This window comes from Schistocerca americana, chromosome 8 (genome assembly GCF_021461395.2).
Source record: "Schistocerca americana isolate TAMUIC-IGC-003095 chromosome 8, iqSchAmer2.1, whole genome shotgun sequence".
NCBI lineage: Eukaryota > Metazoa > Arthropoda > Insecta > Orthoptera > Acrididae > Schistocerca > Schistocerca americana.
The window spans coordinates 144,842,166-144,911,357 of record NC_060126.1 but is presented as its reverse complement, the minus strand read 5'-3'; the positions used below and the strand labels follow the sequence as shown (position 1 = coordinate 144,911,357).

The window sequence follows — 69,192 nt, the reverse complement described above, 5'->3', positions numbered from 1 at the left end:
GCACTAACCGCAGATATCATCGTTGGAATTATGACGAACGTGCGCCGAAATTTGGGGTTAATGGGCTGTGGCAGCAGACGACCGATGCGAGTGCCTTTGCTAATAGCACGACATCGCCTGCAGCGTCTCTCGTGGCTCGCGACCATATCGGTTGGACGTTAGACGACCGGAAAACCATCAACTTGTCAGATGAGTCCTGATTTCTGTTGGTAAGAGCTGATGGTAGGGTTAGAGTGTGGTGCAGATCTCACGAAGCCATAGGCCCAAGTTGTGAACAAGGCATTGTGCAAGCTGATGATGGCTTCATAATAGTGTGGGCTGTGATCACATGGAAGGGACTGGGTCCTCTGGTCCAACTGAACCAATCATTGACTGGAAATGGTTGTGCTCGGCTACCTAGAGACCATTTGCATTTTATGAATGAGAGTGCGTCACGTCAACAGCCTGTCATTGTTCGCGGCTGGTTTGAAGAACTTGCTGGACAGTTCGAGCGAATGGTTTGGCAACGCCGATCGCCCGACGTGAATCCGATCTAACATTTATGGTACGTAATGGAGAGGTCAGTTCGTGCACAAAATCCTGCACCGGCAACACTTTCGCAATTGTGGACGGCTGTAGAGGGAGCATGGCTCAGTACTCCTTCAGGAGATTTCCAACACTTGTTGAGTTCATGCCAAGTCGAGTTGCTACACTGCACTGAGCAAAAGGAGGTCCGATACGATATTAGAAGACATCCCATAACTTTTGTCACCACTATATATAGATGTTAACATGTGAAAAGTAGGTACGAAACTGAACTTTTCAAAATTACAATTTCGTAACTCTGTTATTTTTAGTGTTAAAATATAATGACCAGGGAAGGAATGGATAGTCGCCGACTAGGAGCCGGAATTGTGTGGTTGGTTTTTGTTTTGAGGTCTTGCGGCTCCGAAGAGGCTCTGCTGACAAGTTGCTGCCGTTCCGCTCATGAAACAAAGAAATAACAAGTTGTGTAGACACATTTTTGAATACTTAAGATATTATTTGTAATAAAAATTTCGGTCTTATTAATACACTTTTCCGTAAACGAACTCACCATGGATCGTTGAAGCTAGTAGAACCGGTAATGGCTGAGATAGTGTATTCTGGATCACTTCAGCACACTGTCAATAGCTCAACAATATTGATTTGTTTACTTATTTACCTTGATGTAGTGTCCGGCCATCCTGATTTAGGTTTTCCGTGATTTCCCTAAATCACTGCAGGCAAATGCCGGGATGGTTCCTCTGAAAGGACACGGCAGACTTCCTTCCCCATCCTTCCCTAATCCTATTAGACCGATGACCTCGCTGTCTGGTCTCCTTCCCCAAACGTTCGTATCGACACAGATTTCCAGAACGAAGGTGTCGCGACAGGAGGAAGTACGAATCAACTGATCGGCGTCTTAGGGAGCACGGAACATTCCAGCCTATGACTCGCGACTGGGGAAGACCTAGAACGACGAGGACACCTGGAATGGACGAGGCAATTCTTCGTGCAGTTGACGATAACCCTAATGTCAGCGTCAGAGAAGTTGCTGTACAAGGTAACGTTGACCACGTCACTGTATGGAGAGTGCTACGGGAGAACCAGTTGTTTCCGTACCATGTACAGCGTGTGCAGGCACTATCAGCAGCTGTTTGGCCTCCACGGGTACACTTCTACGAATGGTTCATCCAACAATGTGTCAATCCTCATTTCAGTGCAAATGTTCTCTTTACGGATGAGGCTTCATTCCAACGTGATCAAATTGTAAATTTTCACAGTCAACATGTGTGGGCTGACTAGAATCCGCACGCAATTGTGCAATCACGTCATCAACACAGATTTTCTGTGAACGTTTGGGCAGGCATTGTTGGTGATGTCTTGATTGGTCATGTCTTGATTGGTCCCCATGTTCTTCCACCTACGCTCAATGGAGCACGTTATCATGATTTCATAAGGGATAAAATGGTTCAAATGGCTCTGAGCACTATGGGACTTAACATCTATGGTCATCAGTCCCCTAGAACTTACAACTACTTAAACCTAACTAACCTAAGGACATTACACAACACCGAGTCATCATACGGGATAATGAGCTCTAACATGGAAAGTAAGCGTTGCCGGACACAGGTCCACATAACATATTTTCTTTCTTTGTGTGTGAGGAATGTTTCCTGAAAGTTTGGCCGTACATTTTTGTAACACCCTGTATAAACAGCCTCACCTCAGCGTTTATGGACTGCTCGTTTCTATAGATGTTGTATAAAATTGGTTACAGGACACTGCCTTGGGATAGGCCATTCTTTTGCCTCCAGCGGCTGTGCCTCCCCTAGCGTCAAAAAAAAAAAAAAAAAAAAAAAGGCATTCCACTGCTTTTATCACTCGAAAGTTTTAAATTAAGGAGCAACCGTCGGTGGTTGACAGCATCATAGGCACCTGAGAGATCTATGAAATAGACGACAGTTACCTGTTTCCGTTCGAAGCGGTTTTCTGTGTGTTGGGCGAGGTTGAGTATTTGGCCCCAACATTACTTACTAGGCATAAATCCTGGTTGTTCTGATATGATTTGGATCTCTATTGCGCCAGAAATACCTAGTATGTTGTTGTAAGTAGACCTATGAAAGTGAAATGCTGTGTCAAAACTATTTCTTGGAATTTGTGATTTTCATTAATTTAAAGTTAAATATGTAATTTGCAACTTGTTTTTTTTTTCCTTCTCTTTTGTATCAGTAATTTGAAAACTATTAGATCTTAGTTTGTTACCCAGCAAATAGATAAACATGGAACTGGCAGACACGGCAGTCCCGCAGTACGACAGCCGTTCTCTGCAGTGACAAGCCACAGCGACGCACAACCACTTGCGTGGCTTGTGGGAGCGCGCAGACGTGTGTAGAGCCGCCGGCAAAATTTGATGCACCTTGCCCCTCCTGTCCCCAGCTCGGTAAACCTTGTGAATCATTATGCGATGTCTCACTCCTCACCCAGAGTTTTGTAAGCTCAGAGTGACAATGAGACTGATTTAGACAGCAGAGGTTGGGAGGCTATCGACTGCTAAAGAAGATCGTCACGTAAGCAAAGCGTAGACAGACGCCTTGCCCAGTCTGTTTTATGGCAGTGTGGCTGAGGAGGTTATCTTGTTTGAGGCAGGCGGTCACGGAAAGAAGGGCGCTACACTAATAACTACTCCTTAATTGATAAGGATGCGTTTTTAAGTGGACGAAATAAACGTTACTTACAATACTGACTGTAACAACTTAAGTCAGTCTTTTCTGAGCAGAGTTGGAATTAAAGGTACATAATTAACAATTATTAACCAAATTTCTGAAGTATTGTGGGTGAAAGTATATCACATTCGTTGCAAGTAGTAAGGTAGTCGATTGTATATCCTGCACTTCTCCATTCTCATACTGTAATATGTTTAATTGGAACTGATAGCAATGAAGTATTCTTCATTCAACAGCATCTGCTAATTTTCTACGACTTTCTTGAAGAGAACTTCGAGTTAAGAACAAGTCATATTAATCTGATGTAGTTAAGCTGACTTACTTTATGAACAATCTACTATCAATTAATAACAATAATTTGCTTTATTCCCATTATCTTCTCCCAACCATGGTCCTAGCGTGGACTGTGAGTCTTCGTTATTTCGTTAATACGGTCTTTTCAAGACTTTTATGGTCCTACGAATCCTTCTGCTCAGCCGTTTTTATTCCATTTTGTTCAAAGTTTAATTAAAATTACTTCAGTCACCCACATTTTTGTAATTTTGATCTGAAGCACTGCTTAACATCCATCATTAATATATTGAACTAGTTGCAGACTTACACATTCCGCTAACACACCGCATTTCTGTTGTGAAAACACACTCCGCTTCAGTTTAAAAACTGTAGGCCGTAGCAGGGTGCAATGCCCAACTGAAAATAAAAAAGAGTGCTGTGGTTCTTGAGTTGTGTTAAAGCTGTGGTTACCAATTTGGAGCCAAAATGAAATTTTCTAAAGCGTAAAAACGAAACAAATGGCTAGTTATTATTTTTAAGAGCTCATTATTACTGTTAGTATTGTGTAAGACTGTCATACTGATTACGTAATCCAGCAATATCTACATTTTAAAAAAAATACTAGCATTAATGCATGACACAAAGTTTTATTAGCGTTTAGAGCTTGTGAAACGAATGTATTAATATCGTCTTTCTCACATAGTCCACGCATACTTCCTACTTTATACCATGCATATGTGACAGTAAGATTGAGACATGTACATTACAAATAAATATCCTATAAAAATGTCTTGTCCTGGTTGTAAGGCGTTCCCAGAGTGGACTAGATATTGCTTCGTTATTCAGTTCACAACAAATAAATGAATAGTTTGACAACACTACACTGCAGTAACTATGTAATACCTATTACACTGCTATAGCGCCTACACGCTACTATTATTGGTAGTGACAGTGGTCAGACACAAAGCATTGTCAACCTGTAGTCTTACAAATTCTGCCAGTTCAGATGTCGTGTCCAGAAACCAAATGATTCGCAAACTGAGCATAGTGTGCACATTTTAACTTCGTTGGTTTTTAATGACTGTGGGGATGTGGCTGAAGGAAGTGTCGCTAGAGAGAGAAATGATGCAGGGGAAGCATGTTTCGTACCAGGTGTCTACCATCCATGTGGATAGTTAGCTTTCTTTTCTGATAAGGAGTTGTAGGTAGCATTCACAGTGCACTACGAATTGCTTCATCACTCTACGAAAAGACATTGTTAAAAATAAGCAGTACCGTTTGTCTCACTGTCTCATTACTTCCTGGTTTGACAAGATGCCTACAAAAACTAAGCGTTATTTCTCTTTCGTCATTCTGAAAATAAAAGTTTTGAAAGAAAGTAATTCCTCAATGTAAAGTTTAGTTAAGTCCTATTGTTAATGATGGTGGGGGAAGGGTGGGAAAGGGGCGGTACTTGGGATATTATCTGATCGTACTCAGGGGTAATGGTCTCAGAAAGGTTAGGAACCACTGTCTTAAATCTACATAAATATATGATAAGAAATAACTGTCGATGTTTTGTTTCAAAGAAGACACAAATACAAAAATTAAAATGCTAGTGTGAAGGAATCCCGATGGAGGGTGTTAATAAGAAAGAGAAGAAGTTGAGGTGAATCACGCAGTAAGGTGGAACTCGCAGCTGGCTGTGGAGAAGGAAGGAAGATTAATTAGGATTCAGCATCCTGTAGAGGACGAGGTGGGTAGAGACGGCGAACCCTCAGGCTGGGGAAGTAGTTAAGACGTGTTATTCCAACGGAACAGTCTAGCCATTTACTAACATTTACGGAAATCACAGGACACATGGAATGACTTGCAGATCTAATATATAATAACAATATTAAAACGCATTACGTATGTTATACTTAAGACACTATATACATTTAAAGAGTCAGAGATATGCACGAGGACTGCATTGTAGCTGATTCCAAGTGACAGTTAGGACCCTCTTACACGGGAGGCCATGCATCCAGCTGCTGAGAACTGAAGCATTTCGCTGTTACATTGGACTTCATGCGGCCTTGTCACACGAGAGACTCAGAGCTTCAAATTTGGTTCACGGAGTCACAGTGTTGCTTGTCAAAAGTGCGTAGCCTGCTACTCACTTCAAACAGAGCGTTATGGGATCTTTCACACAGGATACAGGGAGCCTCTTGTCGCCCTCCACGCGCAGTTTCAGCACGTAGTCTTGACTCAGCCAGAGTCAAGTTTTCCATAAATGTATTAATTACAACCATCATATTTTTTAGGGTATGATATGCAAAAGATGTGGAAGACTATGACCTTATCATATGTGAGGGATACGAAACGATCTACAGAAGTAAAGCGTGGTTTTGCAGGAACTGACAAAACTAAATATATTTATTTCCAATCTGTCATTCTTATCACCTGTTACTCGACACAAAATGTAAGTAAACAGAATATATGGTAGTCATGTACATTACTGGTCATTAAAATTGCTATACCAAGAACAAATGCAGATGATAAACGAGCATTCATTGGACAAGTATATTATACTAGAACTGACATGTCATTACATTTTCACGCAATTTGGGTGCATAGATCCTGACAAATCAGGACCTATGGCCTTAATAACTGCCTTTATACGCCTGGGCATTGAGTCAAACAGAGCTTGGATGGCGTGTACAGGTACAGCTGCCCATGGACCTTCAACACGATACCACAGTTCATCAAGAGTTGTGACTGGCGTATTGTGACGAGCCAGTTGCTTGGCCACCATTGACCAGACGTTTTCAATTGGTGAGAGATTTGGAGAATGTGCTGGCCAGGGCAGCAGTCGAACATTTTCTGTATTCAGAAAGGCCCGTACAGGACCTGCAACATGCGGTCGTGCATTATCCTGCTGAAATGTCGGGTTTCGCAGGGATCGAAAGAAGGGTAGAGCCACGGGTCGTGACACATCTGAAATGTAACGTCCACTGTTCAAAACGCCGTCAGTGCGAACAAGACGTGACGGAGACGTGTAACCAATGGCACCCCATACCATCACGCCGGGTGATACGCCAGTACGGCGATGACGAATACACGCTTCCAATGTGCGTTCACCGCGATGTCACCAAACACGGATGCGACCATCATGATGTTGTAAACAGAATCTGGATTCATCCGAAAAAAATGACGATTTGCTATTCGTGCACCCAGGTTCGCCGTTGAGTACACCATCGCAGGCGCTCCTGTCTGTGATGTAGCGTCAAGGGTAACCGCAGCCATGGTCCCCGAGCTGATAGTCCATGCTGCTGCAAACATCGTCGAACTGTTCGTGCAGATGTTTGTCGTCTTGCAAAGGTCCCCATCTGTTGACTGAGGGATCCAGACCTGGCTGCACGATCCGTTACAGCCATGCGGATAAGATGCCTGTCCTCTCGACTGCTAGTGACACGAGGCCGTTGGGATCCAGCACGGATTTCCGTATTACCCTCCTGAACACACCGATTCCGTATTCTGCTAACAGTCATTGGATCTCTACCAACGCGAGCAGCAATGTCGCGATACGATAAACCGCAATCGCGATAGCCTACAATCCGACCGTTGTCAAAGTCGGAAACGTGATGGTACGCATTTCTCCTCATTACACGAGGCATCACAACAACGTTTCACCAGGCAACGCCAGTCAACTGCTGTCTGTGTATGAGAAATCGGTTGGAAACTTTGCTCATGTCAGCACGTTGTAGGCGTGGCCACCGGCGTCAGCGTTGTGTGAGTGCTCTGAAAAGCTAATCATTTGCATATCACAGCATCATCTTCCTGTCTGTTAAATTTCTCGTCTGTAGAACATCATCTTCGTAGTGTAGCAATTTTAATGGCCGGTAGTGTATTATTTTATTCTGTTGTAAGGTATTAAATAACACACCTTACATTGAATTACTGAAACAATTCCGGTTAAATCGATATGTCACATTACATAGTTACGTGAAAATGTACGAATTATTGATAGACAAAGTGAACAAACGAGCCAGCATTTCGTGAATATAAACCATTAACACTCACACTATAGCTTGCGTCACGTAAGACGGCGCTTCCATGCATAGAGGCGGAGCAGTGAAGGGTTGAGAACTGCACATGTGCGACAGCAGAGAGTGGGCAAACAAAGCCCACGTTGCCGAACTGCAATGCTGCGGACAAGTCAGGCTCATTTGCCTACGGTACATCGTATTATATGGTCAAATGTATGAGGGGAATAGCATCAGTGATCATGAGAGAAATATTAATTCATGTCTCGACGGCGTTGCGTCCACTGCTCCACGGATTTACTATGCGTGATGTCGAGAGGCGAGAACAGGTGACACAGCTTTGTGAAGATGTGAAGTACAGTTTTTCTCAAAATGACAAGATCATTGAAGCTGCTTGCAATAATTATCATTTATTGCGATTTGAACTGTATTATTAGTAAAAATTTAATACACAACAAAATTAACTGGAATCGTTATATTTGCTTGACAACAGCTCCTAATCAATAGAATTTTTAAACACGTCTATAAGGTGTGTGTGTGTGTTTGTGTTTGTGTGTGTGTGTGTGTGTGTGTGTGTGTGTGTGTGTTTTGGTGTGCTTGGGTGTAGTTAAGTGTAATTACTTCGCATAAAAAAGAATTAGTGCCAGGAAAGACTAATGAAAAGACTATCGTAAAAATGGTCAATAAGTTGTCATATTTTTCGCTGTTAATGGGCATTGTGAGTGTAAACTTAGTCCTTCAACAGTACAGTGAGAGACCATATTAATAATCCATCGATCAGGCAAACAATTAACCATCATCTGCGAATAACTCCAGGGAATGATAACCGATAACATCGAAAACCACCAGTATCTCGACAAGTAACAGTTACTGTCATTTTATGACCTCATCCGGGTCCTGGCTTGAAAATGACGGGGGTTTACAAGTGGAAATATAAGACTTCTGTCGAATTTATCCAGCTGCATTCTCGCATGTCATTAGAGCATACAACATGGTGGGAGAAGCTTAACTTCTCCTTGGGCAATATGTTGAACATTATAGTCCGCATAATTCAAAGGATACAAAGTCCTAATCAAAAAGGCCAGGAAATTTTCATTATTATGCACGCAACTGTTACGTTGACAAACATTTTTTTAAACCACGAGCGTTTAAAACTGAAAAACATTATTGTCTTGTTCCAAAGTCTACCTCTCAATACCACCATCACTCCTATTTGAATCTGTTTCCAAACAATGTGATGGTAAATTTACGATGATAGGTTCAAGGCTTATATCCATCAATCACGTCCCTGTCAAATTACTCTTTCTGAAGCTTTTCAGCATGCTGCACAGACCGTGCCCACGCTACTGGTGGGATGTTGCCTATTGCCTCATGCACAAGCGATTCAGTGAATGTTACCTTGAATGTTTTTTTTTCTTCCACATAGCCTTATGCTTTGCCCAAATTAATTCAATAGGGCTACACTGACAGTGACACGTGGATAAACGCAAAATTGTGTCATCCCATTCGTGTGCGAGGAAGTGTGTACGTTCTGTCACGTGACTTATGTAAATTAACGAACTGCAGGAGATCGGCACGAATCTGGTTTATACGGTGCTGAATATTTTTATTTTTAAGCCAGTGAAAATATCCGCTTTTCTGGTGTTTATACGTGGTGTTTTCTGTGACAGTTGAATTATAACTGACAATGACCGACTTGGAACCAAGGTATGACAAGAATTGTGAATCACGTCACGAAACTGACAACGTTCATTTCCGAATGGTAGTAACTGCTGTCTTTCTTACACGTAAATGCATGTTTACTCTCAGAAACAAAACCAGAAGAAGAATCAGCATGCATAATAATTATCCAAGAACCTATTCCCACGAAAACTTAAAACGACCAGTCCCATCACTCATTTTACAGCAGATATTCCTGGAATGATTTTAATTGACCCATGTTTCATTGAGGTAATACAGTGTTGAACTACCTCCTTCTCTTGTATCGTGAATCTTTATATGGGATGTAGTTCGTGCTGCACTTCTTTCAACTAAAAACTCTCTTGTTAACATATCAGGAACCAACATCTTTTAAAATTCTTTACATTGATGAAGCGCTCACCATTGAAACTAATTTTCTCCTGCACAACTGTAACACGTTTTTGGGATGTTGGCATTTATCATTCACATGGAGCACTTTAAAACATCATTGTTAAACCCATCCATTTGTGTTACAAGAGAGCAGGATGCGATTTCGACAGGAAACTAACTTTTTCTACTGTTCCTACAGATCTGAGACCTTCGTTTACAACTATCTTTGCAGTTCTTTTGCCGACACCACATGGTTTTGGAGTCCGTTCTTGTCTTCAAATGTCAACAGTAGGAGACCTGCTTCCAAATTCACCTTTGGAAAAGTTATAAATGTGGTAAATAATCCGCCTCGCCTGCATGTGAAGCACTTCACATTTTTTGTCGTCACTTGGCTTTTTGTTAATCGAACTTAAACATTTACAGATACACATTCACATCCATACTGCTACAAGAAGAAAAATACAGAAAAATGATATTTGAATGAATAATTCAGTTGCCGTAAAGTGCGGCAACTGTGCAGGATGTAGCAGCTAGATTCTCACTGCTAGCCACTCGGAAAGAGAATCAATATTATTTATTGGCTGCCAGTGGCTAGTGGAGGGGGATGTGGAGAACGGCTGAAAACTGGGCCGCCTTGCAACATGATGTGGTTCAAAAAATGGCTCTGAGCACTATGGGACTTAACATCTGAGGTCATCAGTCCCCTAGACTTAGAACTACTTAAACCTAACTGACCTGGACACACATGCATGCCCGAGACAGGATTCGAACCTGCGACCGTAGCGGTCGCGCGGTTCCAGATTGAAGCGCCTAGAACCGCTCGGCCAAACATGATGTGGCCTTTAGTAATTGCATACAAGTTATTTCCCCGACTCAAGCTATGAGGCGCAGTTCTGAGGGAAGGAGTATTTTACAACGGAACGCCCATCCTGCGTTCGGCTGAAACCCAGACAGCGGGACACCTATCGGACACAATGAGACGCCACAGCCAGTGCGTAGAGTGCCGGCCAAAGCCGCCCTTGTCCCTGCTCTTAACGATGACTCTTCGAAAACCCTTTCTACAGGAACACGGCTGGAGATGGCAGATAAACGTCTGGAGAAACGCAACATTGGTGACTCACTGTAGCCACCTGCATTAAAACTCGCGTGAAAGGGAAACCTGTTTATCTCAATATTACATAGCAGAAGTTAAACTCTGCTCTATGAAAGAAACAACACCTGTGATAACCTACAAAAATTCTAGTGGACGGAGTTATAACAAGTTCGAACGCTCTGATTGGCCAGCAAGAAAACGCGTGGCCACCAGCTTTGGTATAGGCAAATGTAGATAGAATAATTCACACTTTCTTTTACAGCAAGTCATAGAGTGTTCGAGCAAGGCGATTTGCGCCTCGCTGATAAGATTGCGAGAGTCATTATGTGAACAGTTGTTCACAGGCTCATCTCAACTCGTAAGGAGTTAATTTGCGAAGTCTCCTAGTATGGAGAATCGTGCCGAGCACTGACAGTTAACACTTGCTAACGATTTGAAGGCAACGATGTATGCGCTATTCCAGTCAAATAGAATGTACCATGCCAATTAATTTAAGAGTCTCGGCTTCACTGAAGATGTAGGAAATGTATCAGGTTGGGGTTTAACAGTCAAGAGAGATTTAGAATAGATTCCCAGGTTCACAGCTCGCGCCGCCGATGAAGGGTAAACATGCGCGCTCGCGCTATGCCAGAAAGTGATATTCAGTTGACACTTAGAACTGCGGTCGTCTGCCTCTCCATTTTTTGTACATTCAACCATGACCTGTAGCTAAACATATTCACGATTGTTGGGCTTAATTGAAGTAGAAATGCAAGACATGTGATTTAACGGAAAGAATTGGTCAGTGACTGTAGAGTCATTAGACCCTGAAGTTATTAAAGTGTTTTTATTGTGTACTTCTGATTGCTCTTTACCAATCCCATCGGTTAATTGGTTATTTTAATTGTGAATTTTTAGTTTAATTGATATATGTGGCCACAATTGTATTCAGTTTGTTTGTACGTTATTAAAAAATGGTTCAAATGGCTCTAAGCACTATGGGACTTAACATCTGAGGTCATCAGTCCCCTGGACTTAGAACTACTTAAACCTAACTAACTTTAGGACATCACACACATCCATGCCTGAGGCAGAATTCGAACCTGCGACCGCAGCAGCAGTGCGGTTCCGGACTGAAGCGCCTAGAGCAGCTCGGGCACAGCAGCGGCTTTCATGATATCGACCCCCAGACATAGTCATCCACAATCTTACTATTTAAGAACCTTTGCTTCACACTTCTGAACACACCATATCAATATTTTACCATCCTGTACGTATTATAATTATGAAGTCAGACTTAGACTTGGTAGTCCCAGTCTTCAAGAAGGGTCATTGAGCAGATGCGCAAAACTATGGACCTATATCTCTGACGTCGATCTCTTGTAGAATTTTAGAACATGTTTTTTGCTCGCGTATCATGTCGTTTCTGGAAACTCAAAATCTACTCTGTATGAATCAACATGGATTCTGGAAACAGCGATCGTGTGAGACATAACTTGCTTTATTTGTTCACGAGACCCAGAAAATATTAGATACAGGCTCCCAGGTAGATGCTATTTTCCTTGACTTCCGGAAGGCGTTCGATACAGTTCCGCACTGTCGCCTGATAACGTAAGAGCCTACGGAATATCAGACCAGCTGTGTGGCTGCATTGAAGAGTTTTTAGCAAACAGAACACAGTTCTTCTAAATGGAGAGACGTCTACAGACGTTAAAGTAACCTCTGGCGTGCCACAGGGGAGTGTTATGGGACCATGGCTTTTCACAATATATATAAATGACATAGTAGATAGTGTCGGAAGTTCAATGCGGCTTTTCGCGGATGATGCTGTAGTATACAGAGAAGTTTCAACATTAGAAAATTGTAGCAAAATGCAGGAAGATCTGCAGCGGATAGGCACTTGATGCAGGGAGTGGCAACGGACCCTTAACATAGACAAATGTAATGTATTGCGAATACATAGAAAGAAGGATCATTTATTGTATGATTATATGATAGCGGAACAACCACTGGTAGCAGTTACTTCTGTAAAATATCTGAGAGTGTGCGTACGGAACGATTTGAAGTGGAATGATCATATAAAATTAATTGTTGGTAAGGCGGGTACCAGGCTGAGATTCATTCGGAGAGTCCTTAGAAAATGTCGTCCATCAACAAAGGAGGTGGCTTACAAAACGCTAGTTCGACCTATACTTGAGTATTGCTCATCAGTGTGGGATCCGTACCAGATCGGGTTGACGGAGGGGATAGAGAAGATCTAAAGAAGAGCGGCGCGTTTCGTCACGGGGTTATTTGGTAAGCGTGTTAGCGTTACGGAGATGTTTAGCAATCTCAAGTGGCAGACTCTGCAAGAGAGGCGCTCTGCATCGCGGTGTAGCTTGCTGTCCAGGTTTCGAGAGGGTGCGTTTCTGGATGAGGTATCGAATATATTGCTTCCCCTTACTTATACCTCCCGAGGAGATCACGAATGTAAAATTAGAGAGATTCGAGCGCGCACGGAGGCTTTCCAGCAGTCGTTCTTCCCGCGAACCATACGCGATTGGAACAGGAAAGGGGGGTAATGACAGTGACACGTAAAGTGCCCTCCGCCACACACCGTTGGGTAGCTTGCGGAGTATAAATGTAGATGTAGAGTAAAACCTTAATAACGAAAATCTAAGATTTTCATTTTTGCTAATGTATAGTTACGCCTGAACCTGTACACTAATTTCTGTTAGAAATAACGTTTCATTTAGGTGGAACCGACATTGAAATCATTATCTGATCACATCACTGTCTGTACTGCTGCACTCTTCTGAACTCTGCGTGAGATGGTATCTTCCTACCTTGCAGGCCGTAGGTTCAACACCAAAGTCCTAAAACACTCACAGAGGTCCTTACGCAGTTGTGGCAGGAAGTTAGTCTAACATGTGTGAGATTGGTTCTGATCTGTCTCACTGAACACATTCAAATTATTTTCTTTTTTAATGCTGTCATATACATGATTCTTTCAATAACATACTATAACTTATGTGAAGAAGACACGATTGAAAACGAAGAAGCTGAGCATCATCTAATGAGGATACTTTTTTATTCCCTTGGTGAAAAGACTTGGCAGCTATTCCAGAATACAGCACACTTCAGGTAAAACGTGAAATAATGCAAGTGGTTGCTAAATATAGGCTGTAGACCTATACCACTATGAATCAGCCAGGTTATGCACAGTTTACAGCACGCTTGGCACAACAGTGTGATGTTTGTTCAGTTGTTTGTTACCCACACACAAACGTTTGCTAGAAACGCCTTTGAAACGAATCGGCCAATTCCTCCACACTCATCCCTAGTTGTGGTAAACAGCAGTTTACACAACAGTCGTCTCAGCTCACTCCAGAAATCGAAAACACAATCTGATAATTCGTCAATTCTGAGTCTTTGAAAAAACTCCTTGCTTCATTAATACAAATAATACTCCCGTTGTACAATTCGGAAAGGTTCCCATGGCATTAGATTCTATTATGTTGATAGATATTTGTATCTATGACCAGTTGTTACTATTTTAATAAAATGTTCCACGTTTCTGAAACAAAGAAGTTGGTTTTGCACCCACCTCAGAGTAACACACAGTCTCTCTTCCACTGTTAATATGCTTATTCATGTTGATATCCGCCAACCGATAGAACGATTTAGGTGTTGCATAAAGTTCATCTAACGAAGTTAATGATATGTGATAGGAATTTCTCTGAATATTCCCGCAGTGTCCCGTGGAGGCAAAGAAAAGCTCCTAAGCTTAATCGATAGCTAATCATTGAGTGGAACCAAAGCATTCTTTTCTGCACGTCGCGTTTCCTCACAACAATTGCAGTAGCAAGGACTACTACTTCCTTTACAGGAAACATTTTGTTACTGTCTGGTTCTAGAAACAACACAACAAAAGGCAACAGTTCTTTTTAGATACGACGTGACAGCTGCAATGGACGGGATTTCGGTTCTGAGAGGCGAAGACAGGCTGCAGTGAGCGGGACTTCGACTCTGTGCGCCGAAAACCGGCGACAAGTAGCGGCGAACTGCATCCTTATGCCCGGCCTCCCGCCTGAAAGGGCTCTGGTAAGCGTATACACGGGCTTTGCGCTCGAAGAAAGCTTTGTATCCAGCAGATTATGTCTTTCGCTTATTTATTTAGAAATTATAGCTTACCATTATCGCCTTGACAACTCGCAACAAATGGAATAAAAATTCACTAAATAACTCGCTGCGATCTCGATTAATGGCCGCAGTAGCCATGGCGTTCCATCAGAGCGCTCAGGACACTTCTGAACGGTTCTTGGCTTTCGGAGAATGCGTGATGTAGGTGCGCAGAAAGAGCCGAAAATCGATTGCCATCGTTCGTGCCTCCAATTTATAAACAGTGTGACGGAAGAGAGAGAATTTTGAGGTACGGGAGAGTGTTTCGAGAGCTATGATCACATGTTTTTTCTAGACTTTCAGCTACTAGCCCGTGTTTTTATGTGGACTCCAGCACGTATGGATACTTTTAAGTAATTTCTGTTAAAATTAAAATGTGTACCCCTGGTAGAACTGGAACTCACAATCCCCGGTTCAGCAGACCAGTGCGGTATCCATTTTGGCCTCCTCCCACCCATTCAACCTATCTTTTCGCTCACCAATTTACTTTCTCGGCCTGGCTTCTTTGTCGTTTCTGTACTGCAAAACTGAAGTAATCCAACTGTTATTTCAAGCTGAAATCCATTTCCTTACTTGTAAAACTTTTATATATTATGAATATGGACCACTACGATTGCGATGAATGAAAAATTTCAGAAATAACTGTAAGCGGTCGCGTTTCCTGATGGTACAATTTTTATTTTACTATTGCCGGCTTTAAGTCGCCTAGCGACTTGTCAGTTGATACTCAGTGATTATTTATAGCGTTACGTGGGTCGTTGTGTGGAATCAAGGATTCATTCTGGTGCGCAAATCCCCCGGAAAACACTCTTCATGTTTTCCTATTCTGTTAATTTGTCACCTCTGGCAATGTTGGCTGATGTGAAAAAATAACGAGTTGTACCGTGGTTCGGAATATATGTTAAACTGTAGCTCCCCCTGTAACTGTGCATGTACACTGACGACTTCCAGTTGTATCTAAGTGGAAAACATATGAACCTGAAGACTGCTGTCGAGAATCCCAGTACTGACCCGTGTGCACTGTCAAAATAGGGACAGAATGGGTTAAAACTCAACACGCCCAAAACTCAAGACGTACTTCTTCGTCATTCTAGGCTAAATACCCCGAAATACCGGGAATCCCCACCATCTTTAACTCTTAATGGGAGAAGTACCAACTTTTCTCCTTCGACAAAGAGCCTAGGAGTAATAACAGATGAAAATCGAAATTGGACTGAGGACTTGGTGCAAGAAGACACCAGCATCTCTCAATGCCCTACAAAAATATAAAAAGTTCTTCCCTCTCGATCTGAAAAAGAAACTTATAAAACACTTGGGTTATACTTCTAGTTATTGATTATAGCGATATTTATCCTACAAGGAGAATCTCATGGCGCCCAGAACTGGTTATGAATGCTTGTGTTCGATATATCTGTGATGTTCGATCCTTTGATCACATTTCCCCATCATAAGTACAGCTATGCAGACAAGCGCAGCGATTTCGATACCCTCTGTCTTCTCTACTGTCTTACCAGCGAACACTCTCTCTCATACCTGTCCTCAAGCTTACTGCCCTTGTCTGAACAACATGGCAGAAACATCGGTTCCCATCAGAGCAAAATCCTTTCTGTTCCACTCCATCTTCCAGTCATTTTCGCGAAGTGCTTCTCAATAGAATATTATCTCCGGCTTTAGAAAACAGTAATGACATATCCACTAAAGCAGCAATAACGATAACCATTCTCCCTGGACACACTCGGTACCCTTGTACATCCTTTCCAACCAGATGTTCTCCATTTTCCAATACTCTTAGTTGGAACAGTCTTCTTAAATTCCCTTTCCCCAGAACTCGCTATATCAGAAAATCTCTGTTTTATACACCTATAAATTCTTTTTATATCTGCCACCATCATTATAGCTGCTGTTACTATCATCATTGTTAGTGACAGCAGCAGCAACAGAAGTACAAGTACTGCCAGTATTAACTTTATTAGTTCGTCAGTGTTATTTACGCACATTGTCGCTATTAACACTCAATCCATTTTAGTATTATTTATTACAGTTGTTTTCCTTAGGTAGCCGTGACGTAAAACAGGTACTGTGTGTGTAAAACCCTGGTCCGGCGTAAGAGAGGGCGTGTTGGTCCTAATCAGGTGAGGTTACATAAATGATTGGCTGGGTGAGTCAGCTCAAAGGTCAGAGAAAGGCAACGGCATACTACTTCCAACAGGACCACGCGTAGTAAAGTGCTGTGGTGTTCAACGCAACCGTCATGTTGATGAGAGCATTATCTTGTTATATTAATTACAAAGCGTTATACAAGGTTTACCACAGTCATTTGTGTACCAAGATTAATCCCATGAATCCATATAGCTCTACACAACGACCCCCCACCATGCTATAAGCAATCACTAGGAGATGTGTTCTGATGGATTTGGAAGACGACATTACACGACATAACAGAAAGCCTCTTAGCTGTCTTCTGTTTCATTGTGCTTGAAAATAAAAAGGAAAGTTAAAATACAATAAACTAAAATACTGCTGTTTTAATTTTAGTACTTAGTGTAACAATTAATTTAAATAATGATATCTTTTTTGTGACACCTTGCCTTCCATTGCACATGTAAGTATTTTACTTGGAAACATTCACACTTGTTGATCTGATAAGATAATAGATAAGTAGTAGGGCAGTCTGCGCTCGTCAGGGACCGCCGCAGCTGCGGAACCACGCTAATCCTCCGCAAAACCAGCATGCAAACACACACAGACCAAGATGTCGTACTCTCCCTCCTCCCTTCCATCCCCCGCCCTTGTCCCCATCGCCACTCATGCATACCCGGCGCTGGTAGTCGCTATATCCTTTTGTCCTCACACTTCCACTGCTATGGGAACTTGCAGGGGATGGAACAAAGACATTCGAGAAGTAGGTAGCGTCTGTCGTGTGCCATACTAATCCCTCCTTTGTCCTGAACAAAGTACTGAATACCTGGTAAACCTCCAGCTGTGGATGTCTTGGAAATATTCCCTCACTCTATCAGATTGATTGACTTATTAAATTGATACCCTTTGTGTGTGGCCAATTATTCATTGCGTTCTATTCGTGGATACTAGGACTGATATATTTGGTGGGATTCAATCCCGCAAATGCACGGTTTCCAAACCCTTCCGGATATTTTTCCCTTGCCTCCTATTCGTGGATACCGGAACAGTTAGGTAATTTGGTAGGAAGTCCACTTAGTTGTAGGTAGCTGAAAATTCCAAATTTCAGCTCAGTTGCATGCTATGTTGTTAAACAATCTGCACAGGAATTGGATTGGTGCGTTTGCTCCCACTACCACAATCAGAAACTATAGACTGATCAATCGGGGTTGTTGTCAGGCTTAGATGTGTGAGATCGCTGAAACAGTAGTACATCCCGTGCACTCATATCCCGATGTCCACATGCAGTGCCCCAGGCCAGAGATTGGTCCAGGGTGATTGCTGCCGTGTACGCGCGGAGAGGACCGCCCAGCCGTTGAAAGCGTCCGGGGATGATTGGAGTGGTAGGAATTCAGATTTTTTCAGTACCTCCAGAACCAACACTTGTCAGTGATTGATATGGAAGCTTCTCATATATCTACATAAAAACCAAAGAATACTCGCAACACCCACGACCATGAAGGCTACGCAACACATATTGAATATTAGTTTGCTATTGACCCGCTTAGATGGCAACACGGTTGTACCCCGCCTGACCGGTTGGAAATTTCAATTCGTTCTGGCCACTGGCTACCTTCATCAAACATGCGGTCGGAGGGCTGAGTCATCCTAGGAAACGAGCCACATATTTATCAGTGTAATTACAATTAAATATTACGATCATAGTACCAATCTTGTGACTTATGACAATGAGCGAAGTACTGGAAGTACCCCCTCCTGATGGATCTGGCTCTGGAAATACCAATATCTATACCATTCGTAAAACTGGACAAAATTTTTGACGTAAAATCTTTCATCCTCCTTACTGCCATCGATGTGTTGAAATTGCTATTTTCCACGTGAAATCCGTAGCTCCCTTACCACCGGACATAGTCATTTCCTTTGCTAACATTGGAACACTGACCATAGTAACTTTGCACTCTCACACATTCGCCTTTGTGTATAACATATGAGAAAAATTTGGTATGTCCACACTTACTCTGGCTAGTGTCTCGATTATCCTCAGTTCTAGGAAATTATTTGACATTTAAATCTTCCATCGAATCAGATTCGAGAATAGACTGCAGGTATTTTCATATCGCTAGGAGAAGGGAGTTACTACACTTTCGGCTACATGGTCTTGGGTACTTTTCAAGGTCACCAGACTACCCACTTTCCCCACCCGAAATGAATGCGCGTCGATCATTGTAAATAGGAAGTGTCTTGGGATTTTTGGTAGGTTAGTGAGTAAGACAAGCAAATATGATAGTAAAATACCTTTGTTAACTTTTGCATGCAGAAATCAACTCTGTGTTTGTTTGGTTTAGTTTTAATCACATGCAGCTTAATTTTTCTCTTGTGATTTAAATCCACATCTGAATCAGCTATTTCATCCTCCAGCCAGTAATCTGACAGGTACAAAGAAGGTATGTTCTCGAATTCCGGTATGTATCTAATTTTTTCCTGTAAACTATCTCTTTTATGGCTTTAACTACTTCCGTACCTACCGGCAGTTCTTCCACATGGGGGCATTTGGGGATTTTAAGTTTTCCTCTTATTTCCTGAATAACATTGTTATAACACTCCACATCTTCTCGGGTATAGGTTGTCAGTTGTTCTGCTGCACATTCTTGTGGAATTTCGGTATAGAACTTTGAGTGTACAACTTTTGCAAACGAACTACCATTAAAGGTTGTTACTCCGTTGGTTTTAAGCTCTGCAAACGGTTGTTCTCTTGATAAGTGTATTGACATCGTATCTGTCACATTTCGGTATATTGTAACCACGCTTTTTAGGCAGATCCAAGGACAAATAGAGTTTGATGAAGATAGCTTTCGTGTGTCCTTTAACATAGTAAACGTGCTCCAATTCGCTATTTTCGGCCAGACTCCAACATATGGGCATTTACCACTGCTGTTTACAGTAAATGCTGTAATCTTGTATTCCACAGTCGTAGTCAGATTTCTTTATGCACTGTGTTTAAAGTCATACGTAGACCTGTGCTGCACATCCGCAATAGCCTCTTCCTTTTTCATCTCCAACTTATATTCTTCCTTAATGGCAGTTGTCTTCTCCATATATTCCAGTTTTCTTTCTTTACTTCGATGTCGTCCATTTGCAGTTTCCTCTTCCCTGCGCAAAACGATTAACTGTACTTAAAGGTGTAATTTCTTTAATGAGGAATGGCTTAAGCCTGTGTGATAAATCTACTCTCTTTTTTGGCGCTTGTGGAATAACGTTGCTCATGTCTACCAATCCCAGTTACGCAGAATAGATATCGGACACTATTGTGTAGTACGATGTTCTAGACTGAGAAAAATAAGTTTCTCCTGCTTTAACATAACAACTCTGTGTAATACTTATATCGTTTTTATTGGATACAGAATTACGAATCTCCGCGTAGTTTATAGGTAGATAATTACAATTGTATGCGTACAGAACATAGCTCGTAAGCTTTACTGTATCTTGAGTATCTGTTAGACTTACTCGTACTCCTGTTAGTCTTGACTATTCCCCCCACCACCACCGCTCAAAAGAAAAGAAATTACCCCAGTACACAAACTGCAGAACATTATTATACCCTACACAATAGTTTTTCTGTAAGTTATTTGTTAATTGTCGCCACATGGAAGCAAGTGGCACAGACTGAAGTGGAGTACATTGTAAATATTGTTTGTTGGTGTTTAATACACGTAAAAATCCTTGCATGGGGTTGAATACACGATCCATTCTGTAAGTGTATAGTATAGCCTCCAATCTGGTAATTACATGCTGCTGAGCCAAGGAAGACCTAAAGGTTTCTCATAGTCACGTGTCCGAAAACTTTACGAAATCTGTAATGTGGTTAACAGTATCTTTATTCATTCCCAGACTTGTGATTTGACATATAAATTTTTTGTATATCTTTACCCCGCAATTGGACCTTAACCACAACAGACAGTTTATTCCAATTGTCTTATCGTTGTCCACAATAACATTGATGTTTCCCTGGCGATCCCCTTCCATGCAGAAGTCATGATTTGATAAGTAGTCGCGCATCTTCATTCTATTAAAAATTCCGGCAGAGTCTTGCTTTATGTCCAAATCCAAAATGTAATAGTCGTGTACACGTAGCTGTTATATTATTGCAGGCAGCTCTTCCATTAGAATAACCATTTTAATGTCAGCTAAGTCCACTATACATGGAATAACCGAAGGATTTTTATATTTCCTCGAAATAATTTCCAGTCCTTCCATACCGATTTTGCTCGTAGCCCTCTTGCTGTCACATTGTCGTTCATTTGCAAAAGTTGTAAACTTGAAGTTCTATACCGGAACTCCATAAGAATGTGCAGCAGAGCAACTGACAGCTTGCACCCAGGAAGATGCGGAGTGTTATAACAGTGTTATGCAGGAAATAAAAAAATTAAAATCCCCGCAAGCCCCCACGTAGAAGAACAGAACTAATTGTTGAGGCCATAAAAGTGGTAGTTTACAGGAAAGAACTTGATACATACCGGAATTCGAGAGCATACGTTCTTTGTACCTGTCAGATTACTGGCTGGACGATGAAACAGCTGATTCAGATGTGGATTTAAATTATAAAGTAAAAATGAAGCTGGATGTAATTGAAACTACACCAAATGACCGTAAAGAAAGAGCTGCTTTCTGCGTGTAAACGTACGAGGGTTGGAACTTAAATAGTGGCCACTATTTATTCACAACCGATAGAAAAGAGTTTAATGTTTGCACCTGTTACTGTCCTTCAAAGTAGTCACCAGCGTTGTGTAGAACCCGTTGCCAGCGGTGTTGAAGGAGTAGTATACTGTTAGGAGAGCCTGTTCTGTTGATGGCGCGAAGGAGCGGTCTGCTGTCTGTCGAATCTCTGGGACAGTTCTGAAGCGAATGCCACGGAGTGGTTCCTTCAACTTCGAAATCAAATCAAAGTCACAAGGACTTAAGTCCGGGGAGTATCGTGGATGGTACAATACTTCCCAATTCCATCAACCGAACAGAGCAGCCACAGCTTGCGCTGTATGCGCCCGCGCATTGTCGTGCAAAATGATGGGTGGGTTGCGCAGAAAGTGTCACCTCTTCTTTCGCAAAGCTGGTCGTAGGTGTTGCTCCAAAAACGAACAGTAATACTGTGCATTGACGGTCTGCCGTGGAGGAACGTAATGTGTTAGGATAACACTATCACAGTCGTACACGAGAATCACCAGAACTTTAGACCGCTCCATTCGCACCATCAATAGAACAGGCTCTACTAACGGTAACTACGCCTTCCACACAGCTGGCAACGAGTTCTACACAACGCTGGTGACTACTGTGAAGGACAGTAATAGGTGCAAACATGTAACTCTTTTGTATCGGTCGTGAATAAATAGTTGCCACTATTTAAGTTCCAACCCTCGTATATGCAAAAGTTAATAAAGATTTTGTACTAGAATATTTGCTAGTGTAATTCGCCAACCTACCAAAAATCCTAAGACATTTCCTATTTTCAATTATCCATGTGAATGTATTTCGGTTGGGGAAAGTGGGTAGTCAGGAGACCTTGAAAAGGAGCCGAAACTACACTCCTGGAAATGGAAAAAAGAACACATTTACACCGGTGTGTCAGACCCACCATACTTGCTCCGGACACTGCGAGAGGGCTCTACAAGCAGTGATCACACGCACGGCACAGCGGACACACCAGGAACCGCGGTGTTGGCCGTCGAATGGCGCTAGCTGCGCAGCATTTGTGCACCGCCGCCGTCAGTGTCAGCCAGTTTGCCGTGGCATACGGAGCTCCATCGCAGTCTTTAACACTGGTAGCATGCCGCGACAGCGTGGACGTGAACCGTATGTGCAGTTGACGGACTTTGAGAGAGGGCGTACAGTGGGCATGCGGGAGGCCGGGTGGACGTACCGCCGAATTGCTCAACACGTGGGGCGTGAGGTCTCCACAGTACATCGATGTTGTCGCCAGTGGTCGGCGGAAGGTGCACGTGCCCGTCGACCTGGGACCGGACCGCAGCGACGCACGGATGCACGCCAAGACCGTAGGATCCTACGCAGTGCCGTAGGGGACCGCACCGCCACTTCCCAGCAAATTAGGGACACAGTTGCTCCTGGGGTATCGGCGAGGACCATTCGCAACCGTCTCCATGAAGCTGGGCTACGGTCCCGCACACCGTTAGGCCGTCTTCCGCTCACGCCCCAACATCGTGCAGCCCGCCTCCAGTGGTGTCGCGACAGGCGTGAATGGAGGGACGAATGGAGACGTGTCGTCTTCAGCGATGAGAGTCGCTTCTGCCTTGGTGCCAATGATGGTCGTATGCGTGTTTGGCGCCGTGCAGGTGAGCGCCACAATCGGGACTGCATACGACCGAGACACACAGGGCCAACACCCGGCATCATGGTGTGGGGAGCGATCTCCTACACTGGCCGTACACCACTGGTGATCGTCGAGGGGACACTGAATAGTGCACGGTACATCCAAACCGTCATCGAACCCATCGTTCTACCATTCCTAGACCGGCAAGGGAACTTGCTGTTCCAACAGGACAATGCACGTCCGCATGTATCCCGTGCCACCCAACGTGCTCTAGAAGGTGTACGTCAACTACCCTGGCCAGCAAGATCTCCGGATCTGTCCCCCATTGAGCATGTTTGGGACTGGATGAAGCGTCGTCTCACGCGGTCTGCACGTCCAGCACGAACGCTGGTCCAACTGAGGCGCCAGGTGGAAATGGCATGGCAAGCCGTTCCACAGGACTACATCCAGCATCTCTACGATCGTCTCCATGGGAGAATAGCAGCCTGCATTGCTGCGAAAGGTGGATATACACTGGACTAGTGCCGACATTGTGCATGCTCTGTTGCCTGTGTCTATGTGCCTGTGGTTCTGTCAGTGTGATCATGTGATGTATCTGACCCCAGGAATGTGTCAATGAAGTTTCCCCTTCCTGGGACAATGAATTCACGGTGTTCTTATTTCAATTTCCAGGAGTGTATATAGTGGGAACTATAGCGAACCCCTTCTCATACCTATGTGAGGACTAACGGATTTGCTGGGAAAACAGAGGGTTATTGTTTACAACATGTTTGAGAGGGTAAAATCATTAAAGGTGCATAATGTGCTCTCGGATATTTATATGAAAGTGATTAAGAGTTGTCACCACTTGAGTGCTCTTGATTACTACATGTGCCCTACACAACTTATACTATTACTATATGTTATATTGCACCTGATGTGTTTAAAAGGGATGAACTCATTTCAAAGTATGAGCCCTGCTCTAAGCACAAAGGCTGAGATACACGATGACATGTTGATGAGCCATCATCACTTACGATGTATTGTCTTGGATGTATAGTTGAAATGATCAGTAATAAATCGTAATGTCTGTTCTGTAGTCACAGTAACCAAGTAAGATGCTGCTACTTTGTTTAATCATCTATTGCTTTACTTCATATTTAAAGGTGTTACATTTGTAGCGTGCGCAGAATATGCTGGAATAATAGAAACATTCTCAGCAAACATTACATCACCGAAGTCTTTCAAGGATGTGAAGCGTGCTAAAACATGGCGTGCAAAGTGGTTATCATGAAATTCACTGGTATCCCGTATAAAGACATGGTGACGTCACTTCGATTATTCTACCAGCATCTACACCAAGGGGAGGGAGAAGATCGCATGGGTGCATCAAATCTTCTATTTTGTTGCTAGTCAAGACGTGGAATTCTAAGTGTGTCCTGCTGTGCATCGGCTCAGGAAGACGATGTGAGAAAATAGTCTTGCTGTATTTGGTTATGAAACTGCAAATTTACTTCTAAGTTGGATGAGAAGTAATAAATTTCTACCACACGATCTCTGTATGATTTCTCTTGAACCTGTTCCGACTTTGATAGTATATACTTTTGGGCAGATACCGTGTGTGTGTCCCTTCAAGCACAGGAGATATAATTCTAGAAATATTTGCTGTATGTCTGTGGAAGCGGACTCAGTCACATGCCTCCTGCTCCCATAAGTCAATACGTGCAACACGATGGGTGTAATCCCATGCAACTGTTCTAATATTTTATCATCTTCCATTTTAAACTCCACCTTCTTAATAGCACTCATCTTCAGAAAAATAAATTTAATTTGTGCCCGGTACATCATTTACGTACACGATGCAAATGGGATAATTTTTTTCGTAAATAACAACAACAACAACAAAGACTTACGGTAAAGAATTTTTTCATTTATTCAGTTCACGCAGATACAATTTGGTTTTTGAGATACAGTTAAGTTATTGAGACACAATTAAGTTCGTGTGATACAATTTTACTCTGACATTTCAGTGCAGAGACACTTTTAACTTACACACTATTACTAATAACTAGGGAAAAAAGAACGTTCCAACAGTAACACTGGTTTGAGAACAATATTACAATTTTTCGAGTAGCACTGGATGAGAATATTTTAATACTTTATTTTATAAATCTACGCTAAAAACTAATGTGGATATACAACTAAGTTTCACAGTCCCAATAGGTTGAAAAAGAATTTTGATTGACTGTGAACTACATACACTTAGAAATTTACCAGTCTTGGACAGATACCAACAGGTGAAATTTAAAAAGTATTCTGTCTACATGGCACACATATTCACATGAGTATACATATACGGTGTGCATGAATAAATAAGTATTTAGATGACACATATTTGTTCATGCTTTTCTAAATTTTTTAAAGCGTTTTACTTTTTTTCTACTTTTCACTACTTTTTTTACGCTACAAGAGAATAGTGTGAACGGGAGAGTTTCAGTCACATCAACACAAATGATCCTTTTATCATCACGAGGTAACAGACCGATTTTATACTGCAGCACATTGTGCACCTCATGTCCCCTAAATCGAATACTAATTTGCCGTATCATATGCTGCAGTTATGATGTGACAGTGCGCACACCGCTGTACAGGCACTGCGAATAGTCTTGGATAGGGGGGGCTCTCAGTGCCTTTCAACGCACAACCTTAACCCACCTGTGTGTGGCAGCTTTCAATGTGCGAGACACATACGTTTTTGCTCGCAGCCCTACAAACTCCACAATTGGCAATCCATTCGTCTCGTCTTTCGTAAGGCCGATAACGACTTTGTTCTGTGGAACAATACCACAAGGATTATCGGTCGTGTATGAGGGCGTGTCGAATTCATTACCATGGTGCATCAGTATTTCGTATGGATCACAGTTCTTCACCCAATAGATGAAGCTATCTGCAAGCATATAACGTAGTTTAGGATCTGCAAGATGAGTTTTCGCAAACCCATAATGAAAGTGGTACATGTGGAGTGTGGATAGGTATAGTATGCACGTCGTCACATAAATAGGCTTCGTAAACTGTATTGCAGTCTTCGCCCTCTCCACAGCAACAAAATCCTTACGAATAATGTGATCCACTTAAAATTTGCTCTGGCGACGTATTTTCTTACGCCGTATCACCCGTCCCATTCTGTGCTAATCAAAATTTCACGCCATTCCCTCAAATTCTCCATTGTTTTTTCGAATATTGAATTATCCAGTAATTTTTAAAAAAGCAAGTAACACATCGCGGGAACTCTGTGTCATATTCAGGTCAGTACACTCCTTCATCCAGAGGGCTGCTTGAAGGAGATAGCCCCGGTTATTCTAACCAGCTCCATCACCAAGCCGACACACTGCTGAAGTTTACGATAGTGATTAATGTATCTCCGCTTATTCAGAGAGTTGTCATCAGTTTTGGTGTGGAGCCTCCTCGCGGAACTTGTTGCTCTGGACACAATGGCAAGTCAGTAGTCATACCCCCCCTCCCTTGATTTTTCCACCGAATCCCCTGTATTCATCTTTGGGAACCCATCAAAATTCGCTAATCGGCTGTGATAGTTGCATGGCGTGCCCGTATAAGCTATTTACATCCAGATACATGATGTAACTCGAATCAAGGGTTGTGTTGCACTTGTCACCTTGCCAACGATTATTTGGCTTGGCGTGGCTACAGACACATTTACGAAGTCGCTATGGATCCCTCGTTCAAAGAGAAGAAGAATGTCAGAATCGGTCAATAATTCGATGATGTGTCCCAGTACAAGCCAGGTGCCGTGCGCTAAAAGGTGGGGTCCAGAGAATATGGGGCCATGCATAGACTCCACAATTTCTAAAAACGTCCGCAAGCCAGGTCACATGTGTGTCCATGTAAACCTGTGTGTGCTCTAGTGAAGTGGAGATGTTGAATTTCCGCCAGACATTCATAACATGCTTATACTCTGCATGTGTTATGGCACTACAAATCACGTTGCTGGAGAATGCGGTTACACCGGGCAGCCTGGTTTCGTTGAGTTTTGCCATACTATCATGGGGAAACCCCCTGCCTAGCCACAAATTGAAACTTTTCCTCATCAGGAAATGCAGGTCGAGTTACGTTCATATCCTCCCGAGGTAAAATTTCAACGAATTTCTGGAGTGGCACCTGCATAAAACATAGCAAGTCAAGGAAATGGACCGTAATTCTTGGCTCATTCGTTTGTAGGATGAAATATATTTCTTGATGCTCTTAAGCAGGACACTGACCTGATTTTTCTCCCAGGCGAAATCAGCCAAGCGCTCAGCAAGAAAGTGAGTGTCATACCTTCATATGGAAGGAAACTGGTATCTGCCTTGGTAACTGGTACTTTAAATTGCATGTATTGTGAGCTGCGCCACGGAACTTCCCCATAAGATGACAGTGGTCTCTACGAGGAGTTTCCGCTTTTCTATCTAACGGCAGCCGACCAGTATGACAGTCAACCGTGGTGTTGTACAAATCTTCATTCTCTTTCGATTTCTTTCAGGCAGACCAGTTTCCTTCCATATGAAGGTATGACACTCACTTTCTTGCTGAGCGCTTGGCTGATTTCGCCTGGGAGAAAAATCAGGTCAGTGTCCTGCTTAAGAGCAAGGTTCGCAGGAGAGGTTCTGTAAAGTTTGGAAGGTAGGAGACGAGGTACTGGCAGAAGTAAAGCTGTGAGTACCGGGCGTGAGTCGTGCTTCGGTAGCTCAGTTGGTAGAGCACTTGCCGGCGAAAGGCAAAGGTCCCGAGTTCGAGACTCGGTCGGGCACACAGTTTTAATTTGCCAGGAAGTTTCAAAGAATATACAAATTTTGCTTGGGTGTGGGTTCACAGCCTCTAGAAATTTTATGAAAATAGAAACATACTTGCACAATATTCAATATTAAACCCCGTAACTATAAAATATTAAACCCCGAAACTAATTCAGATTCCCCTTCAGCAAAATTAAAGAGGTCCATGATTGTAACCAATGTTACACATGAACGAAATCATGTCATTACATCTACATGAACACATGATAGCTGTAGCCATTCGATATCTCAGTTTACATGTTTTTTTTCATAGTACTTTATACAAACTGTATGGCGAACCGTATGATTCTATTATGTTAGACTTCAGGAAAAAGTCAGCTCGTTTTGAAAATAATCGCTGTACAATCATGTGGTGCCGTCTGGTTCGTGAGCTCATCTTCTTCCTTGTCTTTCTCTTTTTGTTTCCTCTACACCAGGTGAGTATATATGTACGTATGTGTGTATCTGTAGTATGTAGGTCTATGATTGAACTTTTATGGAAGCTCTCACACGAAGGGTTACTTCTTCAGTAATTTGTGTTAAAATTAAAATATGTACCCCTGGTGGGACTCGAACCCACAATCCCCGGTTTAGGAGACCGATGCCTTATCCATTAGGCCACAGGGGCTCACGGTAGCAGAGTGCTACACATGAGAACCCGTTTGGATCACGCTGCGGTGATGCAATAGACAGTAGCTCTCTCCCTTACCAGGCACGCTGGCCGCAGCCTGCCTCTGTGAAATATTCTGCCTCCGCTGCCAGAAGTGATTCGAATTTCGAAGTCACGAAACACATATCGTATTAATTATGTGTTATGGTGCACAAGATTTGGTACGTAGGACATCCGCAACTGAGAGGCATGGTAATTTTAGAGCGCTTCAGTTGTACTAATATTTATTTGAGCCACGACCGGTTTCGAGATTTTTATATCTCATCTTCAGGTGTCTGAAATTGTAGTAAGTAATAATACATAACATGCAGTCGGGCCAGTCAGTGGAAGAGTGCCAATCACTGCATGTTGTCGGAAACTGTCCGCCGCTGGTCAGCCGCACGATAGGACCGCCACCAGCCATTACTGACTTAGCCGACCGCGTGTTATGTACTACCAAAAATTGTAATTTCATACATCTGAAGACGAGATCTTAAAACCTCGAAACTGGTCGTGATTTAAGTAAATATTAATACAAATGAAGCGGAACTTTCTAAATTATGTTTTGTGGTTATCATAAAAGACTGACCATTCTGCAGGAAGAGCTGCAAAATAGCTTTGGCTACATATGTGACGGTCCTGTGAAGATGGTAACTACTGGAGTCTGAGTAGGGAATTCTGTGTTGCTACCAGTGACAATAATTAGAATGGTCTGGTCCCGTACTGAATTTAGAGCACTGGAATCCATTACGATGGTGCAGTACGTCCACGAAATTAGCTTTTAATACATCTTCATTGCTATAAACATTGGGTTGTGCAGCACCTCGTAATTCAAAATCGTGACAGCTAATAGTGCAACAGTAAGCTATTTATCGTAACTTATCACAAAAATATTACATGTCAATTACTTTCTGTAACTATCCAGTATTCATACCCAGACAATGAGTGCTCATTTCGAAAGTGCATGCAATACCGCAAAGACAAAAACGTACCTTAACTCCATATACCTGAAGCTATATTTCACAGATGACTTATCTTGGAATATAAATATAATTACCAGAACATTCAGTTCATACTAGACAAGAATAAATTATGTACGTGATTAACCTAATTCAGTACCAAAAAAACGTAATTATTTGCATTAGATGAAAAAGACTGTACCTAGAACAAATCAATAATCGCCTATTCTACAACAAATCTCATCAGGACTAAAACATGAAAGTCTCTAAAGTCTCTTGCTAAACAAAACTACGTGTAACTTCTATGTACACCAATTAAAAACCATTAGGGTGTGCTAAAAAGTAAGATATCAGTTTTTTGCGTGGAAGCCTTTTTAAGTAAAACAAACGTTATTAACATTGTACTTCTTTGTTCTTCATGGCTATATATTTATTTCTCAACATAGCCACTCTGGCGACGAACATATTTCTCCCAACCAGAGACGTGTTCGTTGTTTTGTCACTGTGAAATATTTGACTTTGTCGACAGAGCCACAACCTCATCTCTCCGTGCACCGCTTCATCAGTATCAAGCTGAAGTTCTTGAAGGTGTTCTTTAAGTTTTAGAAACAGATGATAATCGAATGGGGCCAGGTCGGAATAGTATGGAGGATGATCGATGACGATTACCTCGAACTTCAGATTGTTGCAAATGTCGCAGCGCTACTGGCTGGTTGGCTGAAGGGGAGATTTCTCCATGCGTTGACGAACTCTTCGAATTTGAAACTCGATTACAGCCCGCGGTTTCACCGCCATGTCACACGCTACAATTCGGAGCCATCTAGCGTCATAGGACTGCAAATATGTAGACCTGAAGGATAAAACGTAGAATGTTGTTAACGTTTGTTGTATTTTAAAACCTTTAAGAGCACTCGCATAAAAAGTTTAGAAGCATTACTTTTCAGCATGTCCTCGTGCGTACAGTCATCGCCGTTCTTATCCATTCAAGTATTGCGGTTTTTCTTCATCGGCATCTTATACTTTACTTGCACGTGTAAAGTTGACATCCGTAACATTCAACATCAGAAAAAGATTCAAAATTTTTTAATAAGGTTTACGGACGAACACTCTCGGAATTTCAACAGTAAACTTCTCTGTGATGCACAACGCTCTCTTAAAGCGTCTGCCACATGAATTACAGTATCTCCGTAACGCTGTCGCGCCGACAAAACGATCCCATTCGGAGAGGGCCCTCTCTTTGTTGGATTTTATTTGTGTTATTAATGCAAACTGGTAAGGATGACGGACTAATGAGCAAACTCAAATCGGTCGAACAAGAGTTTTTTTAAATCTTCTTTCGTGGATGAATTATATTTCCCAAAGATTTTTCTTACGAATATGTCCACTGTCATATGTGCTTGCTACATATTAATAACGTTACAGTATAGTACAAAATGTAACTACAAGAGATATGCAATGACACGAACGAAAATAACACTTCTATTCAAAGACAATAATTAGACTGAAGTTACTGTGATTCATAATGGTTCCCTGGACATTACAAAAGGTGGGACCTGCTTCTTAATAGCCTATGTAATCACCACGGATGACCTGCTACGATGCACATGGAGCGAGAACTGTGCCAGTTGTTAAGTGGACACTGTATAGGACATTGAGACGTCTGTACTCGTGTGAGACAATGTTATCAGCAACTGAAAGAGTTTGAAAGTGATCTCACTGTGGGGCTCCATTTGGCCATCTACATCTATGTGATTACTCTGCTATTCACAATAAAGTGGCTGGCAGAGGGCTCAATGAACCACCTTCGAGCTGTCTCTCTACCGTTCGACTCTCGAACGGCGAGCGGGAAAAACGAGCACTTAAATTTTTCTGCGCGAGCCCTGATTTCTCTTATGTTATCGTGATGATCATTTCTCCGTATGTAGGTGGGTGCCAACAGAATGTTATCACAATCGGAGGAGAAAACTGGTGATTGAAATTTCATTAGAACATCCCGCCTTTGTTTTAATGATTGCCACTCCAATTCACGTATCATATCTGTGGCAATATCTCCCCTATTTCGCGATGAAACAAAATGAGCTGCCCTTCTTTGTACTTTTTCGATGTCATCCGTCAGTCTCACCTGATGAGAATCCCACACCGCACTATTCCAGAACAGGGTGGAGAAGCGTGGTGTAAGTAGTCTCTTTAGTAGACCTGTAGCACTTTCTAAGTGTTCAGCCAATGAATTGCAGTCTTTGGTTTGCTCTACCCACAATATTATCTATGTGATCGTTCCAATTTAGGTTATTTGTAATCCCTAAGTATTTAGTTGAATTTACAGCCTTCAGATTTGTGTGACTTATTGCGCAATCGAAATGTATCGGATTTCTTTTAGTACTCATGTGAATAACTTCACACTTTTCTTTATTCCGGGTCAATAGACACTTTTCGCACCATACGGATATCTTACGTATATCATTTTGCAATTCGTTTTGGTCATCTGATGACAGTAAACGACAGCACCATCTGCAAATAATCTAAGAGGACTACTCAGATTGTCTCCTATGTCATTAATATAGATCAGGAACAATAAAGGGCCTGTAACACTTCCTTGGGGAACGCCGGATATTACTTATGTTTTACTCGATGACTTTCGTCTGTTACTACGAACTGTCACCTTTTTGACAGGAAATCACGAATCCAGTCGCAGAAGTGAGTCGATATTCCATAGGCACGCAGTTTAGTTAGAAAACACTTGTGAGGAACGGTGTCGAAAGCCTTCTGGAAATCTAAAAATATGGAATGAATTTCATATCCCCTGCCGATAGAACTCATTACGCCATGAGTATAAAGAGCTAGTTGTGCTTCACAATAACGATATTTTCTGAATCCGTGCTATGTGTCAATAAATCGTTATCTTCGAGGTAATTGATAATGTTAGAACACAGTATATTTTCCAAAACCGTATAGCAAATCGACGTTAGTGATGTGGGCCTGTAATTCACCGAATCTTCGGTAAATGTCAGTACGAATATCTCTAGCCTCTAACGAATTATTCACTCTGCAGCGGAGTGTGCGCTGATTTGAAACTTCCACGTAGATTAAAACTGTGTGCCGGACCGGGACTCGAACCCGAGACTCTTACTTTCGTCGGCAGGTTCTCTCTGGCACCTGTGCTACCCGAACACGCCTCGGGACCGGCCTTCACAGTTGCACATAAAAGGCAAAGGTCCTGGGTTTGAGGCCTGGTCCGACTCACAGTTTTAATCTTCCAGGAATTTAATCTCCAATCCCGCTCAAGAGACTTAATACATGACTTGTTTTAGAAAAGTTGGTACAGTGTATCAGAAGAAAAATTTAAGTACGTCTTACAAGGAAACATCACCAACATAATATCACATTTTATGAAGGTAAAAGCACACTTTAAAGAGAACCCAGCAATCGATCCCGCGCGAAAATTTGGGCCATAATTTTGATAACTAAGTTTTTAGGAACTTAAAATCTCATACCTTCTACCAAAACAGATGCGTTGTAAATTCACAGTTGCGTATCTAGCTTATACAGTAAGTAAATGCTAGCATCAGTATGTGTGTCTAACAGTTCAGGTAATCTCTGAGAAGCATCAAGTGGAGATTTTGGAGTGCCATTGGGCGAGTTCTTTAATTTTACAAGGTAATGCCAGCGCTAACGTTGCTTCGTGATGTAGCAAATTGATATTAAGAAAGCAAACGACCAGAAGGATAAAGAGCTCACGTATGAAATTACTTAGAAGAGCAGCGGGTGCACATTCCTTCACGAAATCGACACGCGATGTGTTGATTATAAGTTTCAGTTTCTGGACCGAATAAGCTACTGTCACGTACGTGAAATAGTGGACGTATTTTGTAATAAATTGGTAAAACAGTGGCCCGTGGGGGGATCGAACCCACGACCTTCGCGTTATTAGCACGACGCTCTAACCAACTGAGCTAACGGGCCCACGTGTCAGGAAAGCTGTACGGCGTCTAAACAGAGTCCGACCGCTACTTTCTCAGATATAAAATAACGTTTTGAACACATTTGTGAAGCACTGCTGCATCAATAGGTATGGGAGTCCTTTCCTTAGTGTGACTGCGGCGAAGAGGTGGAGACACTACATCACATAACATGTGTTTCCTCAGTGCATTTACAAGGACAGTGGAAGGCCTTCACAATTTATCTGATCGGATTTCAAATATGGCTTCTGAATGTAAAATCATTATGAACTAGAGATTGTGTGTATCTATGTTAAAAGGTATATATTTGTTGTAAACAGTTATGTAATACTTTCTCCTCTCTTTATAAGATGAATGAATAAATAGTGTTAAAAGCTCCATAAAAAAAGTAACACGTATTTGTTACTGTTTAATTGAGAATGAGTTTTCCAAGGCCTTTAATCCAGAAACACTCTCTATCTTCTTCGTCTGTTATCAGTGACGACTGTATAATCTGCTGACTGGAAGACCGTGCCGGAAGTGTCCACAAATATCTGGATAACCACAGGAGACGTGTGTGTAACAGCTTATCTTCTGTAGCTACTACAGATTTTAATCTTCAACGACAGCCGATAGACCAAGTTCTCAACTACGTAGATGAGTTCGTGTGGCTTCCGGCCTTACGGAAGCTTTCTTCTAGCTGATGTCTATAACGAGGCTTCTATAACACATGCAAAACCGAATACCTCAACAAAGTTTCGAACTTTTTAAATGAAATAATTTCATTTTGTGTGCTGGTTACTTGCTGTGAGAACGATATTGGGCGACTATCTTACTGCAGAAGTGAAACAGCGGTCAAAACGGTGGACAGAACTCGGTCGTCGCTCGGCAAAAATGCGCACTCCATTTCATCTGCGGTAGAGGAGGTATTTTCTCGGATAGAACCTGCATTCTCTTAGGATATCACCTTGCAAAGGCAATAACTAGGTAAATAGTTTGTACATACTGAGAACATTAGTGGTCCTATCATTCGCTGTACTGTATAAAGTGCTGGGTTTTATTAGCTAAACATTCTTCGAATCGATTACGTGCTTGCGATGACATTACGCATGGCTGTATCTTGTTATTACGCGACAGTGTGGTGTGTTTGGGATACCTAGTGAGACGGCATGGTTCAAATAGCTCTGATCACTATGGGACTTAACTTCTGAGGTCGTCAGTCCCCTAGAACTTCGAAGTACTTACACCTGGCAAACCTAAGGACATCACATACATCCATGCCCGAGGCAGGATTCGAACCTGCGACCGTACCGCTAGCGCGGTTCCATACTGAAGCGCATAGAACCGCTCGGCCACCTGGGCCGGCTGAGACGGCATGTACCTGTTCACATGCAACTGCTATTTGCATGACGTCATGTAATACACCAACCTGTGTTCCACAGTAGTGGTCCTGAACTCCTGCTGGTTTCTGGAGAGAAATTTTTTTCCTTTCCAAACGGTATAATCTTACAGTTTGAAATACTCTGTACGATCGTGCAGGAGATAGACATTAGCGATACGAATATGGCGATCTGAAGAAGACTGAAGGAAGAAATATGTTCCAATCAACAGAATCTTCGGTAAATGACAGTACGAATATCTCTAGCCTTGAACGAATTATTCACTCTGCAACGAGAGTGTGTACTGATTTGAAACTTCCACGTAGATTAAAACTTGTGTGCCGGACCGGGACTCGAACTCGAGACTCTTACCTTTCGCCGGCAGGTGCTCTCTGGCACCTGTGCTACCCAAGCACGTCTCAGGACCGGCCTTCACAGTTGCACGTACAAGGCAAAGGTCCTGGGTTTGAGTCCTGGTCCGACGCTCATTTTTAATCGGCCATGAATTTAGTCTCTAATTCCACTCAAAAGACTTAATACATGATTTGTTTTAGAAAAGTTACTACAGTGTATCAGAAGAAAAATTTAAGTACGTCTTACAGGGAAACATCACCAACTTGAAATCACATTAAATGAAGATAAATAGCACACTTTCAAGACAACCTCAGCAATCAATGCTGCGCAAAAATTTGGGCCATAATTCTGATAGTATGCAGTTGTGACCTTCTGGATGTACAGCTTTCAATCTTCCGCGCTCCCACTACAGTCGCCGTATGTCCGAGCCCGAAGCAATGTAGAGGAGCGACAGCCAGAACCCTCCTATTCGTGGGATGTCGAAGGCGTAGGCAGAGGAGGTGGGGGAATGTGCCACGTCTGTCCAACAAGTTTCAAAATCTTATTCGAGAACGGATGTTGTTCTTTGGGAAAAATAGCTAAATAATATGATTACGTAATACCGCAGTTTAACAATATTCCCACAATATACGCCTCAAAATTAAAATGAATACACGTAAGTAACTGAAGAATTTATTGATTTTCGGGTTACAGTTTAATCATGGCGATAACGTGAACAACCGCGCAGCAGCTTAAAATTTACGTCCGTTTAACAGTGTTAGATTTACAACAAAAAAAAAAGACGGACAACATCGATGATGATGATAACTGAGTAGCGCTACGCTACTTCTGTAATGACACACACATTTGTTCCATTCATTTATACTGTATTCGTGCATCATAACATAAAAATAATGGCGGTAAAAAAGGGAGTTATTACGTCATAAACCTGTAGCTGACGTCCACCATCTCACATAGCCCAAAACATTTGGTCCACCGCATTTATACCGCCTTGGTTCACTGCTGTGACACTTTCCTGTGATGTCACTCTTGCGAACACGTTCCCAGTTTCAACAGTTGGAGACATCTATCGACTTTTTAAGTCGTATTCCAAATAGTGTCTGGTACTTTGATTGTGTGGAGACGTAGTTGTTTCATCAAAAATGTCAGCTTGAGTGGTTACTTACGTGTGCAACAATCAGTCCGATTGTAAGCTAAAGTTTAAAAAATCACATTTCATTCGTAAGTGGAGCCATTAAAGAATTTTTTTTTCTTTTGTAGATATGTTTTGTGCTTGGCGCTGTTTACATTTGTTGTTTCCTGTATTTTTCATTGCCTTACAAATCGGAAACACCTCGACATCCGAGCCACTCCACAACAATGATCTCGTTCCCGCACAACACCCGGCGATGTGACAGTCGAAAGACTGTAAGATGGCAAGAACTATGCCCCTTACATGAAGTCATTGAAGATCAACTAACTCACGTTGAGCGAACAGTAGGGCTGAACAAAAATGACTGACAAGGCACAATGCATCTTGTAGAGGGTATATACTCAGAATTGACCGTGGCCGCCGGGGGAGCGGCTAAGGGAAGCGACAATAGGCAGCTTAGGGCGGCTCAAGCTCTGAGAAAGTGGTAACGGTGCGCGGCCTCCAGCCGCCTTAAGATGAGTGACAGTGAGTGGGTGGTTGACCCCGACTCCATGCTGGTGCACCGGGAAACAGACGGAGAACATGTACGACTGTTGATAAATGTCCGTCGTCCAGTTTTCTGTGAAACATGCGAGAAAGCCGCGCAAAGCTACGGTGGAGCTGTCAACAGAGGTCAAAATATGCGTGTTCGTGACTATAGCAACTTCACGCTGAATTCACGGTCCACAGAGTCTGAAGAAAATCAGGTGAACAGAGACAGAACGAAATACGCCGGCCTCCGATGGGAACGTAGGACCAAGGAATTTGAAGTACTCTCCTGGGTGTCAGAACCTAACCTTGATGGGTGGCCTGGGAGGAGCAAAATAGAAGTTGAGAGAAAGGGAAATTTTGTGGGAATTTGTTCACTTCCCAGAGCAGGCATTGGTCGGCACTGGGAAGCGTCGCATAATTAATGCGACTTGCGCTGCAATTGGCGTAAGTGATTTTGTTGGAGGGGAAACCGAGGCGAAGAGTGGACTGTGAGAAGTCTCCGTAGAGGTCTTCCGTTCCCAGCTTGCCTAGAGTGCGGACGTGGCGTTCTTTACTCAGCTTGCCTGCGAAAGAGTGAGCATCTCTGCGGTTTATGACTTAGAAAATGGAACGATTGAGCTTGGAGATAGAAAGTTTTGGTTCAGCTATGTACTGAGCAAGGTAGCTAGGAGTGAATAGACGAGCGCAGCCTTGCAGCACCACGAGGTCGGCCGACGTCCACACAACGACGCCGCTCCGCCACGCTGTATTCGGTGATATTGCGCCCGCTCCGGCCACTGATTAATTTGTTGGATCATGTCGGCAAAGTTTCCACGAGGGTTTCATGGGCCGTGTACTGTAGAATTCTTCTCGCACTTCGCATTACGCCTGGGTCAGTCGACAGGAATTACTTTTGAGGTATCGAGCTTCACTCCACGCAAACGCAATTTATTACCACTGCCTGTTAGGAGAGTCATGTAATGTGATGATTGAAGGTCGTGAGTTAAAATAAATTTGTGATAATCGACTGCATCTCTTTTCAATCAAGTAGTTGAAATCCCAAGTCACTTTCTTAATTAATTTTATGTTCAACATTTGCATCTGGTGTTCGAAAGCTGCATATAACATCAATGTTCACCCCTTTTTAATTAAAAGTGATCAATTCTGAATCAATTAACGTCAACACTGCCACCGTAGTTCAATCAGTAGTCACAGGGCCTTATTACTTTCTCTGCGTTATCCGATATTGCGGCAGTTTTGCACACTCTGTTGATCTGTTAGTCAATTAGCTGGGGTGAACACACGGCAAAACCAGATAAGTGACGGGTGGGGTGTTAGAATACTCTGGCCAGAATAGCCGGAAGTAGTGTGTGTGTGTGTGTGTGTGTGTGTGTGTGTGTGTGTGTGTGTGTGTTGTGATTAGCAATCCATCCGCTTCACAAGATAGCTATTCCTTCATGAAGTTTGTTTTCAATAATGATCTACGCAGTAACAGGAACACAATTAGAACGCCAGAAGAATACAATGACATTACGCCACATTGGGCATGTCTGTATCACAAACAGGGTTTGTTCACAAGCTGCAACCAAAACTTTTCACTGCCTGACAGAGAGCAAAGTAAAATTTGGAACTAAACTGAAAACGTTTCTCTTTGACAACTCCTCCTGTTATGCAGAAGACTATTATTGTAATGTGTAAATGGTGATGGGTAGGAAAATATTGACTAACATCTGTCGTTAAATAAAAAACAAAGAAACTAATGAATGATCAGCGTGGAGACATATTAAAAAAATTGATGATATACAAATTGACTCGGTTCACATAATTAAGATTTATCGTGCAAATGGTACATGGACCATCTGACTAACTAACCCACTGTTGGTATATCACAAAGCCTGGTATAGACTTACATGTTCGAAAACCTGAAAATATTCAAAAGTGAAATGAAGCAGATGATCAAAGTAGATGTACATTCCAATCGCGTTTCGTTATTCCTGAAAAAGTGACTGAGCTACTGGCGAGAAATATTCCGCGAAAAGAAATTAATTGGCTATTGTTGGATAGGTGGGTCTATATGTTACACAGGTTAGGGTATTACTACTAAAAGAAAGTGGTACATACATGATAAAGCAAAATATCCATTTTGCGACGTCTAAGCGTTTAGACATTTCCTTTAGTCACATTTATAGTATTGCAAAACGATGGAATATATATACTGCATGGAGGTGTACGGAGGTGTACTACTATGCAATTCTGTTTCTTTGACGTTTAAATAATAGTTCACATTGGTGGACATATACAAGGTACGATAGCATGAGTTGCTTCCTTCCTTATTGCACACATTTATGGTCTAGCGAAGGACACGTAAGTTCTTTTGCAAGCGTGAACATGAAAATGATTGCCATACGAATTTAAATCAGAAAACACAGTAGCAGTAAGCAAACAAGCATTGGCTTCGGAGTTCCAGCTTCGTTCGCTATTGATGCAAGAAGAATAAAAATGGAATTACATGGAGTACGAAAACATCCTTTTCACGTCAGTTCCTTCTCTTGGTGATTATTCTAAATATATCAGCAAAGAACAAGTTACATTAACGAGGCCGAATGTGTCGCATTGCTAGAAAAACTACGTATTAAAGAACAGAAAAACATTCGAAAGTGCCTTCCTGACACTATGTTATTCATGTAAGCACTGCAGTTTTTAGTGTTTAAAACAGCTGTTGCGAACACACGACAGAAAGGATGAAGGAGAAGCAATCCTGAACAGTACTCTTCTGATGTTCTGGGCTATCTGAGATAGCGGCAGGCTCTGGCCACTTCGGTTTCAAAACAACGTGCAGCCTAAGTGTGTAGCGGCGTTTCCCTCTTTTCTGTCCCTGCGTGGTATAAATGTTCAAAGCAGAGAGATTTCTGGCACAAACTACATGTTGGAAACCACTGTGACACAATGAACAAAGCATGGTACCAGCGTCAAAATTGTAATTCGAAAACCTCTTACTGTAGTGTACAGTACAGTACTTCGCGCTTGGACATAAAGCGATTGCAGTGTAACGGGACGAATACCAGACAAGAGCACATATTTAAAAGCTGAACGTTTAAGTCATATCTGCGTTAAATCTAAATTGCGGCCCAAATTTTCACACAGGGTCGATTACTTGGGATGATATCTTCCAACAGTGCTTTTTTCTTCTTAAAATATGACGTTAATTTGGTGATGTTTCCTTGTTAGTAGAGGCGATAACATCTGTAAATGCAATAGGTTTATAAGGAAGAAAGTGAGTATAAGAGAGGAATCAACTGGTCACTTTAGAATTCCAGATCAAAATACTAAGGCACCTATGCTTTCAACAAATACTTTACATTTTTGCTAGGTTTGAAACGGTACAATCGGGTAAGTAGACGATTTCATATCATTCTCCGTCTTAGCTGAAGTTCTAAATGGTTCACTGTCGGTAAGGAACGGTAGGTTGCTTTACGTCTGAAACAATGCAGTTCTCGCGCCTCCAGGGTTCATCCCTGGTGTTATGCCGCGAGAACTGAAATGATGTTAAATCTTATAATTTCCATTGAAGACTGTCTGTCTAGTAACATAAAATATAGACACACACAAATTTTATGTGTGAAATTGATGTTACGTAGCGCTGTTATCGAATAAAAGACAATGTCACTCCGATATCGATTAACTGTGCATTAACGACATTCTTTCATCATACGTTATACCATAGTGCCAGCAACATTTGTCCACGGTTTAAAGTGGTTTTCATGCTTGAGGATTACACTCCCGGAAGAAATACTAAAACTCTCTCCTGGCCCGAAACCGTATGCCACTTTTATCGGAACGCAACCGTTACTATTATTGCTATCAATTAAATGGCATCGCTAGATATGAAATTGTGTGGTTAGTCTTACAGGCCCTGCTGCTTATTCTAATTACTTTATCATTTTTTAGAACCTATATAATAGGTGTACTGGAGGACCAAGGGCAGCTACGTAATTTCAGTTGTCCGCCGTCGGGAAGGGAAAGCAGTGTGAAAGTCTGATGGACGGAGGAGAATGCGATAGTGAACGTATGCTGATTCATTTGAGAAACATTTAACTTGATATTGCGCTCAATAGAACAGACAGGACGTAAAAGAAATAACTCTTATCTATGAGAAGAACGACAGTTGTATGCAAGCGAAGTCTTTTATCTTAAGTATTAATAACTGTAATGTTATCACTGACAAATGTAGCCCGGCTAGCTCAGTCGGTAGAGCATGAGACTCTTAATCTCAGGGTCGTGGGTTCGAGCCCCACGTTGGGCGTAAAATTTTAACTTCGCGAAGAAAAATTTGTCGTAATACCTCTAGTGGAGAGGTATGGGTCGGAATAAATCCTGCTGAGAAAACCGTAGGCCATTTTCGTTTCACGCAATGCTCTTGAGGCAGACTGCCAACTGTCGCCCGTTCACCTCTGCTGTGGAGAGGATGACTCACGGGAGAAAGTCAAGGGCATTTTGGGAGCCACTACGTTTACTGAGAACGCAAATTAAAATCTGTAATCTTTTATATTCCAATAAAAGCCGTTCCTTAGTGCCACATCGGCTTCTGTTATTGCCTTTTCCGATATACTGTTGTCACGTTGACAAGACGTATTCAGATTGTTCGGGTAATCAGATGTAATCAGATTCCCAGTACGATTCCTCTGTAATCATTCTACATCCTACACTTTTTTTTTAACATCTACCAGAGCAGAAGTTATTCGTTCAGATAACGATCGCTGAAGTGTTGTGTATAATTGGTTTTACAATTATGTTATTTGTTTACATGTTAGGCCCATTAAGCACCGTATTACACAATGTTTAAAACTGGAAGGATCAGAAAGGAGTCAATACCGATTGCTAACGTTCGATTTCAACTACTCACTTCGGTGAGAACCTTCTCAGAGATACTATAGTTAGAGCTAAATGACATACTACCTGATAAAACGGAACTTCTTTTGTCGAAATTATTGTTTCAAGCGTTCTTATAGGCGTTCGAAAAAGATTAACGAGGATTGGTAAGCTCTTTCTTCTTTAGGCAAGTTCGAGGGCACCGTGCGACGTACCCATAGGACCTATCTTGACTCTCGACAGCCTGTATAAATGACTGTATAAACCATAAAAATCTGGTAATGCCCTTGAAAAAGAGAAAAAAAAGAAAAAATCTACAATATTTTAATAAATAACTTAGGTTAAGTTTAAACGTTGTATGTTCCTAATAAACCTAGACAAATTAAAGCTTTCATACAAAATCTACTTCGATAGTCATACATTGCACTTGAGCTAGATATAGGCTACAATAAACAGTTACTTGATGTGTAGATAAACATTGGTAACCGGATGGTATACAAAATCACTTAAAACAACACACAGTACTCTATTTCACGTCTCCTCCCCACTTTTCTCCGTCTCATTATCACCTTCCTCTCTCTTCTTGTACTTTCCATTCACTGTTCAATACCTTCACTTAACCGTGCTCTCCCCATCTGACCTCTCTTCTCTCCCACTCCCTTACATGTGCTCTCCATTTGGCTCTTTAGCTGCCACGCTACTCTTTCATTTCACTACATATTGAATAAATACACAGTAACGTAATTAAAACGACATAATACACATATGACAACCACAGATGAAGAGAACATTATTAGATCAAGTGGAAACGAAAAAGAGAGGTTACGTTAGCAGCACTGCACACAGAGAGACAAGTTCAGCGAGTCTGCAAACCAACACTAAAGGTCCTATCTTGTGTAATATCTCACTTTAGAAAACGTGTCTTGCTGCAAACCATCGTGAGATTAGGCGAAAGACTTCAGTGACAATGAACTACCTCAAAAACGTGCAAGCAGGCGATGCTTCGTGAGGTATGCGAATGTCGGATATAAAATGCCGTATGTTGAAATCATACCGCAGTATCTTTGTGTTCCCAAAGTTAGAAACCTAACAAAAAATTGGAGACCAGTGACAAAATATTGTATCGAGAAAATGAAACTAATGAATATTTTGGAAAACGCGTCTTACATTTCACAGGATTGGCTGGGTGGCTGGGTGCCCGCCTGTGCACACGTGTGCTGCTGCCGTTTGTGCGTCGCAGATAGAAGAGGTTTTCCCGGCCGCCAACGGAACGTGCCTCTCCCGCGCCCACCGCTGGGATGGACACCCACCCCGAGTCGCAGCTATCACCGTGTTGGCGAGTACAAACTTTCATTTTACTCTTGATTTCTGTCTGTAATTAACTTTTGGAAAACCATGGCTGCCGTAAATGGTGGTGAGACTGTGCAGTGCACGTTTGATCGAAACTTTGAGAGACCTACTGCCTTTGAAATTATGGATTGGGTAATAGAAAATGTAAAAATTCCCGCGGAAAACTTTACTGGACTGCAGCTGGACTTCATAGTGACCTCGTTGTTCTTAAAAATTGATGACACTGGGGAAATAGGGGGGATTCTGGGGACAAACAATGGTATCTGAAAATTTCACCATAGGGACGGAAAATCAGCATTCAGGATATGGAGTTAGAAACATAAAGATATACAACCTACCCTTTGAGGCGCCAGACGAGGAGGTTGTGAAAACTCTCAGGATCTATGGGCACGTAATCGGAATAGCCAGGGAAAAATGGTCAAGTGCGTATAGGATCCAAGTAGACTCTGGAGTGTGTGCGGTCCGTGAAAATAGGCCTGCGAAAACACATCCCGTCCTTCGTCACGGTATGTGGACACAGAGGTTTCGTGGCATACAGCGCACAGCCGCAACACGCTCCATCTGCCACGCTGCTGACCACATGTGTAACAACTTCCCACGTAGACGACCAGCGCAGTTGCCAAGAAAACACACGTACGTAGGGGCAATAACAAATTTGAATGCCCAATTCCCGGTGCTCACAATCGAGGAAACAGGAGAGGCGCAGCCATGAAACACGGCAGCGATGGAAGTGGAAAACGCCACGCCCCCTGCCTGCTTGCCAGCAGCCGGAGGAGGAGGTGGAGGAGGAGGAGACAGCAATGGTGAGCGAGGCCGGCGGCGGCGCCGGCAGCGGACACAGCCCCTACGCCCACACAGGAACAAACACCTTCACGGTCCAGCCTCAACAAAAGGTAGATTAGCGAGGGGCCGCGGAAACCGGCCCGCGCCTTCCAGCGAAGCAGACCACTGAGCCGAGACAATAGCGACGGACACCGCAAAGAAAAACACCACTCCTGAGATGACACGAGAGCAGATCATCAAGGAGAAGGCAAACCACCTGAAAAAGATATTGAAACTCAGCAAGGAAGACGACGTTAGCACGAAAGCTACGACTAGGGCAAGTGGAGAGACTTCTAAACAAAAACCCCAGAGCACGGAAAAGAACAGGGCAACAAACAGAAAAGATGAAACGAAGACATCCAGACACAGCAGGAGGAGAGAAAGAAAGAGAAGCAACTCCTCGAGCCCACAGGAGGAAGGCGGCAAGTCCACCGGAACTGAGAGGCCCCCTCACGCCGTGGACATCGACTCCAACCCAGAATGAGGTACTCAGTTGCTACAATAAATGTAAGTAAGATTTCCTCACCAGTGAAACTCAGCTTGCTAGCTGATCACCTCCGCCACAATGCGAGACATAGCGCTGCTGCAAGAAGTCGTCTGAACAAACATAGAGGACATAGCCGGATACAATGTTATAACAAACATCGACCCTGAGGTAAAATGCGACACAGCTACCCTCATTAGAGACTCATTAGAGACAATATTGAATTTGGCGTGGTACGTCGATTTCCTAACGGCCGTGGCATTGCAACAAAAATTCAAAATACTCTGTTTGTAAAGATATACGCTCCCTCAGGTACAGAAAATAAACCAGCGTGAGCCCGCTTAGGAAGAAATCTGCCGCCTACTCAGAGTAATTGCCAGAGAGTAATTGGAGGTGACTTCAACTGCGTTGTGGCGCAGGAGGATCAGATACCGACTCCAAATATCTCAACGGAACTGCAGGATGCGATAAGAAAATTGGAACTCAGGGTTATGTGGAGACAAAAACACCGACACATAGCTGACTTCACATTTGTCCGCAACAACGGCAAAAATATGCTTGACAGAATATGTGTGTCTTGCTGCCTAGTACCAGCAATAGGTAGTGTGCAAATTCAACCAATGGCATTCTGCGACCACAGTTCTCAGATATGCCAAATAAGCTTGCCACAACAGAAGAAAGAAAGTGGCAAAGTACAGCGGAAAATGGATACAAAAGATCTTGAAAGACAGCAGAGTTCGCAAAGAAATTACAGAAATGTGGGCAGATTGCCTAAAGACGAAAAACACAGCAGAAACAACGATCGATTGGTGGTCGTCGAAAGGTAAACCAATGATCAGGAAAACTATAATAAAATATAATGCTGCCTTTTGGAGAAAATGCACTGCGGATTTCTACACGCAGTGCATGAGACACATAAGCAACTCTCCAGCAGCCACTGAAGCCGACTTCCTGCCGAAACTAAGAAGATTATAAACAAAACTCATAAATATGCAAAACGAGGATACACAAGAGATAGTAAGAAGAAGCCAACCAATGTGGACGATCGAAGAAGAGCCCGCTGCAACCCACCACATCTGCCGAATCGTACGAAAGAAGAAACAGAGGCTGATAAAAGAACTCCAGAAAGAAGACGGCAGTAAGATAAGAGATATCACAAATTCTAGAAGAGATCCACAATCATTTCTGCCAATTATACAGAAGTGAAGCGACTAGCGAGGCCGAAGCAGACGTCCTCCTCCGCAAACTGTCAGATGTTCTGACAGACGAAAACTGACAGAGAGAATGTGGAACGACGATATCTACGACATCGTAAAATCCAGCGGTAAAGTCGACATGAGTGGATGGCACCCCGACGGACTTTTACCGCGCCTTCTGCGATGTAATCGGAGACACCATCCAGGGTGTCGTCAGCGACGTGATCGGTGGCACAGAGCTCCCACAAGAGGAAACATGCCGACTACAAAGTAGTCGCGCGATGCATTGCGGACAAAATGAAACTAGTAATGCCCAAGAATATAAGTCCACACCAAAAATGCGCGATACCAAGAAGGACTATTTTTGAAACAGTTGCAGGATACAGGGCGGCCATCAGTCTATCGACCATAAACAGGACGGAAACGGCGATAGTGTCGATAGACTTCCAAAAGGCCTTCGACAGAGTGAGCCACCACTTCCTGTTCAAAGCTATGGAAAAGTTCGGACTTGGGGATTGCTTCCTGCGAGTCGTAAAGAATATCCTAAAAAGTGCTACTTCAACAGCACAGATGAACGGCCCCTCCACAAAACGGATACCCATACAAAAATCCGTAAGACAAGGATGCCCACTGTCTATGTCTTTGTTCGCAATCGTGCTGGACCCGATGTTGAGGCAAGTCCAAAACGACATCAGAGGCCTCTCCCTCTACGGAGTGACACTGAAATGCAAGGCCTATGCCGACGACGTAGGTTTTTTCGTCAGCGATATAGCAAATCTCGGAAAAATAAAAGATACCCTACGAGGATTCGAGCAAGCGGCGGGAGCGAAAATAAATCCACAGAAGACAGTTCTACTACCTATCGGAAGCAAAAGATTGATAGAAAGAAGCGATTGGTACAAAGTGATAGACACACACAAGTGTCTCGGGCTCCAACTGTATGCATGCCCGCTAAAAATGAGTAGGGGGACAAGGGGGGCGTCACCCCACTCTCCATTGTTGCCAAATTTATTCAAAATGGCGGCGATGACGTCATCCAAGATGGCAGCATGTAGACTTGGCAACATCGCATGATGTAATCAAAGATGGCGGATTTTGGCGGGGGAATAGTCAAATTGTGCTATGTCCACTAACCTAACCTCAAGAAAAAATGGCGGGCAGTTTGCATTTTGGCGGGAAAATGGGCCAATTGTGCTATATCCACTAACCTAAGCCTCCAGAAGAAAAAATGACGGGAAGTTTGAATTCCAACAGGATAATGCATGCAAAACTGTAATTCTCTTTATTATTATTATTCATTATCATTTATTATCATTCATTGTCATTTATTATCATTCATTGTCATTTATTATCATTCATTGTCATTTATTATTATAGGCCTACCTCCACTAGAAAATTGCACCAAATTCAAATTCCAACACGATATTCTCTCGAAAACTGTACTTCTATGTATTATTATCATTTATTATTTATTCAAGATGTCCGATTTTCTCTGTGAGAAAGCCATTCTTCTTACATCCATAACAAAAATCTATCACAAGTTCAAATCCCCAACACAATAATTGATCACATGTACGAACTTTCTCCGTCACTTATCTTTTTTCACTGGTAGTCTATCATAATCGCGTCAAATAATAAACTGCACTTACAGTAACGTAATTCACGTCCTTTGATTTTGCAGGGGGGAAGGGACTGAAGACTTTATTTCAGGCAGTACGGTCATCACTTGTTCTCCAACACAGTCAGCACACACATCTTTGATATCACAGTGCAGTCACCACTTTGATTTACGCGATCCCCACCCTATGGCATGCTTGGTGTAAAATCGAGACTTCAGCGTCATAACTAAGTTAGCTGTGGGTATGTGTGAGGCGCTGTAATCATTGTGTACACACTTACCCGACAGACGGGTGTTTACAGAGTCGGTGACGGGATGACTTTTAATTTTCACATGTTGGACGCTGTTGTTATACGTATCTGTTTGCTTGTAGGATGTACCGGCTGCTAATAACTATCATTTTTTATATAGACCTGGTGGAGTAATAATATTATTTCTGACTCGTGATGTGGTGTGATCATTGGGCACTAGACGTGTCCGCAGGGCTATATTGGGCTCGTATCATAGAAAGGAAAAGTTTTACGATTGGGATAGAGATAGCTCAGTGTAAGGTGACCGGCGAAAAGGATGTATGCCTGACAGGACGGAAAAGTAAGCGATCTAAGGTTATTGCCCGTTTTTAAGTGCTGAACGTTCTAGTCTTAGGAGTGTGTGTGTGTGTGTGTGTGTGTGTGTGTGTGTGTGTGTGTGTGTGTGTGTGTGTTTATGTTCTCTCTCTCTCTCTCTCTCTCCCCTCCCTCCCCCCTCTCTCCCACTTACCGGAACCTTCGATGCACCGATCATGGACTCTACAACAATACTTTACACATGATAGATTGGATGATTTGCTTAAAAATCTATCGAACTACGTTGTGTATAAATATCGCTCCGTTCTTGTTCTCCTTAAGTGTATGCTATTAAATTAAGGCACTTTCAGATCTGAAACTTCCTGGCACTCCGCTGCAGAGTGAAAATCTCATTCTGGAAACTTTCAGATCTGTTACTATATATAGATCGATATGGTGTGCTAAGCTCAAAGACTTGGTTACATTTCGAGAAATGTGGTGCACTAGGAAAGCTCTATTCAGTCAAGAGAGGTGGAGTGTAGCTGTATTCGTCTGCTCGGTTGAGGAATAATTGGGTAGCGATGTTGCGGGGTAGGTAGGTCAATGCCGAGGTGAGGATGGTCTTTTAACGTAAGAGGACTAGATAGCTTTGTGACCGCCATATGCAGAGAGATTGGTAGAGTACTATGCGCGAGCTCTTAGAAATATGTATAATGTTGTCTGGTATAATTTGATCGTCTTTATGTGTGTTCGAGAATTAAGTGTGAATGGACGTGCTGAGCAGTCATCTATGAATGGTCGCAATGATACTTGCAAAGTAGAGGATGTATGGTTTAGCTATGATACTGAAATTAAGAAAAACAAGCTGTCACATGATTGGCCAGTGTTGGACTTGGTGTAAAATTTTTCGCGATATCAGCTGTGATGGATAATATTACAGTAGATCGGTGGTGTCTAATCCATCGCATCTGTGCATTGGGTACGACATAATGATTGACTGACAATGCTTGCTTGAGTTGGGGGAGAAATTTTGGTTGATGGACCGCAACTTCCAGGGTTGCTAGCACCGAAAACGGTGATCCTGTACTTCTGTGCAAAAATGACCAATCACTAGAAGTTGAATGCAGAGTTACAAGCTATTCGGTCACTGCCACATATGAGTTCAAATGTAGAGGTGGTCAATCACTTTCGAGGGAAGTGGCTACAACGCCAGCAGGCTCTTCTATTTTCCTTGTGTTATGGGTGTCCTTTATTTAAAATCATTCAGTGTTATGCTATCGACTGTAAGAATATGATTTATAAGATGCAAGGTACAGTTTCCTGTGAGAGACCGTGCATCAGTCCGTGTTAATGTCTGTTTAGAATCAGACAGTGACTTCGAAGTCACGGCAGAAAGACGAAATGCTCGACAGGGTGCAAAAGCGTGTTAGAAAACACTGTTTGAACAAGGGCCAGAGGCAGCTTCTCATTCGCTTAGAGTATGGGTGATCAAACTTTAAAGGGGTCTCTTGCAGTGTGTGTGTATATTTAATATGATCTTGTTCATATAGGCATTTGTAGTTTGTTGGATGTGGCGAGCTGTTAGGAATTCTTGGATGGCTGCACTCTGAGTTATTCGGTGGGAGTATTGTGAATTCCGTTTGACCGCGCTGGAGGTGGATCGTATGGCAGGAGTGAATATGGTTTTATATATGTGAGTGGAAATTGTGAGCGAACGGTGAATGACGTCGGGTTCGCTGGTTGGGGGAGACACTGTTTACATGTCCTGTTGGAGATGCATACATTTGTGCACTGTATGTCGTTAGACAATAGCTGGAGAGCAGGTATAGGGGGAGCCCACTTCAGCATTCTGGTCCTGGGGCTGAGTGGACGACTGTTAAGATGGACAGCTATGTGGCTTTGAAATGCCGCCGGCGGCGCTCGGACACTCGCTTTTTAAGGCGCTGTGGGATTAGTTTGAGCATTTAGTACTTGTTTGGGTGGTTATTGGATTAAGAACTGTAATATTGAAGGTCATGTCCTCAGCGGGACCGCTGTGTAATTGAGTAAGTGTGTTTACGTATTTGAAGATATGTTTCGCGAATGGTGATATTAAGTTGATGGCTCAGTTTAGCTACCACTGTAAGAAAAATAGCTGTCTGCTGCTGAAAGAAAGAAAAGACAGAAAGAAAGGGATGACCTTGCCCCCAGACATGATGAATGAGTTATTAGATAAGAGCAAGTGATAGTTGAATCAAGCGCTGGCAGAATGTTGGGGCAATGGTAATAATATTTAATTGAAGGTGGAGGTGGTAAATATGGACCGGGCTTTGAATATTGTCGTATGTGCTTGATGCTCTGTATAAAAGTTTGCCTCTTTAATTGCGTTTGGTATTTTGGGGTGTGTGTAAAATTAATTTTACTGTTGAAAGTGCGAGAAAGATGAGTTGATTGGTGTTTAGATAGAGGCTACGTTTGTAATTCAAAAAGAGGGGATGAGAATGGTAAATTGATTGATAGGAATGCTTTGTGGGGTGATATATGAGTGTCAAGATAGAGTTGAGGACGTTTGCGTATGTTGATGGTGGGACGGGTGTGAGGTTAGGTGCGGTGGGAGGTGTAAATTAGATCTTATTTAAAAAAAAAAAATGTTGTAAAGTAAGAATAATATTGAGAAGGTTTTTAGATGGCTGGTCACGCGACGAGGCGAGAGCAGGGATGTGTAGTTATGTTTAGTTAAAGGGCCGTGTAATGTCGTGTGAGGAGCAATGTGCAGTGTGCTACAGTGTCATAGGAGGTAAAGACATTTGCTGCTATGATGTGTCTAGCGTATGGAGGCTGCGCTTTGGAATTATGCTACGTTGATATAATGTTGACCTTCACCCGCGTTCGGTGGTCGCGGCTCGGGATCGCGGTCCTGGACGGACGTCTGTGGGTGCTTTGACAGCTGACGAGCACGTTGAACGCGCCAGCTCACGCTTGCGGAAGCCGAGCAGGGGCTGTGCGAGGTCTGAAATCAGACGGATGGGTGACTTCACGATCCTGTGGGCAGGGTGCAGAGTGGGGGTACCTGCGCACGTCTGCTGAGTTATTTTGCGAGCGGATCTGCAGGCTCTGCTATGCGTTATTAGGATAGTTTACGAGTACTGAGCGTATCTGCACATCTGTGTGATGTATTATTCAGTAGCAGTTTGCTATAGTGTGTAATGAAATTATGATTGGGTGCGTGTCTGTGGGCTGTGCAAAATGGCCCAGGGCACATCTGGGATTGGTGTTTTGTGATAGCGTGATAGATACACTGTATGGTTAAATAAGTTGTTCAAAAAAAAATAGAGTGTTCTCAATGATTACACGCGCCTGCAGCGCAGATCAGAGTGATTGGTTTGAGAGGCACCCACATGCCTTGCTCATACTGTGGCATCAAGCAGTCAGGCCTGCAAGATGAGTGGTCTGCCAAGCGAGTGGATTCATTCTTATTTATCGAGTAATATGAACTCTCGTACTCTCAATTAAGTTACAAATTATCCTCCTGTATGAATAATACGCAACGAAAACGCACTCTGACTATCAGTAATTTACAGAACTCTGACTGTTCACTACGCACTGGCAATACCACATTTTCTTTTTGTCTTTTATTTAACGGCTTTTATCAACACGTGGCCACTGCACTCAATATGAATGGCGCACACATTATAAATTCGGGACATCATGACAACATACAATTCGAAGGAAAAGTCCACCAATCTTTTTATTTCCACCATCTTATTTATTCCGATAAATTCTATAACCTAAACACACAAATTCTATAACCTACAACAATAACACATGAGAAATTCCGCCCAGTGGGCATGGCTTTACATTGGTGATTCTCTACCTTATGGTCTCGTAATTATTTAACGCTACAGTGCACTTTCTGGATAGGATGGTGGATCTTTTATTATATCTCACACTTCGACTCTCACAATCATCATCACGAAACTTTCCTCCAGATCGAGCGGTACAGAAGAAACAAGCATAACCCACTAATCTTTTGAAACTACCTTGCTACTCTCCCATGCAAACCACACATACCCAAATTACATGACATACACCACACTACAACATGGAATACAATACAATAAATAGTCACAACACTATCACTTTCAGCTTTCCCACTTCAATTAGTATTTATTCCAGTTTCACACGACACTGCCCCACTTTGTAATTCTACTTTCCTACTATGAACTCTGGAGATATATGCACGTCTTCCTGTGCAATGCAAGCCAAGTGGCGTTGCTGGATAGACGGCCGACTCACCTTGCTTCTCTCTCAGAGTTTGAATCTAGCGTCACACGGAATCATATCACGCAAAGTAATATTAAGAACATATTCATCACACACGCGAGTCCTCAACTGATACCATGGACGAGTACTTCTCTTTATCCTTTGTCTCATACACAGATTGAGACTCACACAGTACTCACCACGTGGAAGTACTCGTCTCTAATTTCAAGTCCTGCACACGTCATTTCTTAAATATTTCAACTTATGGTACACACGCTATTTCTTAAATATTTCAACTTATGGTACACACGCAATTTCTTAAATATTTCAACTTATTGTACACACGCTAGTAATTCAGCTTAACTTAAGCACACGGAAGTATTTCACTTATTGCTACACGTGGTTTCATTGTGACCGTTGGTCACTTCCGAAGATTACTACGATCCCATTAATATTACCTGCCTGACATTTAATTCTCCCCACAAAAAGTTCCTGAAATAGAGAAATTATTATTTCAAACTACTCTTAAATATTCCACATGCATACCATGTTTCCACTCTTTTGTCTTTACGGAGCACAACTAAGACAGGTCTTAACAGCACAAGATCCAGTGGCAGAGTGCTGAAACATGGCCGTTCTTCAGGTCATCTCGCACCTCTGTCGAGGTGGGGGAAGACCATGCTACTGTATTGGTCAGCCACATTTCAGGCGCTCAAAGCTCTGCTAAGTTTCATCTCTTTGGTTCCACCAAAGGTGGCCAAAGGATCGTCTCAAAGATGATCATATATTCACATTCACTATCTGCGGTTAGCAGACGACCATACATTCATTCATTTCACAGATCTCACCAAACTGGATGTAGGGATTTATTTTGTGGGAGTGCACATGTGATCAATTAAATAAATAGTCATTCTTTCCCACACTGGTATCCGGCTTCATTGTATTAATTAAAATTGAGTTATTATTAGAAAAAAAATGTGTTGTTCTGACAAAAATAATGAAGTATGTTGTACCTACTTTCAATGTCGGGCGGTACTGTACCCTTTCAGGTTTTCCGTCACCATCTTGGTTACATGCGAGTAGTAAATGTTTTCCCGGCCGCGTTAATCGAGCGTGTCAACGAGCTACGAGCTATTCTGAGGATAGACGTGAAGGCAGGTCCAGACCTGAGACGCCGGCGGTATACATGAGAAGAACAATGCAGCTTTCACATGTGTCGGCTGTCACGAGCGCTCGGAAGCTGAACTTGGCTGGAGACTCTGGAATCCCCTTCCCCGCCGACCGTACGCGCGCGAGGCCTGCCTTGGAGCGTAATCTAAGGCGCATAGGCGATGTCAATTTCTCCGGTGTTAGGTGCGAATGCGACTGTGTTGAGGTCATGTTTGAGGGAGGCCGAGCAGAGACTTTTGGTCGGTTTGGCGGCTGGTGGTGTTTGTGCGCGTCTGTTGCACTATTTTGCGAGCGTGTCTGTGTGCTGTGCGGTGCTTTATTTGGAGAATTTAAGAGTACACAGCTCGTCTGCTGATATTGTGTACTGCATTATTTAAGAGCTGTTTGGTATTGTGTGGTGAAATTAGGAGTTGTTTACGTGTTTGTGGCCTGTGTCAGATGACCACAGTGGGATCAGTGCGGGTGTTTTGACAAATATACTCCACGACTAAATAAAAGGGCTCCAAATAAATACAGTGCAGCCCTTCCTTACTTCCCCGAGCAGCACAGCGCAGTCTGAGCTGTTTTTGCGCAATAACGGCAATCTGGTCAGACTGTGAGTAAGTCGACTAATAATTGGACAAATTTATCTGTAGAGGAGTTACAGGTCTCGATTGGAATGAATATCTTGATGGGTGTGGTTGTGTTGCCAAGTGTAGTGCACTACTGGAGTTCAGAAACTGCCTTATGTCAGTCTTAAATATCGAAACCTACGAGAAGTAAAAGTTTCAAAAAGATATGTTGCAAATAAATAAAGTACACTCGTTCCTCCTTCCATCAGCCTATGAACTGAAATTATTTCCGAAAATTAGCAGTTGTTTGGTTATTTGGAGGTAAATGTTTTGCATCATTTACGAGTGGTTCGCATGTCTTTAGGCTGTGCAATGAGTTATTTTTAACTGTTTACAATTAGCAAGCGTGTGTGTAGAACATTATAAATGAGTTATGTAGGAGTGTTTTGCCGGTCTGTATGATGTGGGACATGTCGGTGTGAAATACTCCATTCCTAAATAAAGTAAATTCGTTCCTCCATCCATGGACTTACTGCAGGGTGAGTCCGTTTTACCAGAAACGTGTAGGGAGAGGTTGAGTGCTGGTGGCTTAGTTTGAAACAAATTTCTTAGGTTGGTGGCGTAAGCGCAAGTGAGCTTTGTTTACTGGCAGATTTGAAACTTGCCGCTGGTTCCTAGGAGGAGGAGGAGGAGGAGGAGGAGGAGGAGGAGGAGGTGGCGGTCTCCTCGAAAAGTAGTTGAAATTAGGGAGTTTAACACGTTTGCATACGTGTGTGAAATTGTAAATTGAATTATTTAATATAGCGGGGTGGTGGGAGTGAATTAGCGAGCGTTCTCGCGACGAGCAAACGCGCTGTTATACGGCCATGGTGGATTCCACTGTCGGTGAAACTCTGGCGCCAAACGTATCCTTCGTCCGGCACACGGTCGTCAGGTTCCATCGTGTGCAGCGTTAAGTGCTCGCGGGTGCGGCTGACCGTTTGTGGCGGGGCCCTCAGCGCCGCTCGCCGCCTAGCTGGTGCACTGGCCATGAGGGGGTGCTTGACGTCAGCCGGCCAGGGAGCGGGCTCAGCCGGCCGCGCGTATGTCAGCTGCGCTTTGGAGTTTCGCTGTGTGAGCATGGAGGCGTCAGTTGGAACACTCCTGCATGACCGTAATGTCTGAAATAAAGAGTCATTTTCCAGGTCTTTACAGAAGGCTATGTCCGTCGCGTGTATGGAGGGTGTGTGACGTAAGCGGGGCGGCGGCGCAGCGATTGTACAGTTATTACGCGCTAGCGAGAGCGAGTCAGTTAGCGGGCGTTCTAGTGCGGTCCAAACGTGCTGTTATATAGTCATGGCGGATTCCACTTCGAGCAAACTTTGCCGCCAAAAGTGTAGCACTGCTTTCTCGCTCGCACAGGGACACGTGGTGGACGGTGAGCGGTCGGCATCGATAGGTTTGAACGTGGCGCCGAAAGTGTTGCAGGGAAACTGCCGACCGTTGTGCAATTCAGCTCCAAGGGAGACAATTTTGGCGGGAAACGTGTGGAGGCGACGAATACACATGGTGAGCGGTCAAGGGGCCGCTGTGACGTCAAACTCGACAAGTTCCAGCGTGTCCAGCGAAAACATGTTTACGATGTGGGAGCGATCGCTGGGCTCGCCCCCCGCGCTAGTGGCCGGCCGCCTCACGTGACAGGCGTAGGCAGTGTCTCCGTGCGCTGGCCAGGGGGTGGCGAGGATTTGAACTTATTCAATTGGAGCGCGGACGTCGTGGTGACTGCACTGCTATATCAAAGATGTGTGTGCTGACTGTGTTGGAGAACAAGTGATGATCGTACTGCCTGAAATAAAGTCTTCAGTCCCTTCCCCCCTGCAAAAATCAAAGGACGTGAATTACGTTACTATAAGTGGAGTTTATTATTTGACGCGATTATGATAGGCTACCAGTGAAAAAAGATAAGTGACGGAGAAAGTTCGTACATGTGATCAATTATGGTGTTGGGGATTTGAACTTGCGATAGATTTTTGTTATGGATGTAAGAAGAATGGCTTTCTCACAGAGAAAATCGGACATCTTGAATAAATAATAAATGATAATAATACATAGTACAGTTTTCGAGAGAATATCGTGTTGGAATTTGAATTTGGCGCAATTTTCTAATGGAGGCAGGTCAATAATAATAAATAATAATAAATGATAATGGTCTAGACACCTAAGATTTTAATTTGTAGCGTTAGCCGTCAGCTACAGAACGCGATAACTGTCCCTCCGCAGTAAGGAGTAGTTATATGCATCACCGTTGTCCTAGTTGCCAAGGATGTCCCATCGCTATGTGAAGTGACAGTGCCTCCTGCCATAGTCACAGAGGAAAAAGGAAAGAATAACAAGAGAGGATGTTGTGAAACACTTTGTCTGGATTCTCTGTGGTGCCCTGCATGGCACGGGAGACCATGCCTGTAGTTACGTTACCGCTAGTACAGCCCTCCACATCATTGGTTCACACAGACACGCTCGTTCACACAGACAGTGTTTCGCCGAGGCGGTGTCTGTTGAGGGAGGTTCAGATACTAACGCAAGAAATTTTCGGTAAATTTGTGTACACACGGTTATGGGGCTGCACATAACAGCGAAAGCTGCAGTCTGAATATCTTTACAACAAGGAGCAAAATGACGTCGTACAAAGAAAATGGTCAAGTTTGGACTAAGTCATTAACAACCGAACAGTCTTAATTGTAATACGGCAATTCGTTTGGGCTCGTCTTTCTTTCACTCATATTATTCAGTTGTTAGAGTATTTGTATCTAGTTCTGATGATACTGTGATCGATAAAAAGTTGATTTAGGATTGTTGACAGTGGTTTCATCCTAAGTTCATTAGCAGCGTATTGCGTGGAGCAGTTAGAGCTGACAGGGACTGTGTTTATGTTTTGCTGGACATTTACAGCTGTGGGTAGGAGAAGGAAAGCTCGCGGTGTGTAGATGTCGAAAAAGGCCACTTGATTGCTGTTGTGGAACAAGGAGGAATTCGGACGCAGGTATATCGGAAGGGCCTAGGAGCCCTAGCTACTACTTTCAGGCAGTGGAACTGACTTTGGCGAACACTGGTCGAGCAGCGGGGGTGTCCTAGCATCAACGAGAGAGGAGCCCCTAGCGCATTGTCCCAAAGGCTATAGCCCCATTTTATACAAGTGCTTTAACCGAGTCGCGAAAGCTTTGCGCCTTTGATAATTGTTCCTGGCCAGGGAGAGAGGACTCTTCTGAATATCCAGGTATCCACCTTATGTTTCCTGTCAACCTTCCTGCCAAGACCCATATCTGCTAGAGTCGTGAGCATTTGGACACGGTGGCTGAAATCGGACCAACATGATAGGACGTTTGCCAATGTGTCGATGGGACAGCTCTCGCATTTGTCACCCAGGTACCAACATCAGGTTGCTTCCCACTTGCCGCCGGCCGGGGTGACTGAGCGATTCTAGGCGCTACAGTCTGGAACCGCGCGACCGCTACGGTCGCAGGTTCGAATCCTGCCTCGGGCATGGATGTGTGTGATGTCCTTAGGTTAGTTAGGTTTAAGTAGTTCTAAGTTCTAGAAGACTGATGAACTCAGAAGTTAAGTCCCATAGTGCTCAGAACCATTTGAACCATTTTCGGATACCTAGTGAGACGGCATGTACCTGTTCACATGCAACTGCTTTTTGCATGACGTTATGTAATAAAGCAACCTGTGTTTCACACTAGTGGTCCTGAACTCCTGCTGGTTTATGGAGATAGATTCCTTTTCCTTTCCAAACGGTATAATCGTACAGTTTCAAATACTCTGTTCGATCGTGCAAGAGATTGACATTTAACGATATGAATGTGGCGACCTGAAGAAGACTGATGGAAGAAATATGTTGCAACTAACAGAATCTTCAGTAAATGTCAGTACGAATATCTCTGGCCTTGAACGAATTATTCACTCTGCAGCGGGAGTGTACGCCGATTTGAAACTTCCACGTAAATTAAAACTGTGTGCTTCCACGTAGATTAAAACTGTGTGCCGTACCGGGACTCTAACCCGAGACCTTCGCATTTCGCCAGCAGGTGCTCCAGCACCTGTGCTACCCAAACACGTCTCGGGACTGGCCTTCACAGTAGCAGATACAGGGCAAAGGTCTGAGTCCTGGTCCGGCGCAAAGTTTTAACATGGCAGGAATTTAATTTCAGTACGTCTTGCAAGGAAGGATCATCAACTTGACATCAAATTTTATGAAGATAAAACCACACTTTCAAGACAGCCCCAGCAAACGATCCCTAGCGAAAATTTAGGCCATAATTCTGATAATAGAGTTTTTAGTAACTTAAAATCTCACACTTTACACCAAAACAGATGCGTTGTAGATTTACAGTCGTATATATAGCTGATACACTAAGTAAATTATAGCATCAGGATGAGTGTCTAACAATTTAGGTAGTGTCTAACAATATAGGTAACCTCTGAGAAGCATCAAGTGGAGATGTTAGAGTGCCATAGGGCAAATGCTTGAATTCTACAAGGTAATGGCAGTGCTAACGTTGCTTCGTGGATGTGGAAAATGGGTATTACGAAAGCAAACGACTAAAAGGGTAAACAGCTCACTTATGATATTACTTAGAAGAGCAGCAGGTGCACATATTGGGAAGAAACAAAAATGAAAAATTAAGCATACCGTATTGACCTTGAGTGGTGAATAATGAAATAGAGAAATGAACAGACTGAAAATATACGTGAAATAACGGACACACTTATTAAAACACCATTGAAATTAAGATTGTGCAATTCATGTTACAGCAGAGGGAGCAGCGTTTTTTGTTTTTTGAACGAAATACATACTACGTAAGTAAGTTTTTATTTCATACTTCACAACATGAAGTGCCAATTGATAGGACACATTCGTCAATCGTTAGAAACAATGCTTTATGTAATCAACATCTTATAAAAAAGAAGAAAAAGTCAAAAGATTTATCACCAGTTCCTGCACGAAATCAACATGCAGTGTGTTTGAGGAGAAATTTCGAGTTTCTGGACCGTATAAGTTATTGTCGCGTATTTTGTAATAGATTGGTAAAACAGTGGCCCGTGGGGGGATCGAACCCACGACCTTCGCGTTATTAGCACGACGCTCTAACCAACTGAGCTAACGGGCCCACGTATCAGAAAAGCTTCTACGACGTTTAAACAGAGTCCGACCGCCACTTTCTCAGAGATAAAATAACGTTTTGAACACATGTGTGAAGCACTGCTGCACCAATCGGTATGGGAGTCCTTTCCTTAGTGTGACTGCGGCGAAGAGGTGGAGACACTACATCACATAACATGTGTTTCCTCAGTACATTTACAAGGACAGTGGAAGGCCTTCATAATTTATCTGACTGGATTTCAATCATGGGCTTAGGAATGTAAACCCATTATGAACTAGAGATTGTGTGTATCTATGTTAAAAGGTATATATTTGTTGTAAACAGTTACGTAGTACTTTCTCGTCTCTTTATAAGGTGGATAAATAAATAGTGTTAAAGCTCCAAAAACAAAAGTAACACGTATTTGTTACTGTTTAATTCAGGATGACTTTTCCAAGGTTTTTAATCCAGAACCACTATTTATCTGCTTAGTCTGTTATCAGTGACGACCGCATAATCTGCTGACGGGAAGACCGTACAGAAAGTATCCACATATATCTGGGCAACCGCAGCAGCCATGTGTGTAACAGCTTATCTTCTGCAGCTACTACAGGTTTTAATCTTCAACGGTAGTCGATAGATCGAGTTCTTAACTACGTAGATGAGTTCGTGTGGTTTCCGGCCTTATGTCAGCTTACTTCTAGTTGATGTCTCTAGCGAGGCTACTAGAACACATGCAAAACCGAATATATCACCAAAGTTTCGATCTTTTGAAATGAAATAATTTCATTTTGTGTTCTGGTTAGTTGCTATGAGAACGGCATTGGTTGTCTATCTTACTGCAGAAGTGAAACAGCAGTCAAAGCGGTGGACGGAACTCGGTTGTCGCCCGCCAAAAATGCGCAGGCCATATCATCTGCAGTAGAGGTGGTGTTTTCTCGGGTAGAAACTGCATTCTCGTAGGATATCACCTTGTAAAGGCAATAACTAGATAAAGCTATGCCAGGATTCTCGATCACTGGGCGAAAAATAAAACATGGAAATTGGTCTGGGTTGGAAACGAAAGGATACAATCTATTGTAAGAATAATAAACATGCCCACAAAGATGTTATGCCAATGGGGAAAACTATTCCAATAAATCGAAAACTACCATTTTCCGACTCTAATACTGACTATACCCTTTCGACATATTTCATATTGTTTTATGTAACCCGTACATATTTAAACGATGTGACGTACTCCAGATGTTCGCCACTAATCTTCTAATCGGATATTATCGGTGTATTTCTCGCTGTTATATACATTATCTTCCATTTATACACACTTGCCTTTCGTTACATCAAGTGGAAATCACGTAAAAGCTTGCAGCACTTCCTAACGATCGTATAACCACGATATTTTCCCGTAACATCAGCATCGTCAGTGAACACGTCGGTAGTCATGTTGCTCTTGATAAATAGTTTGTACATACTGAGAAAATTAGTGGTCCTGTCATTTGCAGTACAGTATAAAGTACTGGGTTTTATTAGCTAAACATTCTTTGAATCGATTACGTGTATGCGATGACATTATGCATTGCTGTATCTTGTTATTAGTCGACAGTGTGGTATGTTTTTCTGAAACCTAATGAAACGGCATATAGCTGTTCACCTGCAACTGCTATTTGCATAACGTCATGTAATAAAGCAACCTGTGTTTCACACTAGTGGTCCTGAACTCCTGCTGCTTACAGTTTCAAATACTCTGTACGATCGTGCAAGGTATAGATTTTAGCGATATGAATGTGGCGACCTGAAGAAGACTGAAGGAAGAAATATGTTCCAACTAACAGAATCTTCGGTAAATGTCAGTACAAATATCTCTAGGCTTGAACGAATTATTCACTCTGCAGCGGAGTGTGCGCTGATTTGAAACTTCCGCGTAGATTAAAACAATGTGCCGGACCTGGACGAACCCGAGACTTTTGCCTTTCGCCTGCAGGTGCTCTCAAGCACCTGTGCTACCAAAACACGTCTCAGGACCGGTCTTCACAGTTGCACATAAAAGGCAGAGGTCCTGGGTTTGACTCCTGGTCCAACGCAAAGTTTTAAGCTTCCAGGAATTTAATTTCTAATCCTGCCCAAAAGAGTTAATAGATGACTTGTTTTAGAAAATTTGGTACAGTGTATGAGAAGAAAAATTGAAGTACGTCTTACAAGGAAACATCACCAACTTGAAATCACATTTTATGAAGATAGAAGCACACTTTCAAGACAGCCCCAGCAATCGATCCCGCACGAAAATTTGGACCATAATTCTCATAGTCCGGTTATGACCTTATGGATGTACAGCTTTTAAGCTTTCGCGCTCCCTCTACAGCCACCTTATATCCGAGCCCGAAGCACTGTACAGAGGCGACAACCAGAACCCTTCCACTCACGGGATGTCGAAGGCGAGGGCAGAGGAGGTGGGGGAAAGTGCCACGTCTGTCCAACGTGTGTCAAAATCTTATTCGAGAAACGCATGTTGATCTGTGCGAAAAGTAAGTAAATAATATGATAACGTAATATGTCTGTCTTACGCACACAGACGTTCAATATTGCTCATATTTTAACAATATTCCCACCATATACACTTCAAAATTAAAATGGATACACCTAAGCAACTGAAGAATTTACTGGTTTTCGGTTTACGGTTTAATCATTCCCATAACGTTGAACAACAGCGCAGCTGCTGCAAATTTACGTCCAATTAACAGTGTTAGTTTTACAATAAAAAAATGATGGACAACATCGATGATAATAACTGAGCAGCGTTACGCTATTTCTGTAATGACACATACACTTGTTTCATTCGTTTATACTGTATTCGTGCATCACAACATAAAATCATGGCGGTAAAAAAGAAAGAGAGTTGTCATTACGTCACAAAGTTGTAGCCGACATCCGTCATCTTACATAGCCCAAAACATTTGGTTCACCGCATTTAAACCTCCGTGGCTCACCGTCGTGACACTGCCTTGTGATGTCACTCTTACAAACACGTTCCCAGTTTCGACTATTGGGGACATCTATCGACTTTTTTAGTCGTATCCCAAATAGTGTCTGGTGCTTTGATTGTGTGGAGACAAAGTTGTTTCATCGAAAATGCCAGCTTGAGTTTGTACTTACGGGTGTGCTGATCGTAAGCTGAAGTTTAAAAAAATCACATTTCATTCGTAAGTGCAGCCATTAAAGCAATATTTTCTTTTGTACGTATGAATAGTGCTTGGCGCTGTTTACGATTATTGTTTCCTGTATTTTTCATTGCGTTCCAAATCGCAAACGCCTCTACATTCGAGCGTCTTTTTATCAACAGTGTCGTCCGCTCACAACACGTGCGACGTGACCGCCTTTATAAATACTCTGGCTAGAAAAGCAGGAGATAGCGGTCGTGTGGTGTGTGTGTGTGTGTGTGTGTGTGTGTGTGTGTGACGCGCGCGCGCCGTTTGCTTCCTTTCTGAAGAACGCTTTGGCCGTATACTTACGTGAGCGACCTTTTCGTCTTGCCTCCCTGGCTGCCGCTCGACGTGTGATTAGCAATCCATCCGCTTGACAGTATAGCTATTCCCGCATGAAGTATGTCTTAAATAATGAACTACGCTCTAACAGGAAGATAAATACAACGCCAGGAGAAAACAATGGCATTCATTACGCCGCATTGGGGTTGTCTGTAGCACAAACAGGGTTTGTTCACAAAGCTGCAACCAAAACTTTCCACGAGTTTGCAAATTATATGAAATGCCTGACACAGTGCTAAGTAAAATTTGGAACTAAACTGAAAACGTTTCTCTTTGACAACTCCTCCTGTTATGCGGAAGACTATCTATTATTGTTATATGTAATTGGTGATGCGTAGGAAAATACTAACATCTGTCGTTAAATAAAAAACAAAGAAACTAAGCGTGGAGACATATTTCTAAAAAAATATTGATGATCATATAAAATGACTCGGTTCACAAAATTAAGATTTGTCGTGCAAATGGTACATGGACCATGCAACTAACTAACCAACTAACCGACTCTTGGTATATCATAAAGCATGGTATAGACTTACATACTTTGAAAACCTTAAAATGAGATTCAAAAGTAAAATGAAGCAGATGATCAAAGTGGACGTACATTCCAATCGTGTTTCGTTATTCCTGAAAAGGTGACGGAGCTACTGGCGAGAAATATTCTAGCAAAAGAAATAAATTGGCTATTGTTGGAAAGGCAGGCCTATATGTTACATAGGTCAGGCTATTATTACTAAAAAAATAACGTACATGCATCATAAAGCAAAATGTCCATTGTGCGATGACTAAGCGTTTGAGACGTTTCATGTAATCGCATTTATAGTATTATACAGCGTTTTTACTCTGTAAATTGCTGGTATCGGTCACACATTGAATGACACATCATAGGTAAGATTTCAAAGTGAGGATACATGTAAACTACAGTGAGACTAATGCACTGACAATCTAATAAAACAAGAATTCTATCTTTATGGAGGTTTACTCCTATGCAGTTTACTTGTTTGACATTTAAATAACGGTTCACTTTGGTAGACAGATACAAGGCATGATAGCATGAATTGCTTCCTTCTTTATTGCATACATTTATGATTCAAATAGTTCAAATGGCTCTAACCACTATGGGACTTAACATCTGTGGTCATGAGTCCCCTAGACTTAGAACTACGTAAACCTAACTAACCTGAGGACATCACACACACCCGTGCCCGAGGCTGGATTCGAACCTGCAACCGTGGCAGCAGCGCGATTCCGGACCGAAGCGCCTATAACCGCACGGCCACAGCGACCGGTGTGTATGGTCTAACGAAGGACACGAACGTAAGGTTGTTTTTTTAAAGTGGAATTACAAGAATTATGAAAGCACCCTTTTCACGTCACTTCATTCTCTTGTAGGTTATTCTAAATATATATGCAAAGAACAAGTTACGTTATCGAGGCCAAATGTGTCGCATTGCTAGAAGAACTACATATTCAAGAACAGAAAAACATTCGAAATTGCGTTCCTGCCACTATGTTATTCATGTAAGCACTGCAATTTTTTGTGTTTAAAACAGCTGTTGCGTGCACACGACAGAAATAATGAAGAAGAAGAAGAAGAAGAAGAAGAAGAAGAAGAAGCAATCGTGAACAGTAGTCTTCTGATGGTCTGGGCTAAATGAGATAACGGCATTCTCCGCCCGCCGGCCGGTGTGGCCGTGCGGTTCTAAGCGCTGCAGTTTGGAACCGCGTGACCGCTACGGTCGCAGGTTCGAATCCTGCCTGGGCATGGATGTGTGTGATGTCCTTAGGTTAGTTAGGTTTAAGTAGTTCTAAGTTCTAGGGGACTGATGACGTCAGTAGTTAAGTCCCATAGTGCTCAGAGCCATTTGAACCATTTGAGCCATTCTCCGCCCACTCCGGTTTCAAAACAACGTGCAGCCCAAGTCTGTAGGGGCGTCTCCCTCCTTTCTTTCCCTCCGTGATAAAAATGTTGAAAGCCGAGAGATCTCTGGCGCAAACCACACGATAGAAACCGCCCACTGTGACACAATGAACAAAGCATGGTACCAGCGTCAAAATTGTAATGCGTAAAGCTCAGTACACAGTACTTCGCGCTTGGGCATTAAGCGATTGCAGTGGGGCGAGGCGAGTACCAGACAACCGTTTGGCGCGCATGTTTAAAAGCGGAACGCTCAAGTCGTATGTGCGTAAAATTTAAATTATGGCCCAAATTTTCATACACAATCGATTACTTCGGATGTCATCTTACAACAGTGCTTTTTTCTTCTATGACATTAAGTTGGTGATGTTTTCATTGTTAGTAGAGGCGATGACATCTATAAATGCAGCAGGTTTATAAGGAAGAAAGTGAGTATCAGAGAGGAATCAATTGGTCACTTTAGAATTTCAGATCGAAATACTAAGAGACCTATGCTTTCAACAAATACTTCAAATTTTTGCTAGGTTTGAAACGGTACAGTCGGGTAAGTAGACGATTTCATGTCATTCTCCGTCTTAGCTGTTGTTCTAAATGGTTCGCCGTCATAAAGGAACGGTAGGTTGCTTTACGTCTGGAACAATACACTTCCCGCGCCTCCAGGGTTCATCCCTGGTGTTATGCCTTCAGAACTTAAATTATATTAAATCTTATAATTTCCATTGAAGACTGACTGTCAAGTAACATAAAATATAGTCACACATAAATTTTATGTGTGAAATTGCTGTTACGTAGCGCTGTTATCGAATAAAAGACAATGTCGCTCCGATATCGATTAATTGTGCATTAACGACATTCATTCATCATACGTGATAGCATAGTGCCATCAACATTTGTCCACGGTTTAAAGTGATTCTAATGCTTGAGGATTACACATCCAGAAGAAATACTAAAACTCTCTCCTGGCCCGAAATGCTATGCTACCTTTGATTTATCGGAAAGTATCCGTTAAATAAGCCAAAATATTATTGCTATCAATTAAATGGCATCGCTAGATATGAAATTGTGTGGTTGGTCTTACAGGCCCTGCTGCTTATTCTACTTACTTTATCATTTTTCAGAACCTATATAATAGGTGTACTGGAGGACCAAGGGCAGCTACTTAATTTCAGTTGTCCGCCGTCGGGAAGGGAAAGCGGTGTGAAAGTCTGATGGACGGAGGAGAGTGCGATAGTGAACGTAAGCTGATTCATTTGAGAAACATTTAACTTGATATTGCGTTCAATAGAACAGACAGGACGTAAAAGAAATAACTCTTATCTATGAGAACGACAGTTGTATGCAAGCGAAGTCTGGTATCTTAAGTATTAATAACTGTAATGTTATCACTGACAAATGTAGCCCGGCTAGCTCAGTCGGTAGAGCATGAGACTCTTAATCTAGCGCGGAAAAAGCATACTGGAAGAAAAGCACAGCAGACTTCTACGCACTCTGTCTTAAGGACGCGCTTAACGCCCCTGCTGACGACCTACAGTACCTGACGCGCGTGAGAAGATTAAAAGCACGTCTGCTCAACATGAAACGGCAGCGAATGGAAGGCGTCATCGCTCGCAGTCAAACGCACGGCGTCATCGAGGATGAGCCCGCCACACTGCACCACTTAGTCAGGGAAAGGCAAAGGGCAAACAGCAAGGTTATCTCCGAACTCCTCGATAAGGACGGAAACAAGCTGTCCACAAAGCGGGAAATTGTGGACCACGTGGAAAACCACTTCGAAAAGCTCTTCAGAAGCGAAGAGACGGACGATGCCAAAACGGCAGACATCCTGCTGGAGACACGTCGGCTCTTGACCGATCAAGATCGGGCGCTACTGACCGAAAACGTGACAGAGGATGAGGTGAGAGCCATCCTCAAAGACAGCGCAAACGGCAGAGCACCAGGAGCCGACGGCATCCCCAAGGAATTCTACAGCCAGCTCTGGGACCAAGTAGGAAGACATCTGACAGAAATGGTGAACGAAATCCTAAACGGGACAGCAGTACCGGCCTCCTTTCTGGAAGGGACGGTAATCCTTCTCCCAAAAACAAAGGCAGCGAAACACATCGAAGAGTTCAGGCCCATAACCTTGCTGAATGCAGATTACAAGATTGCCGCGAAATGCCTCGCAAATAACATCAAGACTGCGTTAATGAAGGCGATCAGCCCGTGGCAAACGTGTGCAGTGCTCGGCAGGAGCATATTCGACGCCGCCTGCGCATACAGAGACGTAATTGCGCACGCCGCCACCAGCAGAACGACCGCAGCAATAATTTCTGTTGACTTCCACAAGGCTTTCGACAGGATCAGCCACCGATATCTCCTGCAAACGTTAACCAAACTCGGATTCGGACAAAAATTCACCGACATTATAAGAAAATTTCTAAAGAACGCCTCATCGATAATAACTGTAAATGGATGGACAACAAAAAGGTTAAAACTAGGCAAGTCAGTAAGGCAAGGCTGCCCGTTGTCCATGGCCCTCTTCGCGGCAGCGCTTGATCCACTGCTACGTAAACTGGCTGCAAGCCTGCACGGTTACCAAATCGGGCAGCAGAAGGTCACATGCATGGCCTACGCCGACGATGTGGGAATCTTTGTCAACAACGAGCAGGAGATAGACGAAATAGAACCGATAATCAAAACATTTCAAAACGCATCGGGAGCAAGGGTCAATCCCAGAAAAACCGTGCTGCTCCCCATTGGCAACGGAAGTCTGACCATCAACAGGGAGTGGTATCGAGTAACCGAGACCCACAAAACACTAGGGATACTCATCCAAAAATGCCCACTAAAGATGGCGACACAGAACTGGCGAACAACCCTACATACAATACGAGGGCTCGCCAGGACTCACTCGAGTAGACATCTAACATTAGGACAAAAAGCAGAATTGATCAACACAACGATCCTGTCGAAAGCCTGGTACGTGGCACAGATATTGAGTGCACCAACAGAAATCGCCCGAGCGATACAAGGAGCCGTCTACTACCTGCTGTGGAGGCGGGAAATATTCAAAGTATCGCAGGCGACGTGCTCACTGAAGAAGGAGGAAGGAGGGCTGGGGCTGGTGGACGTCAGGACAAAGTGTGCTGCGCTGCTGCTCCACAGAGCAATCCAAATGGAGAGCAAAAACAAAGACAGCATCACGGCCTGCCTAATAAACATCTACAGGCCACGATCAGAAGAAGCGCCGGTTGACACCAGTCACATACCGTTTAAGATGCGACACATCAGGCAACTGATCCTCGATAAAAGTTACGCACTGCCCACCGTAACAAACCCGCAGCTAAGGACGGCGAAAAACATCTACGGCGCACTAAGAGGGCAAACACACAGAACAAGAATCGAGATAAAATCTCCAGACCACGACTGGCCAGTCGTCTGGAGAAATATCTCAGAAAAAGCAATACCGGAGCACGCCAGATCTACGTGGTACAAGGTAGTGCACAACACCGTACCGACCAACGAGAGGCTGGCGCGAATCCGGATAAAAGAATCGCCCAATTGTGAAACGTGCAACGAAAAGGACACTGTAGAGCACCGTTTCCTATGCAGGGCAACCAGCAACATATGGGAGACAAGCAAGAAGATAATAGCCCACATGAACAGAAGCGACCCAAGAAACATCCAAGTCACGGCTCTCACTGTCCCTGACGCGAAACCGTTCCCTAGGCCAAAACGAACGGCCACGATGTGGATACTCGCCATGACTGCACACGCAGTCATTGCCAAAAAGCAGTCAGACAGCGTGCAGTTCCTCACGGACTTGTGGGAAGAGCACAAGAGGGCAAAACAACGCGCTACATATCGTCAGACTTTCCACAACTTCCTGGAGATCCCGCTGACCGCCGCCTTCAGGGACGCCCTGTCTGCCGCCACGTGACGTGTCCGCCATCGCCACCACCGTTGCCGCCGCCGCCGCCGCCGCTGCCATCGCCGCAAACCCCCCCACGCCCTTGCCGCAGTCGCAGATGTCCTCCCACATCCCAAAAGCACCAACAGTGATGCGTGTGTTACAGTGCTAAAGTGCTTTATATTAAAAAAAGAAAAAAAAAGTGACAGTGAAAAGTGATCGAACGCGTAAAAGTTTACAATATAGTGTCAATATAACCGTAGCTCCGAGTGTCCCTTTGTCTTTTGTGTTTTTTTTTGTTTTTCTACCTTCCATCGTGTGCAATCGAGAGGTGTGCGAAACTGTGAGTACCACAAAACTATTACAGGCCTATCAGTACAACAAACTAGTGATTTACATGCTTATATATGTCTGTCTTGCCACCACGAATAGTTTCCTCCTTTCAGCCTTCCTCACTCTCACGCACCACCGATAGTAAACTAGCTCTAAAATTGCACTATATAATGCTTCCTAGTGTATTGCTCTTTGCTCAATCGAAAAAAAATAGGTTTAATAATTCGCTAAAATAGTAAATGTCCTTTTTCTTTTGTCATGGATTGTTTAATATGTTAAGATAGTTTTTCATGAGGGTTTCCCCTATGGATACCACTTTACCCATCAAACAAGAGCTGACAACTGATACACTCGTTAATATTTCTATCAAACTGATTTCATGCCTAGTGCATGTCCCACTAAGGTCTCGTTTTTCAAAACCCAACGTAAAATACCTCCCCCTTGTTTTCTAACACAAGATTTAAAAAGAGGATAGTAATAGCACAACAGTATTTTAAAATGAATAGAGTACATCCTCAACTCAAAACATCTACAAAAATAATAACAATAATAATA

General features: G+C 42.9%; 4 non-coding genes across 4 annotated transcripts; 1 reads left to right on the top strand and 3 right to left on the bottom strand.

Annotated features, from left to right (window-relative positions):
• Window positions 1–28,628: 28,628 nt before the first annotated feature.
• Window positions 28,629–28,701, bottom strand: Trnar-ccu. The gene has a single exon. It is a non-coding gene; the product is annotated as a tRNA-Arg (tRNA).
• Window positions 28,702–33,567: 4,866 nt separating this feature from the next.
• Window positions 33,568–33,641, bottom strand: Trnai-aau. Its single transcript has one exon. It is a non-coding gene; the product is annotated as a tRNA-Ile (tRNA).
• Window positions 33,642–41,221: 7,580 nt separating this feature from the next.
• Trnak-cuu lies at window positions 41,222–41,294 on the top strand. The gene has a single exon. It is a non-coding gene; the product is annotated as a tRNA-Lys (tRNA).
• Window positions 41,295–58,914: 17,620 nt separating this feature from the next.
• Trnai-aau lies at window positions 58,915–58,988 on the bottom strand. Its single transcript has one exon. It is a non-coding gene; the product is annotated as a tRNA-Ile (tRNA).
• Between the last annotated feature and the right edge of the window lie 10,204 nt (window positions 58,989–69,192).